The sequence below is a fragment of the Wolffia australiana genome, chromosome 8 (assembly GCF_029677425.1).
Source record: "Wolffia australiana isolate 7733 chromosome 8, ASM2967742v1".
Lineage (NCBI taxonomy): Eukaryota > Viridiplantae > Streptophyta > Magnoliopsida > Alismatales > Araceae > Wolffia > Wolffia australiana.
In genome coordinates, this window is record NC_135842.1 from 16699807 (window position 1) to 16768343 (window position 68537).

General features: G+C 39.7%; 9 protein-coding genes across 15 annotated transcripts; 4 read left to right on the plus strand and 5 right to left on the minus strand.

The window, feature by feature from the left end:
- Nucleotides 1-5123: 5123 nt before the first annotated feature.
- Nucleotides 5124-9611, plus strand: LOC144706329 (mitotic checkpoint protein BUB3.1-like). The gene is made up of 9 exons (XM_078579230.1): nt 5124-5437; nt 5548-5678; nt 6297-6379; nt 7640-7906; nt 8621-8696; nt 8799-8879; nt 8965-9043; nt 9215-9315; nt 9404-9611. The coding sequence occupies exons 1-9, from the start codon at nt 5312-5314 to the stop codon at nt 9489-9491; spliced, it is 1032 nt and encodes a 343-aa protein (XP_078435356.1). The 5' UTR covers nt 5124-5311; the 3' UTR covers nt 9492-9611.
- Nucleotides 9612-10208: 597 nt separating this feature from the next.
- CLPR1 (CLP protease proteolytic subunit 1) lies at nt 10209-14080 on the minus strand. The gene is made up of 8 exons (XM_078579229.1): nt 13809-14080; nt 12824-13143; nt 12632-12736; nt 12490-12552; nt 12291-12402; nt 12016-12077; nt 11722-11904; nt 10209-10491 (listed from the first exon to the last, which is right to left on the minus strand). Exons 1-8 carry the CDS (start codon nt 14035-14037, stop codon nt 10405-10407), a joined length of 1161 nt encoding a protein of 386 aa, XP_078435355.1. The 5' UTR covers nt 14038-14080; the 3' UTR covers nt 10209-10404.
- Nucleotides 14081-18975: 4895 nt separating this feature from the next.
- On the plus strand, nt 18976-21983 carry LOC144706486 (uncharacterized). Of its 3 annotated transcripts, none has more exons than XM_078579461.1 (9): nt 18976-19035; nt 19125-19227; nt 19934-20072; nt 20344-20469; nt 20548-20601; nt 21093-21139; nt 21244-21351; nt 21702-21753; nt 21841-21983. In XM_078579461.1, exons 2-9 carry the CDS (start codon nt 19201-19203, stop codon nt 21858-21860), a joined length of 573 nt encoding a protein of 190 aa, XP_078435587.1. In that variant the 5' UTR covers nt 18976-19035; nt 19125-19200; the 3' UTR covers nt 21861-21983. The 3 variants fall into 3 exon arrangements, with proteins under 3 accessions (XP_078435587.1, XP_078435586.1, XP_078435589.1); XM_078579460.1 differs by having other exon boundaries at nt 19125-19223; XM_078579463.1 differs by lacking the exon at nt 19934-20072.
- Nucleotides 21984-21993: 10 nt separating this feature from the next.
- On the minus strand, nt 21994-25568 carry LOC144706485 (casein kinase II subunit alpha-2-like). Its single transcript, XM_078579459.1, has 10 exons — nt 25202-25568; nt 24989-25118; nt 24227-24421; nt 23881-24038; nt 23689-23779; nt 23541-23606; nt 23370-23452; nt 23203-23266; nt 23044-23112; nt 21994-22165 (listed from the first exon to the last, which is right to left on the minus strand). Exons 1-10 carry the CDS (start codon nt 25537-25539, stop codon nt 22109-22111), a joined length of 1251 nt encoding a protein of 416 aa, XP_078435585.1. The 5' UTR covers nt 25540-25568; the 3' UTR covers nt 21994-22108.
- A 6419-nt stretch (nt 25569-31987) lies between these two features.
- On the minus strand, nt 31988-33868 carry LOC144706384 (small ribosomal subunit protein uS14). The gene is made up of 3 exons (XM_078579302.1): nt 33707-33868; nt 33006-33105; nt 31988-32150 (listed from the first exon to the last, which is right to left on the minus strand). The coding sequence occupies exons 1-3, from the start codon at nt 33766-33768 to the stop codon at nt 32142-32144; spliced, it is 171 nt and encodes a 56-aa protein (XP_078435428.1). The 5' UTR covers nt 33769-33868; the 3' UTR covers nt 31988-32141.
- A 170-nt stretch (nt 33869-34038) lies between these two features.
- LOC144706382 (histone deacetylase-like protein) lies at nt 34039-35895 on the plus strand. Of its 2 annotated transcripts, none has more exons than XM_078579300.1 (4): nt 34039-34158; nt 34246-34379; nt 35386-35511; nt 35580-35895. In XM_078579300.1, exons 1-4 carry the CDS (start codon nt 34138-34140, stop codon nt 35737-35739), a joined length of 441 nt encoding a protein of 146 aa, XP_078435426.1. In that variant the 5' UTR covers nt 34039-34137; the 3' UTR covers nt 35740-35895. The 2 variants fall into 2 exon arrangements, with proteins under 2 accessions (XP_078435426.1, XP_078435427.1); XM_078579301.1 differs by having other exon boundaries at nt 35663-35895.
- Nucleotides 35896-39532: 3637 nt separating this feature from the next.
- On the minus strand, nt 39533-42284 carry LOC144706381 (2-oxoglutarate (2OG) and Fe(II)-dependent oxygenase superfamily protein). Of its 2 annotated transcripts, none has more exons than XM_078579298.1 (9): nt 42219-42284; nt 41824-42025; nt 41606-41713; nt 41241-41398; nt 40667-40769; nt 40292-40387; nt 40117-40182; nt 39927-40046; nt 39533-39813 (listed from the first exon to the last, which is right to left on the minus strand). In XM_078579298.1, the coding sequence occupies exons 2-9, from the start codon at nt 41953-41955 to the stop codon at nt 39730-39732; spliced, it is 867 nt and encodes a 288-aa protein (XP_078435424.1). In that variant the 5' UTR covers nt 41956-42025; nt 42219-42284; the 3' UTR covers nt 39533-39729. The 2 variants fall into 2 exon arrangements, with proteins under 2 accessions (XP_078435424.1, XP_078435425.1); XM_078579299.1 differs by having other exon boundaries at nt 42208-42278.
- A 798-nt stretch (nt 42285-43082) lies between these two features.
- On the minus strand, nt 43083-44072 carry LOC144707169 (protein GRAVITROPIC IN THE LIGHT 1-like). The gene has a single exon (XM_078580285.1). It carries the CDS (start codon nt 44070-44072, stop codon nt 43083-43085), a length of 990 nt encoding a protein of 329 aa, XP_078436411.1.
- A 661-nt stretch (nt 44073-44733) lies between these two features.
- On the plus strand, nt 44734-50070 carry LOC144706477 (Protein phosphatase 2C family protein). 3 transcript variants are annotated; one of them, XM_078579451.1, is made up of 5 exons: nt 44734-45153; nt 45226-45593; nt 45853-46089; nt 48454-48671; nt 49748-50070. In XM_078579451.1, the coding sequence occupies exons 1-5, from the start codon at nt 44910-44912 to the stop codon at nt 49749-49751; spliced, it is 1071 nt and encodes a 356-aa protein (XP_078435577.1). In that variant the 5' UTR covers nt 44734-44909; the 3' UTR covers nt 49752-50070. The 3 variants fall into 3 exon arrangements, with proteins under 3 accessions (XP_078435577.1, XP_078435578.1, XP_078435575.1); XM_078579452.1 differs by lacking the exon at nt 49748-50070 and having other exon boundaries at nt 48461-48618; XM_078579449.1 differs by lacking the exon at nt 49748-50070 and having other exon boundaries at nt 44735-45153; nt 48454-48945.
- Nucleotides 50071-68537: the final 18467 nt, after the last annotated feature.

The following is a 68537-nucleotide window of genomic DNA, read 5'->3' on the forward strand; positions in this document are numbered from 1 at the left end:
GGAGAGAGAAATCTTTAGATTAAATTAACCGCTAGGAACTGCCCAACTTCTAGAAGTGATATCAGATGATCCAAAAGGCCTACCAAGTTGAAATTTTGATTTTAGCCTCATCTTTCTCTCCTTTATCAATACATGTAATGGGAAATAATTGAGCACTTATATTTAGAAAAAGTATTTTAAATAATTTCCTCCTTGAGAGGCAGATTGAAAGAGAGTGAGGTTTTAAACATCCATTAAGGGTTTTTTTGGTATCTTGAGTTCTTGGAGAAGGTCGATAGAGAAGAGAAGCTGATCTGCATTAGAAATTTTCTCTGATCCTAGCAGAACATAGGGATGCAAGGTTAGTATCAACAAAGATAAACAATTGTTCAACCACTAAGGGTATACACAAATGTGTGTTCAAGTTGACCTCTTGGTGCCTCTGCACCTCATGGATTTTATTAGGAATGGTGACGAGGAGATTTTCCAAGGCATTGTGTATGAGAACTTACCTCAGCTCTGCACACGCTACACTCTCCTTGTTAAATGATGCATACTTGACACCAAACGGCGGCCTCGACTACACAAGCGAGCACATCCGCCGTCCTTTCCCCCTTGCCCTACAAGCAAATAATATATCTCAAGGCCAGTACTCTACTCAATGTTCACCAACTATTACTTAAATGGGACACATGTAGACTGCCCCCCACCTACTTATAAGACCATAGATTGGCCCCCGAGAGCTTCCACCTGAGCCAGTCCTCAATGGCAACTTCCCAATGGTGAAAAAGGGAGTTAAAAAGCACCCTACGACACCCACTACATAACTTCTCCCTACCACCAGCCCTCTACCTACTAGTCCCCCTTGTGCCCATGCTCCCTTCACTTTTAAGACCCCTATTTGCACCTCTACTATTAGGTCCTTCTTGGTTACTCCCTTACATCCTTTCCCTTCTCCCACCCTCCCATCTTTAACGCACCCACCCGTTACAAGTTGCCAAATGCCATGTCCACCCAAAGGACACTAGCAAACTAGCATCCACCGTGCATGATGATGATGATGTTTCTATATCTGATGACTCAAATACTGATATGACCCCTTCAATCGGACATCACTCATACCACCCCCTGTTCTATTGCGTCTACAGCACACAATCATGGATCGGTCACTAGAACCAGTAGTTTATATGATTCCAAGTCTTATTTGGAATTGCAGAGCACTTAAAAATCTTCTCACCTAGTCACACCTCATCACACTTATCATAAGCATAAACAAAGAATAGTTGTACTAATTGAAGCTATGATAACCTCAAACAATATCCATTTCTTATCAAGGAAATTCAGAATGGATCATGCCTATTGTCTCTTTGAAGGCCTATAAATATCCAAGTTGGTAACTCCAAATTCGGGGTTTTAATGCTGTTGTTTTGATTCAGACTTAAACAACAATACTGATGCAAATTTTCCACTTAAATACTCTATAATAAATAAAGGGCAAGTAAAGGGTCGATTTGCAGAGAGGCAGAAATTTAACTTCGGAATTTTTCTGGAGATGGAAATGAAGGAAGTGATTTTAGATATGAGAAATATAATTTCTGGTATTTTATAATTTTTAATCAATATATATAATTTTTATGACTTAAAGTGAAGCATAAATATTAAAGAAAATTACTCAAAATATTTGATACTAAATTTCCTAATTTTAGTTAACACCAGAAATCAAAAATAAATATTTTTAGAATTTTATGGGATTTAATTTACACCAAAAACCACTAGAAATATTAAAAACGAGAGTGAGAGTTTTTTTCAAATTTTTTAAATGCTAAAGTCACTAGAATTTGATTAGATTAATTTTAGGGATTTTTACTTTTTTGGAATTTTTTAAATGCAAAAAATATTTTTTTAATTTTTCCTATTTTTTAAAATTTTTAAATGCCAAAAAATGTAAAAATTACCTTTTATGGCGATCACCGACGACGGCAGCGGTGACAGGCGATGGCGCTGGATTTGTTTTGGGCCTTTGGGTCGGCAGGCCCAGTCTGGTTTGTGTAGGCTAACCTAGTGGGTCGGCCCAATTGGGACTAGCTCAATTACATCAGAACATAGCCGACTTGGTTAAGTCTTGCACAGGGCACTCCTTTGCCTAGTGGTTGTGCGTGCTGCCTGTGTGCGGACCGGCGGCAATGATGAGGGGAAATTTTCAGGTTTTGAAGGGATAAAAATTGATTTTTAAATGAAAATTTTTTTAGGATTCAAAATGGGAAATGATGGAGGATCTAGAGAAAGAGAAATGGATTTTAGAGAGAGACAAGAACCGATCAAGTGAGAAAATGTCAAAATGAGAAGATAGACTGAGAAAATGAAGAAAGGGTGTAGGAGTTTGAGTGGGAATTTGGAAGTGTAAATAAAGGAGATCTTTTATGAAATTTTGAGGGAATAAACTAGGATATGTATGAAGGTAAAGAGAGAAAGATTCAATTCTACAGACATAAAGTAAGGAAAATGAGTGTTTAGAGTGAGAAAGTGATCGTTTTGAAGGGGAATTAGATAGATAATGATGGGAAAATGGAAATCTAGATTCCTAAAAACTCAATGCAAGTCTGATGAGCCCTCTATGTTTCCTCTCACAAGTCTGTGTCCTTATATTTTGCCAGGATCAGGTGTTTTTCAATGCAAACAAGAGAAGAGATTGAATGAAAACTTCAACAACCTTACATTAAGCAGGTCGAACAACTTGGATTCTAAAAATGCCTTGTCCTGCTGGCCAGCTACTTGCTATAGCACATCCATAATGAGGGGAAATGAGGGAGTAAAGAGTATTTATACCTGAAAAGATAATTAAAATATACCCCTTTGGCTATTTTCTATGATCCTTTCTTGTCATTTTGCCTGTTTTTCTCCATGGATTGAGAGCTTCCCCTTGTGATCTTCAGCTTCTTTCTTTGTAAGGCTTTTTAGAGCCCAATTAGCAGGTCAGTTAGTAGCCCATCTCCCTCAGAATTCTCCTTGATCCACAACACCACTTGATCTTTTCAAGCCCCTTTGTAGAAACACTAAGCTCCCAAGAATTCTCCAATTCCTTATGAATTGTATCTTCTCATTCTGGTAAATTTCTATACATTTGAACTATAAAATACTTATCAGTAATCAAACTGCTTGACTTCAGATAATTCAAGGAAGTTAGTCAAAAATAACTATAATGTGTGAGAATTGGAATTTATAGATAATTCATAAATATTTAGTTAATTCAAATAATAACATGATAAATTCCAAATTAATAATACCAAAATCATCTAAAATTTATGTAAATACCCATGCATTCATCATGTTATCATCGTCATTCATGAAAAACTTAAATATACATTTTGACATAGAAATTAATATCCCTCTAAATATAATGTCAAAAAAATCTAAAATATATAATATAACATAGAAATTGTTTTCCTTACAAATATGATGTTGAAAAATTCCATAAAATATCAAAAAACCTAAAAGTAATGATATAATTTTAAATATGTATTTAATTGAATGAATCTTAATAACACATATATAATGATTTTAGTGCAAATGTGCATGGAAAATTATAATATTAATATTAATATTATAATCTGCATTAGTTGAGACATCACAATTAAGGAATGAAATGATCATGGATATGATTTTATACATGGGGATGTGGTCATACCATTTTGTTTATCTCTTACCGTGAGATAACTCAATAAGAAACCAACTAAACTGTTTATTTATGTTTCAATAAGAAACCGATTCTCTACAGACTAATCACTTATGATATATTTGATGACATATTCATTGTTAATAGACAATAAATTTTCAATTTTCTCAATCATTATGCTTTTTTGGGAATTTTGGGCCTAAATCAACATGCTCTAAATTCGACTGCACAGTAGTATATGAAATCTAATATGTATTTTAAAACCAAAAACATCATATTTGCACAGATCAAATCTGTGGTTTCTTGATTCAGCAAGTTCACCCCTTCAGATGTCCAGCAAAGACATATCCACTCGATCTTCGGAGCATTGGATATTATCTTCTTCTACAAACTTTTCTGCTACTGATATGGTTTCCATCTAGTTTCCACTAGAAGCATCACTTTGGGAAGAAGAAGAGAAAGGGGGACACAAACTGACTCTCATGGGTATCAAATGAGGGTGATCCCTCTATTTATACTATTTGAGAAAATTTTCATCTGAGCCGTGAGGAAATTTCATCAAAGCCCCGTCCTCAAGAACAATTAATAAAATTCCATGAACTTAGAGTATATCTACCAACGTCCAAAAACCTTGTGCATGTGACTCTCTAGGCCTATATATCAATGTAATGTAGTTAATAACTTCAATGGCCTAATCATATTTATTTTTATGACATTATTAATCATATCACCTGCATATTAATCAATCAAAGATCGAGTTCATATTAATTAATCAAAGATCGAGTTACCTCTACTGATTACTTATGTTGGCGAACCATGGGGTGACAAGCTACACCTCATGTTGTAGAAGATACAAAGGAGTATATCATCTCTGTCATCAAACTTTTTCCATGATAAAAATCATCAAAGAACACCTTCTCCAATATTTCTGCTACCCTAGACAAGGATTTAACTGCATCATCTTTCTTGATCTAATATCCTCCAATGTTGACGGTAGATTATCGGTTATCATTTATGTATAATTTGTTGGACACACAAGACTCACGAATAATTTTGGGTATACTTAGTTATCAAAACCTAATCTGCTATTCAGTAAGTAATAATGGTGATCATTTGAGAATGTCTTCTCTAATATCCCTAATAACCTGTCCAGAGATTTAATTACCCTTCTTCCTCAAGTCACTCTCTTCTTATACCAAGGTGGACAATCTACTCTTGATCTCTCAATTGTCATATTATAATCCCATGGTTAGAGAGTCATGTGTTATAGTCAAAACATGGTCATCCATTCCATTTAGACTTGCATAAATTCATAACCACTCTCTCCCATAACTTGTAATATTGGATGCTCAAATGAATATTATTTGCAGATATACCCACTTCCTATTGCATAACATAATATTGGATATTCAAATAATATTATTTTTAATATACCCACTTTCTGTATCCATACCCACTTCCTATTGCATAACATAATATTGGAATTGTCCGTTCGGTTTCTTCAAAAGATTTTCAAATTGTTGTGTTCAAACGGAAAAGGCCGCCACAATCTTCGATTTGAAGATCTCTTCCGATTTTCAGGGTGGCGTCAGCGATCGCGCGATCTCTTCTTGTTCCGATCACTCCACTTCTGCTGTTCAGGTTAAATTTACTACAGTTATGAGTATTGCTGCAGCGCCTGCCCCGATGCCAGGAAGAGAGCTTTCCAATCCGCCATCTGATGGAATTTCCAATCTTCGGTTCTCCAACCATAGCGATCTTCTTCTCGTTTCTTCTTGGGACAAGGTAGATCACAGCCTTTAGTGATTTTTTGTTTTTTTGTCTGTTCTTAGTTAGGGCTTGGTTCTTCTTTGTTGGTTGACTGATTCTTTATTCTCGTGCTGGTGGTTGATTAGAAAGTCCGGCTTTATGATGCGAGCGCTAATAGCCTGAAAGGAGAATTCATGCACGGAGGACCTGTGCTCGATTGCTGTTTTCATGACGACACTTCCGGGTTCAGTGCGTGTGCGGATCATCTTGTTCGAAGGTAGGCGAGATTAATTGGTTGTTTAAGGGTTGGAAATGATCTGATCATTCGCAGGGCTTATACATTCCTATCAATAATTTTGATCGATTTGAGTACTTGACTGCACTAATAAAAGTGGAAGCACTTTTTTTATACCACCAAACTGGTGTTTCAACCTTCTGAGAAGTTTGCTTTACTTTATCACTGAAGAAATGGTTGTCTTGAAAAAAAAAATAGTGTTGAATTTCGATTTGATGAGAAAATTATCTTCGTGCACTTTATTGCTGCGGTTTTTTTTGGCTGACATTCTAACTATTTTGTTACATCAATGATGGAGAAAACATGGTCACATGTCAAATTTTCATCTGATCCAGAAAATCATTGTTTGTGAGATAGATGAAATGTTTTGGGCTGTTCTGAGGCAGTAAAGCTTAAACTTATCTATTTTTGTATTTACGGCCACTGGGTTTCGGCTTTCATAAAAGGTGTACTTTGAGTGTTCAGAATCAATCTTTCATTTGAATCTTAAGCGAAGAGTTATGCATTAATTTTTTTAAAAAATCTATTATTACGTGTTGCATATCCTTTTGACACGATGATTAGACATTAACTCGTGTCATTTCTGTTTGAAATTTTCAGATACGTTTTCAGTACCGGAAAGGAGGATGTGTTGGGAAAGCATGGAGCTCCTGTCCGTTGTGTGGAATACTCTTATGCCACAGGTTTCTATTGACTTGATATTTTTGGCGCTTGGTCTTTCACTTTAAATATTTTTGTAGTATTCATAAATCATCGAAGTGGATTTTTTAGTCGTGGTCTTTTGTGAAGAAATTAAAACTTTCCTATTCTCGTGGAGACCGCACATTCAAATGAGGTGGAAGGATTGCAATTGTATAGCTCTGATCGAAGATAATAATCACATAAATTACTGAAATCTCTATAAGATTTCTTTTTTCACTTTATTTTTGGGGTCAAGTTGACAATTTTCCTTTAACTATAGCAATTTAATTTATGAAACATAAATAAAAACCTTTCCCATTTTTATGGAGGTCTTTTTTTCTCTTCTTCAAATCTCTACGCTTGAACTGTAAACTAATGTAATAAAATTTAGGTGAGTAAAATTCAACTTCACAAAGATTTGTCGATGGAACCGTCTAAAGGCTCCAAAGGGGGAGAAGAAGTGGAATTCGAGTTTGAAGAAATTAAAATGGCTACTATTTCATTAAAATAAGGGTATTTATAGAAGGATAAATTGAGCTGAAGATCAGTGGCCCAATACTGTGTTTAGCACGTGAGGACCACATGCTGCACCATAACAAGATCAGTCTCAAGTTTTCTCATTTTTTGCTGGAGTCCTATGCTGGAGATTGTAAACTTATCGACTTGAACAACAAACCAATGAAATTATAACTAGAGGAGTGTTATTTATTCATGTCAGATGAACAGTTCATGTTCCATCCATGATGACCAAATCGCATCTTTGACTTTCACTAGACATGGTTGATCTGTTCTGTTCGTTTGAAACGAACAAAAAACTCGCACAAAAAAGAACCGCACTGGGCCTTGTTCTTTGTTCTGTTCTTTTTTTTTTCAAAACGAACAAAATTTGCACATTCGCACAAAACTAGAACAAAATTCGCATAAAGCGAACAAAAGAACCGCACACGGGTCTGTGCGATGTTCTGTTCGAATTCGATTTTGTTCTGCTCGAAAAATCAAACAGAACGAACAATTCGCACAAATTCGCACAAAAAAAAACAGAGCGACCACGTCTAACTTTCACTTATCTATCTGAAATTCATTTTTCTCGTCAATCCAAATTTTGGCTACTCTCTATTTTTCTTTCACTTTTGGGCAAGCGATAGTAAATGCTCCAGCAATGTTGGTCTCTTTGATTTTTTTATGGTCATCATTTTTTTTATGTTTGAGCATGAATCATTATTCACATGTATTGATTCAGTTATTTGTTCCAATGATTGAAGGTCAAGTAATCACTGGTAGCTGGGACAAAACTTTGAAATGCTGGGACCCAAGAGGAGCTAACGGGCCGGATCAAACACTTGTTGGGTCCTATCCCCAGCCTGAGCGTGTTTATTCCGTCTCTTTAGTCGGGCACCGACTGGTGGTTGCCACCGCCGGCAGGCACGTGAACGTCTACGACCTACGCAATATGTCTCAGCCAGAACAGAGAAGAGAATCCTCCTTGAAGTACCAGACCAGATGCGTCAGATGTTATCCCAATGGAACCGGTGGGGCTTCTACTTATAGCATGTTTCTGTCAAAACGTTGACCCCTTATCGGCCAGATCATGATCGAGAACTGAGTTGGTCGATCTGATCGGGAAGGCAATTTGACGACCAATGGCCCATTAACTCAACAGGTGACCCTGATGTTATCATGTGGGTCGATCTGACCAATCGAATAGGATTGTTTACTCAAGATTGGCCCGGATGTAATCTTTTGTGCCAATTGGGCCGATCTAACCAATCAGATAGGCCCGTTGACTCAACAGATAGACGGGCCAAATTGGTCGATTTGATCAATCAAGTAGGCCCATTAACGCAACAGATTGACCCAGATTTAATCATGTGGGCCAACCTGTTGAGTTAATGAACCGATCCAATCGGTCAGTTTGGTCGATTGATTGTCCAAAGCCCCTTCTTGATTGGATCAGCTGGTTTGTTCCAATTGACTTGGCTGATCTGATTGTAATCACATTGGGTTGATCTTGAAGAACAACATCCTGTTTAAGGAGGAAAAACAGTGCCCTTGCTTTAAGCTGTAGCTTTTAGCACACTTAGTGAGTGCTGGAATCAAACAGTTGAACTGTTGGTTGATTGACTTGGCCGATCTGATCACAATCATGTTTGTTTGATTGATTGATCTGTTGGCCGAATTTTGGTTCAATCTATATGGCGGATCCAATTGCAGACCCCTAATTCAATCCTGACTGTTTTCTTCAGGCTTTGCGTTGAGCTCTGTGGAGGGCCGGGTTGCCATGGAATTCTTTGATTTGTCTGAAGCTGGCCAATCTAAGAAGTAGGCGTCGCATTTTTTTCCCTGACTATTGATGATTGTTATTCAAAATTATTTTTATATGTGCATCTTTTTTTGAAGAAATATTTTTTTTTGGTTTTTTAGGTATGCTTTCAAGTGTCACAGAAAATCAGAGGCTGGGAGGGACATTGTGTACCCAGTGAACGCCATGGCCTTTCACCCCATGTTCGTTCTCTCTTGCCTCCATCAATCTAATTTTGTTTCTCTCTCTAGAAATAATTGATTTGTTTCTAAATTTGTCTTTTTTCAGCTACGGGACATTTGCCACTGGCGGATGTGATGGGTATGTGAACGTATGGGATGGCAACAACAAAAAGAGATTATACCAGGTCAGATCGCCATCCATCAATTTCTTTTTTCTAGACATTCCTGGAAATTTTATTTTGATGATCTCATCTAATTTTGGCTCTCTCTCTCTTCCTCACTCTTTCTATTACTATCAAAGCCAAGGAAAATGGACTTTTAGGCTTCAAATTTTAGCCTTTTATTTCTTTTTGCAGTACTCTAAGTACCCAACCAGCATATCGGCGCTGTCCTTCAGCAGAGATGGTGGGCTTTTGGCGGTGGCCTCGAGCTACACCTACGAAGAGGGAGACATCTCGTGAGCAGATCCCCAATCATCTATCTCTCTTAGATCATCATTCATCCATTCCATCTGTCTCTCTAACTTGCTCTCTTTCTCTCTCTAGGCACGAGCCGGATACCATATTTGTGCGAACCGTGAACGAGATGGAGGTGAAGCCCAAGCCCAGGACGTATCCAGCGCCAGCGCCATAGTATGACTTGCTAAGGTGGGCTTCAACTCGCAGCCGATTAACTTTTCTTAATCCTATAATTTTCCTTAATCACTCTGGCAACATCCAGCTTTTCCGCTTTTAATCCTCGTCATTTCCGATTTGGGCTATAATTACAAATTACAGATAACCAGGGAATGACGGTTTCGGTCTTGGTCCAGTCTGTTCTGAGTACAGAAACCGGAACAGAACTTTTGGTGAACCTGTGGACGGTTTCAGTTAATTCAGGTTCTACTGAAGTTCAGTACAAGACAGGGAGCCAAAATTGACCTATAACTCAATATATTTACAAAAATAGATTAATATCTTAGTGCATGGAAAAGAGGAGCAACAGTTATTTCCATGCCTTTGCATTGATGATTTTCTTGAGGAATTCTGCAAAGTTTTGAGTTTCGATAAGCTTACAGATTTTTTTTTCAAAATACATTGAGAAAAAGAGGAATGGTTATCCTGCATGGTATTATCTCCACAAGCCAACCTAATACCTGGAACTAATGATGTGTCAATCCCAGTACTTAATGATGTGATAAAAAATATGCATAATTCCCAAAATTAGATCTTTTACAAAATGGGAAAAAAGGAAAGGTAATTCAACACAATCACAAACTACTGGCCAGGGATAAAAATAATCCACAATTTTCTAGATCCAAAGTTGGGTTTTTATTAAGAGGAGATATCATTGTGCATGACCAGATCAGCATTAGAAACACAAGTCTCTGAGCTTATATAATGTATAAAAGATCTTTCACAAATAAAAGATAAACTTCAAGTTTGCTGCATGAAAAAGGAGGAAAGATGATTCGGCATGATCATGTGGAAATCGGATCGTAGGTTACATGAGCATATAATACAGAAAGAGAGGAGAGAGAAACGATGTCAAGGAGGCATAGTCTACTTCACCGGAGGGAAGGCGAGGCCTGGCCTCCGCCGCCCATTGCGCCCTTCCTCATTGCTTTGGACTGGGCCAAGAGCGCATCGTAGTCCTGATAAACAAAGATTATCACCCATGTGAGATTGGATCAAGATGAAAGACCTGAGGCAGGAAGATATAAAAGAGAGACAGAAAGACAGACAGATGATAAAAATATAGAGAGATATAGAGTTGGAGAAAGGATAGAAAAGAGAGAGGGGGAGCCAGACGGAGAGAAAGCAAGAGAGAGACAGACAAACAGAGAAATAAAGAGTTAGAGAGAGGAGAGAGGCAGGCAGAAAGAGAGGGAGAGGGAGAGGGAGAGGCAGAGAAACAGAAAAAAGAGAGAGAAACAGATAGACAGACAGCGGGACAGAGAAGAGAGGCACGCACAAAGATAGAGAGAGAGAGAGAGAGAGAGAAACAGACAGACAGACAAGAGTGAGAGAGAGAGAGAGAGAAATTGAGGGACAGACAGATAGAGTGAGAGAGAGAGAGAGAGAGGAGAGAGGCTAAAGTGAAGATAGGGATGAGATGGGAAGCAGCAATGGACTGAAATGAATGCATGGTTAACTGAGGATAGGGAAGAGAAGCAGTGATAGAGAAATGAACTGAAACTGATGCAGGGCGGGAGTGGTTGAACTGAAGAAAAGGGAAGATAGAAGAGAGAAGAGAAGAGAAAATGGGCTGAACCAATCAGGCAGCTAAATTGACCAGAGAGAAGAGAGGAGAAAAAAATGAACATGATACATGGGAAGAGAGAGAAATATGAGAGAAAATTGGCTGAAATAGATGCAGAAAGTTGAATTGAAGATACTGAGAGAGAGAGAGAAGAGAAAATGGACCGAGATAAATCCAAAAGAGTGAATCAACGCTAAGAAAGAAACGTTAGAGAGATAAGCGAAGGTGGGAAGAAATTGATGCAGCACGGTGAAATGAAGATGCGAACGAGAGAGATATAAACAGGCGAGGAACTGAAGACAGAGGAGAGAGAGAGAGAGGGATAATAGGTAGAGAGAGCAGAGAAATTAGATGGAAATTGATGCAGGTGGGTAAACGGATAATAAGGAAGCGACAAAGAGGGGGAAAAGAAAACGGGCTGACTTGTAAAGACTTGGAGACTTGAAGAAGAGAAGAGAGAGAGAGATTATATAGATAAACACAGAAGAGAAAATGAAAGGAAATTGCTGCAGGCGGATTAACAGAAGATGTTTAACCGACAAAGAGAAAGGAAAGACCGGGGAACTGAAAATACGGAGAAGAGAGAGAAAGAGATAAAAGTAGAGAGAGAAAGATGGATCACCCGTTTCTCGAAAGCGGCATCACGAGAATCAATAAGCTTGTCGGCAATGCCATAGGCAATGGCTTCCTGCGATTGGAAGTATTTGGGGCGTTGGATGTCCTTGGCGATCTCCTCCTTGGGCTTCCCGATCCCCTTGGCCAACAGCTCAATATAGTAGTCCGTGTTCGCATCCAACTCCTTCGCCTGTTCCACAAAATCCCAGCACATCATGGTATTTGATGATCATCACATGGGTATTTTACATCATGGTTTTTATTAACTCTGAGATGTCATCTGACGGTCCAAAGGTTGTACCTTGATCCACATGTCGATAACTGCCCCGCTGGATTTGTTAACTTTGGGGAGATATAGCTTTGCTGAGATTGCAAAGAAAGAATCACACACCGAAGGATGAGGAAGATAGTATATGACGATTATAGAATGATGGGGATGATGACTATTGAACTACCGATGGATGTGGAATATGGTAGTAGCTGATGATGATCGTGGAGGATGACAACTGGATCACCGATGGGGATGATGATACATGATGATGACAGAATGAAGATGATGATGGAGAGGATGATTACTGGACGCATTAGGCTGCAGAGCACGGAATCCTTTCGTGCCGAGAGATAGAAGCATGGCTGCTTGGCCATACGCCATGCCGCAGTTTACTGTGTAAACTTTGGATTTACAGTACTGAAAGAAAAAGGAACCCATTCGGTTTAAACTTTCAAATATTTCAATCAAGAAAAATAAGTCGAAGAGGAGATCATGCACACTCACAGCGATGGTATCAGCGATCGCATACGCATCAGTTTCCGATCCAACTGTCTCCAGCTTTTCGTTCTGAAAAAGAAAGAAACGAACATAAGCAACAAACCTCTAACCCAGAAAATAACATTCAGAAAAAAAAATCCTATAATACCTGTGTCCCGGAGGAATTGATATAAAGATAGATTGGTTTCGTGGGGTTGTCATAGTCCAACCACATCAATTGTGCAACAAGAAGTTCTGTCACTGCCGGGAGAATCTGCCCAAATCAAGAATGAAGCAATTTAATCGTAAATTATGGTAAATTAGGAAAACCTAACCCTAACAAAAAGAGCTGATCACTCACAGGCATGCCCAGGTAGCAAATTCTGGCATCTAGGAGAAGGGAGGGCAAGTCAGGAGGAGCAGTTCTTGGCCTGCCATAGCCACGAGCTCCTCCTCTGTACATGCTGACACTCATACTATACCTAGAAACTCCATTATCTTGCATGCCTGATTGGCTCCACATCCCTCCATTATCTAGATAATTTCTGGCAGACGAAATTGAACTCTCTGTGACTTTCTCTGATTGCTTGGCAATCAGGCTATCTTCTGTCATGAACATGTCCATCTGTGAGTCGTTCAATCCGTAGAATTGCTTGGGGATGCTCTTGTAGTTCTCCATCACTGAAAATGATTCGAAAAACATACATAAGAAGTTTCTCCACTTTGATTTCAGATCTCTGTTAGAGGAAATGTCAACATGTAAAGGAACGGATCTCATTTTGACATTATAATCAAGGTCCAGACATCGTTTTATGTTTACAAAGAAACAATAAGAGTAATTGGGCAAGCATTCAGCGAGGCACAAAACTTTTCCTCCGTATCATGCAAAAAGAGCTGAAGCAGCGATTCCTCATTTACTTAACAAGTATTCATTTACAAAGAGGCCAAATGATAATTCATCCTCTATTGCGCATTAATTATTCATCCAAAAAGAGATGAATCAGTAGTTCCGCCTCAAATAACCATAACTTATTCAAACAAAAACATGTGAAGCAGTAATCCCGCCACATCAAGAGGAGAGATGCTAATTCCACCTCAATTACGCAACAATAGTTCAACTAAAAAGAGGCGAAACAGCTATTTCCCCCACATCAACGCATCAATAATTCATGTAAAAAGAGGAGAAACGGTAACTACGACCCATCAACGCATCAATCCCCATAAACCCTTTGCTCACAAACACTAAACTTCTTCTCACAAAAACCAAAAGAAATTAGCAGCTGAACAGAATAAAAAAAAAAAAACTGGAAACTCTACAAGAATAAAAGTCAGTCCCGAAAACCCACATCCTTCCTTGAGATTCTCCTCCCGAAACTGCCTGGGAATGTGCTCGAAACCTCCAGAAGACGCCTGGCATCTGAAGATCGCCGTCCCCGGCGAAGAAGCAACAGAGGAGCTTCGCAGACTGAGGGAGCGCCGCGAGAAGGACGTCTGCACGAAGGAGGACGAGCCAGCTCCGACCGCCATGGAGATGTCGCGGATCGATGACGTGAGAGAGACGCATCCACCCGCCATGGTTCTCCTCGCACCTCTTCAAACCCAGGGCTCGCTGCGAATCCCCTCCACAACACTCGTATAATCTATACATATATACCCATTTCAAGAAACTATTGGGCCAACTTCATGGCCCATGAGAAACTATCATCTAGGCCCAAAATATCCCCCCAACCTTTTTATAGTTAGGGTTAGGGAACGGCACCCGTCATCCATCATGTCATATGTCATGGTTACGGTCACGTGAGGGATGACGTGACGGTGGCGATGAAGAAATTAGGGGGCCGAACGGTGACGGTGACGGAAGATGAACTGGGTGTCACGGAGACGCGACGATGATGAAGGGCCTTGGACGAGTGACATGACGGGAAGGCCATCACGGATGACGGTCGTGACGGATTTTTTAAAATGACCAAAAAGGCTTAATAATTTTTAGATTTAAGCTGTTCGACGCCTGAGATTTTGCCATGTGGTGTCGGTAACTCAATTTCTTGGCATTTTTGCAGAAAAGTCCCTACATTAATTCGTGCGCGCAAAAGGATGCCGTCCAAAGAAAATTGGAGATATGCCCCTCCAATTCTCTCTCCTCCGCATGGTTGTTTTTCCCGTCACACGTGACGGTGACGCCATCCGTTGACAGAGATTTGACGGGGACGCCGCAAACCATGACGGTGACGCAAACGTGACGAATTTTTCTGAAATCCTAGGGTGTGTGAGGGGATGGTGACATGAAGAGACTTTCGTCACGTCACTGTCCGTCACGAATCGTCGTCCGTCCCGTTACATCTGGGGCATCACGTCCCGGACATTTCTTTCCCTAAGTTAGGGTTGGACATTTAGGATCGAGGACTGAACCGAACTGTAGGACCTCCATTTGAGGGTAGACCGGTTTGTCAAACAGGTTTAGGTCCAAGGGTAAGACCAGACAGGAACGGGAAATATATTATTTGATATTTTTCAGTACTGTTTAAAAAAGTTTTAAAATATCAAATCCAACTTGGCTTAGAGGCTTTAATTGAGCTCAGTGCAGATGCCAGATATTTGACCATCTATGGCCACCCACTTGATGTAGTGGATGTTTAACATTACCATGGACATATATTTTCTACTTTGATATTGACTAGTAAATCTGACCAGACGAGGACCAGTCTGGACCGGACCGGGGCCAAAAAAGAACGGAACGGAACCGGGCTGAAGTTTAGGTAAGGTTTAGGTCTTTTCTCAAAACCCAGACCGGACCGGAACCATCAAACCCTACTTATATTCATGCATACAGATCTCAATCGGTGGTAGGGTTCACCCTTTGAGATGGTATCAGATGCTGGTACCAGATGTCGGATGGATATTGGATATTTCTCGAGGGTGATTATCCAGACGGATGATGATGGGATCATGTAGGTAGTGGATGACTGTACCAGATTTCGAATGGATATTAGATATTTGCCTGAGGGCGATTATCGTGACTGATGATGAAGGGGTCATGATGGTAGTGGATGACTGTACCAGATATCAGATGGATATTGGATATTTGCCTGAGGGCGATTATCGTGACTGATGATGAAGGGGTCATGATGGTAGTGGATGACTGTACCAGATATCAGATGGATATTGGATATTTGCCCGAGGGCGATTATCGGGACTGATGATGAAGGGGTCACGATGGTAGTGGATGACTGTACCAGATTTAGGATGGATATTGAATATTTGCCTCAGGGCGATTATCAGGACTGATGATGAAGGGGTCACGATGGTAGTGGATGAGTGTACCAGACGTCGGATGGATATTGGATATTTGCCTGAGGGCAATTATCGAGACGGATGATGAGGGGGTCACAATGGTAGTGGATGATTGTACTAGATGTCAGATGAATATTGGATATTTGCCTGAGGGCGATTATCAAGACGGATGATGATGGGATCACAGTGGTAGTGGATGACTGTACCAGATGTCGGATGGATATTGGATATTTCTTGAGGGTGATTATCCAGACGGATGATAATGGGATCACAAAGGTAGTGGATGACTGTACCAGATTTTGAATGGATATTGGATATTTGCTTGAGGGTGATTATCGAGACGGATGATGATGGGATCACGATGGTAGTGGACGACTATACCAGATATCGAGTGTATATTGGATATCTGCCTGAGGGTGATTATCGGGACTGATGATGGAGGGGATCATGATGGTAGTGGATGATTGTACCAGATATCGGATGGATATTGGATATTTGCATGAGGGCGATTATCGAGACGGATGATGAAGTGGTCGCGATGGTAGTGGATGACTGTACAGACGTTGGATGGATATTGGATATTTACTTGAGGGTGATTATCTAGACGATGGAGCAGGATGGTGGCGGATGACGTTTACCAGATATCGGATGGATATTGGATATTTAACCGGCAATGGTTATCTTGACGGGTGAAGAAGGGGTCGGGATGGTGGCGGATGACTGTATCGGATATCTCAGATGGATATTGGATATTTTCCTGATGAATATTATTTGGACGGTTTGGTGGACTACCTTTGAATCAAAAGTAGTTACGAAAGCAGGAAATAGCTTAGTTGTTTAGAGTGATGGTCTGTCACAATAGAATTTGCGGGTTCGAACTCTGTTTTCCCAGTGCAACCCATTTGGTCTTCACTGGAAGCTGCTCTAGCATTCAATACAAATAAAAAAAACCAAGACTTGATTGAGTTCCTGAAATCCTTTCTCCTTAAAGTCAAATCTGGTCGAAGGGGGCAGGGCGGTGACAGATGACTGTACTGGGTATCGGATGGATTTTCGATATTTCCCTAACAGGGATTATCGAAACAGATGATGAAGGGATCAGGACGGTGATGGATAACTGTACTGGATATCGGATGGATATTTGATATTTGCCTGACACAATTATCGAGACAGATGATTTACCGGTCAGGATGGTGGCAGATGATAGTGCCGGAGTCAAAGGGTCATTGAATACTTGCATAGCGATGATTATCAAGACCAACGCCATTATTGGGGCCATTGATGAAGGGGTCATGATGAAGATGGATGATTGTACCAGATATCAGAATATGGTATATATGGATATTGGAATTTATATCTTGACGAAGTATTGATATCTGGATATCTGTTTTTTTCTTGATAAATATGCATTCTTCTATATGGAGGAAATTTAAATAAATACACTTTTTGTGTATTATTGCTTGAAAACAGTGGATTGAGATGCTGCCATGCATGATATATCCCCATGCATGAATCATCAAGAGACCTGTTAACTCAAACCTAAGTTCTCCCGTGTTGGCTTTGATTTGGATTGTCTCTCCTCAACTGTTAAGTGGCCTATTTTGTCCTTTTTTGATCCTATTGATCCTTTATTTTGTCTGATTCCTCAAGTGAGCGAGGTAGAAAAATAAATTGGCCTAATTACAACTATTATTCAAAAATCAAAACTTTCATATATTTCATTTATTCACACACATAAGAAAATGATTGTTGTTAACTTGGTTACAAATTTATTATTTTCTTACTAATAAGAAAGTTATTTAAAACATACGTCAAATAATATGTCAAATATTGGAAACAATGTATGTGTGGCTGATATCTAATATCATCATCCAACTCCTGAGATGAAGGTGCACAGATAATGACATTGGACCTATGTGGCTGATAAATTCCAAACATTCCAAAAGTCATTTCTTCCAGGACATTATAATTTTTTAGAAAAGTTTAATCGTAAATGTGCTTTGAAAAGTTGTAACTACGACATCATAAATGTGCATGGAATGTATTTTATGAAATCTGTTATTCCTTTTATCCATTCTCTATCACATTCTCTCTTTTCTGTTTTGTTATCTTTGGGAATCACCAAGGATATAGCCTTTTATCACAAAGTCGTGCTTGAATTTTACTACGCTTTTCATACTTTAATTGTTCAAAATTATTCATTTCTTTCTTTTTACTTTTTTATATTTATTTGCAAATGAGAGAGAGAGAGGAATAGAATCAAGGAGAGAGATATATGTTAGATTGAGTTCTTAATCAGTGGACAATCCTATAGATGTATGTAATTTCATGTTATTACGCCATCGATTGCACATCTCAATTAGTGTGATTATAATGGCGGGACTAAGACATTTCTAACAATACCTATGATTATTAAATGCGTAAATGCTAAGTCTATCTTAATTATAATGATGGCATCAATAAAGACAGACTAAAGAGGGTTAAGTATATCCTCTTCTTATTAAGAGCGAGGTCCTTGGGTCATAAGAAATTTTGGTTTTTCCCTTGAGCACTCCATTACTCGGAGAAACTTAAAAAAGTCATCCCCTAAAGTTTGTTGGATTCTATTAATTGAAGACGCGATGGACCGAGGTATGGTTTACATTCATGTCCAATCAAGTCCATTCTTATGAACTGGCACACGTCTCCTGCAGATCTAACAATATAGAAAGAGAAAGAGAAAATATATATATATATTTATATATAAATAGGAGAGAAAGAGAGATAGATAGATAGAGAGAGAGAGAGAGAGAGAGAGAGAGAGAGAGAAAATGAGAGAATTGGCGACTGGCGAGATAGATAGACAGAGAAATAGAGGGAGAGAGAGAGAGAGAGAAAGAGAAAGAATCAACAAGAGAGAGAAATACAGAGACGGCAAAAGACAGAGGGAGCTTAATAAAGTTAACAATGTTTAGTCTTTAAATCAATAATTGTAATAAAAAGAAAAAATACCCTGTCGGATATCGGAAAATGTAATATCCGCGTCCTATATCCGATATCGAAACCTCAAGGCTCAGGCGGATACCGATACCGAACCCATATCGGATATCTGATCATATATCGGAGCAGTTATAAGCGATAGCCGTTGGGGCGGGTATCGGTTTTCCCACTCTGTATCCGACCCGTTATCCGGGCCGATATCTGAATCCGACATCAGCATCTTGAATCAAAGCTCTCGAGTATTGATTTTTAACTGGAGTTCTCGAGTAGAACAGTCGGAGGATTTTCGAAGAATCCGAGAAGGTATCCAATTACTGTAGAATCGGTGTTCATGGTAGATTATACACATTCTGAATCGCAAAGTTTTTTCAATTTCTTCTTGTTACGATCAGATGGCTGCACGGGGAAGGGGAAGAGGACGCGGCGGTCGCGGCTTCGGCTCACCCTTTGAACATCGTTTCGTCAAACATGAACCTTACGCCCTTTTCCCTGTGCGTAGGTACTCTTGCTCGTGCGATTTTTTGTTTTTGGAAAAAATGTGGATTTCTCTTTGGTTTTATAAGGAGGTTTGGTTATTGATCTTTTTGTTGAGAAATGATGAACTTCATTTGGAAATTCCTGCATGGGGATTGAAATTTACTGTCAACGAATCTTACTTCACCGTTTAAAAGGAATATAACTTGTGCGTTGTGAACCGCAAAAGGTGACTAAATTTTGAAATATAGGGGTATTCAAGTATATTTTTATTTTTTTTCCAAAAATTGTCGATTTCTCCTTGGTTTCATAAGGAGGATTGGTCATTGACTTCGTTGTTGAGAAATGATGAACTTTACTAGGACATTCCTGCATAGGGAATGATATTTACTGTCAATGAATCTTACTTTGCCGTGTAAAAGGAATATAACTAGTGTCTTATTAGCCACAAGAGGTGAGAAAAGTTTGAAGTATAGGGGCATTCAGCACCCGAGTTTCATCGAAAGCATTAAATCTTCGAATTCTTCTTCATACTAAAAGATTATCTTTTTAAACTAAATTCCTCTTGAGAAATTTTCTGTATTTAGGCACTCTTGTTCGTGTCATCTTTATTGTTGAAAAATGATTAACTTAAACATGAAATTTCTGCAAAGGGAGTGAAAAAAAAAATTTTGAAAGAAAAGGGAGTGAAAATATATATCGAGGAATCTAACCCACGAGTTTTCAGGAGGATGTGAACTTGCCGGACACATCGTACATAACCAGCGTCGAGAAAGACTACCGTCGACTGATCCATTTCAAATTGAAGTTCGAAAACTTTTGGAAAAGTTCATGCTACCATCTGGAGGAAACTGCCAAAATATCAAGTAGGCTTGAAAATCATGAAAATTTCCTCATTTATCATTTAATTTGTATCATTTAACCATGACCACGTATAAAAGGACTGATAAAGATTGTGATGCGATCTTAAACCTTAGCTTCTAGGAGTTTTCTCTTTATCTATTTTATAAGAATGTGCTTTTTTTTCCAAAAAAAGAATGTAGCGTTTTCACTTCATAAAAAAGACACTATTTTTTTCAATTCTGTATTTTTTATTTCTGCTATAATTTGATGGTCAATTGTGTTCTTGAATTGTAGAAAGTCAAGGCCCAGACATAGAGAGGTATTCAGACAAGATCAAACTAAAAGGTCCAGCAAAAAGAGAAGCCCTTGAATCGTACCTTAAGTTATTTCCTTCGAATTTCCCCACTGAGCTGATTCAAGGTCCGTGAACTTATTATAAGGATTATTTCATGCTTGTTACTCGATTTAATCCGTGTGCTTTACCAATTCCTATTTCAGGCTCAAGAAAAACTACGCGTGAGAAGAAGAAATTGCGATGGGACGTAGATTCAGGTCTATTCTGATCATTATCCTTATCTATGATTAAAAAAATTAATTCAACTTATTTCTTAGAAAGGAGAAAGATTATTTATGTCAACTTTGAAATGCATACTTTCTCTGTTTAATTAAAACAGCTCTAGGGCATGTATCTTTGGAGTGACACTTTTCTTCAAAAGAAAAAAATATTTGGAGTGACACCAAATTATAGTTGCTATTTGGTTTCGGATTTGTGTTAATATTAATCTAGAAAACCAGTTTTTGAAATTAATATTTTTCGTTGAGTGAAAAACTTTAGCTTCAAGATTGGTCTTACCATCCCAAGCTAAACTTCAAACCGAGTAGTGTTGAAGTTTGTACTGCATCAATGAATTAAAAAGACTAATTTCAACGCTACTGCTTGAGTAGTGTTGAAGTAGCTTCTTGTGCTTGGGTTTCTAATTTTTTTAAACAGACTATGGCTGTATTTATGACTAATTCTTTCATATTGTATGTTTTCATCTCAGACGAGAAATTGTTCGAAAAGCTGGAAAGGCTCGAAGAAAATGTCAAGGTTAAATATTTGGTTTCCGTTTGGATCGTTCATGATCATTAGTTCCTAACGTGGTGGTTCAAAATCCAAGAAATTATTTTACAGATTACTCTTAACACTTTCAGGAAGACGAGAAAGGTGACAAGGATAAAAAAGGGGAAAGCGATGAAGAAGAAGAAGAGCAACCTGAAGAAGTGGAAGAAGAAAGCAGTGAAGAAGATGATTACAATCAGGTAGGGGGATTCTCAGCTTTTATTATCAGATTCAATAATCTCCAATAATATTAATTGTTGAAGCGCAACATCCTGCTCAAAAAGAAATAGTTGCATTCTTGCAGTCAGCTATAGCTTTTAGCACAGTTGGTAAGCGCTTGAATTAAACATTAATTATAACCCTTGCATTACTATTTAACTGACTTGGTGTCAAACTTTTCATCTATCCCAATTTTTTGATGTAACATAGAGAAATTATGGATAATTGCTGCTAAAGTTAGATTTACGTGAGTACAGTCAGTTAATATTTCCTGTGACAGAAAACAATTATTTTCTCTGAGCTTCTTTCAAATGTCATGCATTATGTGCAGAACATTGAGTTTGACGACGATGAGGACGATCTCAACATGGAGGAAGAAGAGTGTAAGCATTCTGAAGATTTTTCCTATTTAGCTATAGCATTTAATTTCTTCAATAGTTTTTTGTTTATCCGTGCTCGGTTATTTTCAGTTGAGGATGCCTACGAGTAGGTTAATGCCGGAGATCTACTCCTATTCGGCTGAGGCTTCCTTCAATTTCATTACCAGAAACAATATTCGAGTTGAAAATGGGCTTCATTTGGGTAAGTTATGTTATAATGTTACTTTCTGTAATGACTCATCATTAGACAGGCAAAAAAATGGCAGCGAGAGAGAGAGGGAGAGAGAGAAAGACTTGAAGTTGGGGATGGAAATTTAACAGTTTGTGGGGGGGGTGAAATCAATCATCCAAAGGAAGGTTATGGACCACTTCGGCTGATCTCTGCTGTTCTCACCGGATGGAAGTAGGGATGCCCCTGCATTGGCAAAGAGAGAGATAGAGAGAGATAGAGAGAGAAGTGGTGTTAAAGACAGATGTTAGAGTGAGAGAGAGAGAGAGAGTTTTATATAATGAAAAATACAGAGACAGGTAGATGAGAAGTAGTTAGGGTAGACAGCAACAGAGCAAGTGAGAGCAATGAAGAAAAAGAGATTTTGAGATGAGTATCTGGGAACAAAGAGCAAGAGAGCGAAATGGAGAAAAGAAAGAAAGATTTAGAGATGGGAATTCAGAAACGAAGAGAAAGAGAGAGAAGTGGAGAAAAGAAAGAAAGAGTTAGAGGTGGGTATCCAGAAACAAAGAGCAAGAGAGAGAAATGAAGAAAAGAAAGAAAGGGTTAGAGATGGGTATCCAGAAACAAATAGCAAGAGAGAGAAATAAAGAAAAGAAAGGGCTAGAGAAGGGTATCCAGCAACAAAGAGCAAGAGAGAGAAATGAAGAAAAGAAAGAGTGTGAGATGGGTATCCAGAAACAAAGAGCAAGAGAGAGAAATGAAGAAAAGAAAGAGTTTGAGATGGGTATCCAGAAACAAAGAGCAAGAGAGAGAAATGAAGAAAAGAAAGAAAGGGCTAGAGAAGAGTATCCAGAAACAAAGAGCAAGAGAGAGAAATGAAGAAAAGAAAGAAAGGGTTAGAGATGGTTATCCAGAAACAAAGAGCAAGAGAGAGAAATGAAGAAAAGAAAGAAAGGGTTAGAGATGGTTATCCAGAAACAAAGAGCAAGAGAGAGAAATGAAGAAAAGAAAGAAAGGGTTAGAGATGGGTATCCAGAAACAAAGGTTAGAGAGCGAGAGCTCATTATTTCTGTGATGAAAAATATAGTGCAGAGAAAGAGAGAGAGAGAGGAGTCATGTACCATGGCTTCCTTAGCAGTGATTCTCTCCTGGTGATCGTACCGCAACAGCTTATCCAAGAAGTCAACGGCCTGTCAGCAAAATATCTAATTCTTGACTAAAAATTCAAGAAACGCAATTTTCAATTCTAGAGAGAGAAAGGGGAGAGAAAAGTGTAAAACCTCCGGAACAGCAAGATGTTGATTATCTGGATTGATGAATTTTGCCCACGGTTTCCTGCCATGCCTGTCCCAGAAAAAATAAAATAAAATTAAAAAAACATTTCAAAATTCCCCCATGATTATCGCCAACAAGATGGATCAATATGAGGAGAAATAGAGAGAGAAACCTTCCAACAAGGGCCTCCAGATTAGGGTCGAGTTCTAGGCGGTATTTCCTCAAGTAGGCATTCAGTTCATCCGTTCCAAGGACCTGAAACTCAAAATTCAAACTTCTTTCCACCCCCATATTTTTCGAGTTTTGACCCAATAGATTTGTTCTGATCATAGAAGGAAATTACCTTGGCAATTTTGACCAACTGATCATAGTTATCGTGCCCAAAGAAGAAAGGCTCCTTGCGGAATATCTGGGGCAAAAAATCATACAATTTTCTCCACAGATGGTAACTTCCAAAAATAAACTAAAAAACATGTTTATTTTTGTCTCACCATGCCTGCAAACATACAGCCAAGGCTCCACATGTCCAGAGAGTAGTCATAATCTTGAAGATCTACCAGAAGCTCCGGGCCTTTAAAATATCTAGGAAAAGGTAGAAAATCACGTTTCGGTAAATTTATTCGAATAAGGTCAATGTTTTTCTAGAATAAATCAAAGAAAATAAAAAGAGTCCCAAATCCAACCTAGATGCAACACGGACATTATATTCTTTTCCAGGATGGTAGAACTCAGCCAGCCCCCAATCAATGAGACGAAGCTTACGCTGCTCGTGATCGATCATGACATTGTGAGGCTTGACATCACGATGCATGATGCCTTGGGAATGGCAAAACTCCAGAGCCTGAAAAATTGCATAATTAAAAAAATTAGAATTCAAAATTTCTAATGGTTAGACAACTTAACATTCAAGCAATCTAGGGGGACAATAAATAGATGATGGGCCAAAAATAAACTAAATACGTCATAAACAAAAATAAATAAGGAGAAAGTAAAAAAAACATCCAAGAATATTGATCATTCATCCCTTACCTTCAACAGTTCATATATGTAGTACCGAATATCAAAGTCCGAAAGAGTGGGATACAGCTCTCTGAATTCAGTATTGTTGACGTGTTCAAATATAAGACTGGGAGTCTTTGACTGCGGGTCCCTGACAATATCAAGCAATTTAATGATGTTTGGGCCACCACAAAGGTTCTGAAGAATCTTAATCTCCCTCTTGATCTGTAAAAGATAAAACCCTTCATTAAATTCTAACAAAACCCATGTTCAGAAACATGAAAGAGAACCAGGGACAATAACATATCTCAAGCCTTCAAGATATATGAGAAATGATTAAAAATAATATATTTCACTGGAAACCCTCTTTGAGCCATTTGTCATTTGCCAGACCAGCAACACTATCTTGTTCAGTCAACTGAGGAATACGACTATCAGTCCGAAAGTTTCTTTTGGTATCAGTGCAGTGCATTGAGTTCAAAGGCTATACCAATAACAATGCCACTAGGCTCGGAGAAAGATAAGAACAGGTTGCAAAAAATGTTAATTTCCTGTGCACCAACAAATTAACATCTCCTTTTTTGAGTTAGCAAGAATACACGATCAGCCCATTGAGTAAAAAGACCACGAGTCAACAATCCTCATTGGATTCAGAGAAAGAAAGAGCCAAAACACCAGATTAATCTTACTAAACATTAAGATTTGCCCAGTCCAATTCTCTCAAATGTACCAACGAAAAACAAATGCAGTAAAAGCAAGAACAGTAAATTATCAACAAGAGACTACGACGACCTTTTTCTTCTTCACGGGCTTCAGAATCTTGATAATACACATCTCGTTATTCGAGCAGCGAAATCCCTGGAACACTTCGCTGTACTTGCCTCTCCCCACCCTCCTGACAACCTCGTAATCATCCTGCTCCCTGGGGCGACGACACCAAACGCAATAAACCCACAAAGAAAAATCAATAATTTCGCAAAATTGATCAAATGCGGGGATCTGTACCCCCACTGGATGACGAGGGACTCGTAGTCCCAGTACTCTTTGGGACGGACGACGTTAATGTCGGCATAAACCCTGGCCTTGGAGCTGGCGCCGGGCCGGCGGACGGATTTGCCGATCTTGTGCGCCAGATTTTCGGAAGCCAACGGTCCGGATTGAGCGACGCGGTGGAGATGGGGATGATCTTGGCGACGGGAATCGGCGGCGACGGAGCAGATCTGGCGGAGGAATCGGCGGAGAAGGTGGTCGGGGAAGATCGAAGAGGAAAGAGTAGCGGAGGAGATGGGCGGGGGAGAGAGGAGGAGGCGCTGCGCAGTTCCCACGATGGGCCTCAGTGCCATGAAACGGCCACTAAAAATATCCCTGTTCTTGGCCACCTGTTTATATAGCCCTAGCTCTCTCTCTCTCTCTCTCTCTCTCTCTCTCTCTCTCTCTCTCTCTCTATCTCTCTCTCTTTCTCTATCTTGCTCCATCTCTCTGCATAAATATGTATGTTTCATATCTATCTCTCTTTGTTTCTATCTATCTATGTCTATTTATCTCTCTATATCCCTCTCTCCATCTCTCCCTCCAACCCTCTCTCTCTAGTTCTCTCTTTGACCCTCTCTCTGTCTCTCTCTCTCTCTCTAGTTCTCTATTTGATCCTCTCTCTTGCCCTCTCTCTCTCTCTTGCTCTCTCTCCCTCTCTCTAGTTCTCTCTTTGACCCTCTCTCTTGCTCTCTCACTCTCTCTCTATCTATCTATCTATCTCTCTCTCTCTCTCTATCTATCTATCTACCTATATATCTATCTATCTCTTTAACCCTCTCTTTTTCATTCTCTCTCTCCCTATCTATCACTTTTTATCCCTCTCTCTATATCTCTCTTTAACCCTCTCTTTTTATCTCTCTCTCTCTTTCTATCAGTCTATCTCTTTAACCCTCTCTTTTTCTCTCTCTCTCTCCCTATCTATCACTCTTTATCCCTCTCTCTATATCTCTCTTTAACCCTCTCTTTTTCTCTCTCTCTCTTTCTATCAATCTATCTCTTTAACCCTCTCTCTTTGTCTCTCTCTCCCTATCTATCACTCTTTATCCCTCTCTCTATATCTCTCTTTAACCCTCTCTTTTTATCTCTCTCTCTTTTTATATATCTCTCTTTATCCCTCTCTCTATCGCTATCTTTATCCCTCTCTCTATCTTGCTCCATCTCTCTACATATATATCTTTCATATCTATCTTTCTTATGTGTCTCTGTTTGTCTCTCTGTATCTATGTCTCTTTATATCTATTTATCCCTCTCTCTATCTCAACCCTCTCTCTCTAGTTCTCTCTTTGACTCTCTCTCTCTCTATCTCTCTTTATCCCTCTATCTATCATTTTCTAGCTTTTTCTTTTTACCTCTCTCTAGATATCTCTGTTTATCTCTCTCTTTATATCTCTCTCTCTTTAACTCTCTCTCTCTCTTTGGCTCTCTCTTTGTCTCTCCCTCTTTGTCACTCTCTAGCTCTCTCTCTCTCTCTGTCTCACTCTCTATCTATCTCTCTTTATCCCTCTCTCTATCACTCTCTCTCTGTCTCTCTCTATCTATCTATTTCTCTCTGTCACTCTCTAGCTCGCTCTCTCTCTATCTATCTATTTACCTATCTTTGTCTCCCTCTCTATCTCTCTCTTTATCCCTCTGTCTATCTCTCTCTTTAATCCTCTCCCTGGCTCTCTCTTTGTCTCTCTCTCTCTATCGATCTCTCTTTATCCCTCTATCTCTCTTTATCCCTTTCTCTAGTTATCTCTATCTATCTACCTCTCTTTATCCTCTCACTATCTCTCTCTTTAACCCTTTCTCTGCCCCTCTCTCTATATCTCTCTCTTTATCCCTCTCTCTATCTCTCTAGCTCTCTCTCTTTGTCTCTCTCTAGATATCTATCTTTCTTTATCCCTCTCTCTACTACTATCTAGCTCTCTCTCTTTGTCTCTCTCTCTATGTATCTCTATCTATCCTCTTTCTATCTCTCTCCTTAACCCTCTCCCTGGCTCTCTCTCCATATATCTCTCTTTATCCCTCTCTCTATCACTATCTAGCTCTCTCTCTTTGTCTCTCTCTCTAGCTCTATCTATCTCTCTCTAACCTCTCTCTGGCTCTTTCTCTCTATCACTCTCTAGCTTTTTCTCTTTACCTCTATCTCTCTCTCGAGCTCTCCATTTTTTATATCTCTCTCTATCTCTCTTTGTATCTCTTTAGTTCTCTATCTCTCTGCTCTCTATATAATTCTGTATTCATCTTTTTATCCGTTGGAGATCAAACTAGAGTCATGTTCTTGCGACCCATGTCTTTGTACTAGGATTCAACTTCTATATGCCAATCTCACATGATGATATCAGAACGAATGCTTAATTGAACAGTTAAAAGGGGAAAATTGATGTCTTCCCTGGTCCATATCAGTATATCAGATGAAGATATCAAGTATGGGGTTGTTACAATATACTGATCTCCGATAGTAATATTCATCCCGATATCGGCATCCACCTTCCTAAAGTGGTATTAATTCTAGTATTACATATCAGGAACTGGCACATAATTTTTTACTTTTGTAAAATATTATGATATTACATTCTTGGTATGTTGTCAATGTATGCATTGACCTTGGAGAGAATAGAGAGAGACACACATGCAGCACTCATATCATCGTGTCGCTTATATGTACATATGCTATTAGGTTCTCTCCCCATTAAATATTAACAAAATAAATGACAAATGAATATATATATATGAGCACTTTTCCAAAAATTAACACAATGAGACATGTTTTCTCAATTGGCTTCAATGTCCCAACATACAGATATCACATTCAATATTTGAGATCTGATATCCAGTACCAAAATCCTGTAATGTTAGGATGGTGATATTTGTTATGACTTCCTATACTTGCTAGAGCGCTGAGTCATATCCTTGTATCCTATATTGGCATACAAACCCCCCATTGTCTTTTCCAGGCATGAGATATCAGGATGTCAGATATCAGATATCAGGACGGATGTCGGGGCCAAACACTATTTCAAACGTCACCAAAATTGGGTTGGATTTCCCCTGTCTTGATGATAATTGTGAAGTCGTCATCACGGTCTGGCCAAAATTTGTATCAGTAATGGAGAGAGAACAATGAGCCTTTTTCCCATAAATTGGACTCATATATAATGCATATTTCTGGCATTCAAACAGAATCATATATTATATTCCAAACTTATATTATATTCACTGATATGGTGGCCTCTTTGTATTAAGGGGATACGGTGGCCTCTTTATATTAAGGTATTTACAAATTCCATTGTACTTGGACAAGTGTGTGGTCAGAAGACGGGTGTCTTGGAAGACCAAGTACTTGGACAAGAGTGTGGTCATGGTTTGTTTGAGGCCATAGGCAGTTATGAGGGGTGCCTATAGATGTGTATGAGTTTTATTGTTGCAGTACGCCATGCGCATCAACTGGTTTCTTCCTCTCTCAAAGTGTTATTTTTTATTTTTTCTCTTTGTGAAATCAAACATATAGTGTATTCACTGATACGATGGCCTCTTTGTATTTAGGTGTTTACAAATTCCATTGTACCCTCATTATTGGCGCTTGTTAACCTATCGATGGTAGCTCTAATTATTGACAAGTTTAGTGCATCACATTTTGGGAGTGGACACTATTCTCTTCATTTAAATGTACAAAGGTCCTTAGGTAGGCCACTAAAGTTACACGGTTGTCCATAATGGCAATACCCTTGAAAATATAACTCAAAAAATTTGTAAAAATACCACTGATAAGAGAAAGTTGAATATTTGGTGTTTGACATGCCTTGGAGTAGATACTATGCAGATTCTCGGAGAAGAAAATATGTCAGAGGATTATGTTAGGGGATATTCTGAGTCACATAATCATAAATAACATGCCAATTTTCATTGTAATTTTATGCATTTTATGTGTCTATTATCAGTGAAATTATCACAAATCCATGATATTAAAGATTAAAATGATTTATTTCAATCTTATAATGAATCCCCCTTTTGTTTATTTTATGGCACCTTAACATAACTTTTGACATTAATTTCACGAGTCAGCAAATTAAATATTTTCACGAGTCAAATAATATTTATTTAAATATTTTAAGGGGTTTATTATATTTTAAATATGATATTTTGATCTTTCTGGATTTTCTAAATTCTTGTATGGATTTTTTTGATGATATATTAATAAAGAAAATAATTTTACAATTCATAAGACATAAAGTTGACTTTATTTAAATATTTTTGATGAATTAATAGGCTTTTTCCATAACTAGACATTTGTGCCATGTTGGCAATACACTGACCACCGTACAATTCGGCGGAGAGAGAATTTCGGCGGGGAGAGATATTTGGATGGTTCAGAGCGCTATAAATTGAAAAAATAATCTCTAATGATCTAAAAGAAATTTTGGGCTAAACTTTTGAGGGTAGTTCCCCATTTCCTCCTCGATCCATCCACCATCTTGGATTTATAAATAGAACCTCCATCAATCTAAAAAGCACCCTTGGATTGTTCCAAATTATGAGTAATGGAGTGATTTTATCATCAAAATATTGTTTGCATATACTCTTTTACTCCAAGAGTAAAGGGTTGAAGGAGTGACATTCAGATCAAGACACGTGAAGAAAAAGTACCACTCGGCTTGTTGGGCATGTGACGATGAGGTTTTCATCTTTTTTTTTCTACTCGCATCTCTATCCATTTTCCTAGGTTATCAACATTGCTAGCCTAGTTTCCCACTATTATGCACACCACCTCCAACACTGCTGCTCGTCAGCATGTATCTGCTTCCATCCCCATCACAACAGCAATGGTAAAATCATCATGATTTGTCCTCACTCTGCCACTCGTTGATGTGTATCCATCATCATCTCCGTCGCAATCAGTGTGGCATCTCTTTCATCAGTTTCACTCCACTCACGTTCATCTCCATCAACCATCACACAACATTGCAAAAGTGCCAAATAACATATTTAATTAGAATTATTTACTAATTTTGTATTATAAATTTATATAGAAGTTCCAAAATTATTATATACAATATGAATATATTAGGTTAAACATAATTACTATTTTCTGATTATAGTTGTTTCATTTCATTAGATTATATTTGTTTCCTAAAATAAATATAAATATCACGACAAATAAAAATCAAATATTAAATTCACTTATTCAATACTTGCTCTCTGTGGATTCAACCATTGCTTGCCTTGTGCTTGTAAATAATTTACAAAAATTTTTGCACAAACCATAAGCCTTAAACACCATTTTCAACCTAATTTATAGTTCATCATTTTATCTAGGTACTTTTTTCTGTATAAATTGTAATTTTCAGAAGGCTCTCCACCTTGGGCTACAACTTGCTTTTGGGTCTCAAGAAATGGGCTTCAGGGAACACCTAGTCACTAGTAGTTCTCCATTTTCATTCGCCTATGTTACGACACCCCTATTCCAATATCACTTATTAAATTTGTAGAGTTATTAAACATTACTGCAGCACTTAATCCTTTTTTCAATTGTCCCTCTCTTTTTTCTCTCGTCCAACCCTATGGGAGTGTGGTGGTAGGGTAACTCTGCAGACAATACTTACTACTCATTTCACTTTGGCCTTAATTTAAATGCAAAAGGGCAATATCCATGGATATATTATCAATTTGAGTACCCTAACCCAAACACAAATTTCCACTCTTGTTTGTTGCATTATCTCTAACAGTTCTCATGATAATGCCGAAACCCACCGTTTCTCAATTCTATACAATTTACTGGATTATTCAAGAAACCCCTTGCACTATACACCCTCAACAAAACAGTGTGACTGAGAATCAATAGTCTATATGCTTGATTATTGTTCGGAGGATGCTGCACTAACCATGTTCACCTTACTAATCAACTTGCTTCTCATGTTCTTCTTCATTCTTAACCCCTTGAGTCTCGAATATTTTCCTTGCATTCTGTAATTCCCTTTAATTCTAATATTGGCCTAGATGGGTTTTAGATGTATACACGTTATAATCCATTTTAAAGTTTTTTTTGTCTTTGTTGGTTATTGATTATTCAAAAAGGTTACAAACGTTATCATCTTTCCAAGCACTACTTTTACTTTATTTTAAATGTTAATTTTCATGAACTGCAATTTTTCTTTGAGACTCCAATCCTACTGCTAACACACTATTAGAATAATCTCATCAAATATATTATCATAATTTCGAAAGATATCCCGGACTTCTAGATTTGTAGTATTTGATTCTTTCATAATATAGTTTGAACGTGTAAACGGGAAAAGAAGAAATATTCTTGATATATCGAACGTTAAATATATCAACTCTAATTTCAGTTAGTCATAAATGAGAAACTCTTGTATATTCTACTACAATTAGTTTTCTTAGAACCAGAATTTAGTGGCATAAATAGATCTTTTAGAAATTCTTAAAAAGGTTTCACTGAAATCAGAATCTAATTCGATGGATGAATCCCTGCCAACGCAAAATTTTAAACATAAATAGATGCAACATAATACGGTTTAGTATAATGAACCATTGGTAAATGGTAACTGGAGAACGATAATTAAAATTAAAGATGAGTTTTAATGTAACCATAACCTAATATTGTATTTAGATTCCTACACATGCTTAAGATTTATCTAACCGGAAAATCCCAAAACTGATAGTTTTTTAATGCTAATTTTCGTCTGAATTAACTCTGACACTGATTCTCTGGATATCATCTCCTGTAATTTTAAACTTTGAGGTTATGAAAATCTGAGATAAGTTTAACAAGTCCAATAGTAAAATCAAGATAGTATAGACGCTCCTAAAATCCAGCAAAATTTAAAAAAGGACAACATGCGTAAATACGAAAATTTCTGGGACAAATGAAACTGCGGTCGAGAAGCGCCCCACCAGCTTGAAGGCCATTCAATTAGCGGTACTGTGAATAAAACAAATATGCGGTAAAAAACGTATCCCACAATAACAACTAATTAAGTACGATAATAATCTCCGCTTAAATTCAATTATAAGAGAAACTAATTACAGAATCATATAAAGTCATTGGGAACAGACGAGAATAGAATCGCTTGGAAGAAAATTCAGCAAAACATCAAACGAGAATTCTTTGGAAGAAAATTAATTTTTAAACTATAGTAAGAATAGAATCGCTTAATTTCAATACCAAGAGAAACTAATTACAGAATCATATAAGGCGACTCGGAACAGACTAGTAATCCAATAGAAATGTAATTCTGGTTGTTTCTCCAACAAAACATCAAACGAGAATGCTTTAGAAGAAAATTAATTATTAAACTATAATAAGAATAGAACCTCTATACGTTGTATGAAACCCAGAGTAATAATGATCTGAAAGAGAATTAATTATTTATTCAACATCAAACGAGAAGGCTTTGGAAGAGCATTGACTATTAAACTATAATACGAATAGAACCGCTTAATTTCAATACTAAGAGAAACTAATTACAGAATCATATAAAGTGACTCAGAACAGATTAGTAATCCACTATAATTGTAATTCTGGTTGTTTCTTCAACAAAACATCAAACGATAATGCTTTACAAGAAAGTGAATCCCTAAACTATAATAAGAATCGAACCTCTATACGTTGCATGAAAAACAGATAAATAATGATCTGGAAATGGGTTTTTAAAATTTCATAAGTTCATTATAGATTTCTGATAGACTTCATCAAGGGAATGAAATTCAAGTTGCAACCCAAAAAAGAAACGAAAATGATCAGGACTGATAATTTAACAAGGTATTAAGCGTGTACCTTGATGAATCCAATCTCCTTGGCGTTGCTGCGGAAGCACTGTCTGCAGCACATCAGGCCATACTTCCTGATAAGGCCGTGAGAGTTGCCACAAACGCGGCTGGAGAGATAGAACATCGATTAGGGAGATATAATTAGTTAATTTAGGATTCAACGAAAAAGTGCCATTAATTACAAACATGATGTTAATACTGTTTTCCACATCATTGGAGCAGACCTCCACATCAAAAAATAGAAGGATACTCAAGCAGTGAGGATATTTGATCTGTGCACACATAAAATCCCATAAACCATGAAATGATCCTGAGAAGAACTATGTGCAATAAAAACCTACGATAATCAAACGAATATATCACAAGAGCGGAATGTACTCACCCGGCGGAAAGAAATCAATATTCTAGAGGAGACAATCGATTGAAAAATAGAATCTCAAAGTTCAAATGAAATCAAATAAGAAATAACCAGCGGGAAATTTCAATATGCGTAAGGCATAACCATATAAATAAACACATATCCGCGCTTATAGACAAGAAAACACAATACAATGCGAACAACGAATCATACTCGCAAAATAAAACAACGAAACCGAAATCGCAAACGAAATGAACAATTAAGTTTTAAAAGAAAAAACACTACGACGAAAACATAAATGCTAGCAATATAAAACGAAAAAAACAGTAAATAAAAACATAAATTCTTACCAAACCCTTGATCCAGGGCCGTAATTCTTCGGATGAGAGTGCCATATGTTCGAATGGCCCATGATTTCTCTCTACCTTCTCTCCTTCTGCAGTCTCCCAACTCGATCTCAATCACCGAAGATGCTCTGAGCGGCGCCTCTAGCTGTCTCAACTAATATATTTATACCTCCAACGAAACCCTAGGCGCACTTTTATTAACTCAAAACCTCAAAAGTATACAAATTACGCACGTACTCTTCCACGTCATCCCTTCCGTCATCCGTCCATATCCTTCGTCCGTCTCCGATTGTTCAACCGAAACAATTAATAATTTTTTAATATATAATATAATTAAATATGGTTCCTCCGATAATTTGAATTATTCTACTATAACAACCTTTTCGAGGCACGTTCGTGTTTTCAAAGCGGATTGAAGATCGTTGGATCGATCGATGGCTTCTTCGTCGTCGTCGGTATGATTTTTCTCTGCAATTCATGTCTGGCATGGTTTGAATTTTTCTAATTTTTGGTTTTTATTATGATCGTTTTATGTCGCACAGTTAATCGTTGGAGAAGAGGATGATTTCTATGGCGGGGGTTCGGGATGGGTTGAAGCTCGGACGAGCTGCGAGCACCTACCGACCATGTCCAACGATCTTATACATATACCTCCGCCAGATTCTTGCTGTAGCAGGTTCGTTTGTATCCCGATTATCTAACCCTAGTGGTAATTATTCCTCTTGATTTGGGTATTAGTGGGTGTCATCTTGTCAGGGAGGAAGTTGTGTATTTATTATGGAAGTTATAAAAGACCTAGGATTGCTGAAGGAAGTTGATTCTATTTATGAATTTCTTCAATGAATCGCACTAATCCAGTGTTTATAGCTGATGGAAGATCACCAAGTTGCTGAATTTTTTGAATAAAATATAATGGAATCCGGAATTTCTTCATCAACCTTGTTGGTTTTGTTTGGTCTTGGCGGTGCAAAACATGCATCTTCAGATCTTATCTGTAGTTTTTTTTGGGGTAAATGTGTACAAGGAGAACTTCTTGGTTTTTTCCTTTGTAGAAGATACCACATTGCTTAATCTTTCGGCATCATTGATCCTTTTTTTTTTCTGTTATTCCTTCTCAAACTTCATCTGTTGGTTATATGCCTCAAATTCCCCGTTTTATGTTTCTGTCAATGAACGCCTGGATTAAAGCGATAATCTTATCACTCTTGAAGAAGTTATTGTTCTCCAGGAAATTCGAGATTTCTTTATTTCTAGATATTTTATGGCTTATTCATTCTTCCAATAAAATGTTCCCTAGTGTTGAAGAAGATAGAACTTTTTTACTTAGAAAAAGAAGGGATACATGCCCATATATAGAGCTGAGAGAGAGAGTATTGGAGATTTATAAATGTGGGATTAAGAGAGGGAACCCTTAGTGGGCTAAGGTCTAGTGGACCTAATAGGCCACACCACCTATTTCCCAACACCTAGAGATTTCTTTATTTGATGAGAACCCTCTTATCACTCGTGAAGAAGTTATTGTTCTTCAGCAAATTTGGGATTTCTTTATTTGTAGATATTTTATGGCTTATTCATTCTTCCATGAATTGTTTCCTAGAGAACCGTTCATTACATTTGTCTGAAATTTAATCCAATTGTTTGATCCTGCAACCCATCGTGGATTATCTCATCCGTCGTTTCAGATGCCACCACCCATCTGAGAACTGGCTTTGCCTAGGCTGCAAAGATGTCCTCTGCAGCAGATTCATCAACAAACATATGCTCAATCATCACAAGGAAACTGGGCATTCTCTGGCTCTGAGCTACAGGTACAAATTGAACATCCCCCTCTTCTCCACTATCACATCTTGAGAATTTTCTTTTTTTGCTTTCTCAGTGATCTGTCCGTTTGGTGTTTTTCTTGTGAGTCATATTTGGATGCACAATTGATTGTGAAACTGAGACCAGTTTATGAGACAGCCCACTTGATGAAATTTGGAACGGCGCCACCGGCGCGGCCCGATGAATTTCTTCAAGTTGGCCTTGAAGCCCCATGATCTGAATGCATCCGTAGCTATGTAGTAGTTAGTTAATATTTCTTTTGAGAATACCATCTTCCACTCTTAGTTGATGTACTATTCCTTTTTTTTGTATAGTTCAAAAAAAAAACTATTCCTTTTTTATTTAGTAAATAATTTGATTTCTGATCTGAATGAAGGCTTCCTCTCATCTAGTGTGGCAAAAGAAAGCTTATTTGGGTATTGATTTATTGTTATGCTTGATGGTTGCGTATATGCATTACTTTTCATCTTTATCCTATTACTTTATCCTGTGGTCTCTTTAACTAAATATATTACTGTTTTTGATAATTTCTCAGCTAAATTCTATCGTTTTTGGTGGTATGATTGAGTACAAATGAAATTAGAGGTGAAAAAGTTCGTACAATTATCATATTGCTTAGTGTGTGCTTTGATAAAAAATTGTGTATTAAAAAAGAAAATTTTGTTGTCGAATAGGTATCAACTATAACCAGTTTAAGATAATTTAACCTTTATAATCTACCCAGTTTATTAATTATTTCCAAATTATTATGCATGATAATAAAAATAAACACTAGATAATGAAAAAAAACATAACTTATTGACAACCTCATCAAAATACATGAAAACTTTCAGGTTAATTTGTTTAAAGTTAGTTTTCTTGAAGGTTACTTATGAAAGTTTCATGTAACCCAAATACGCTCGTTTATGCACAAGCTCAAAGAAACTTCTTTTGACTTATCTTTAAAACTGAATAGAAGAGCCCGCTTTGTATGATTTCTAATATGCCATAACGATAATTAATATTCTCAAATACAACATTAGTTTTTAAAGGCTGGTTTTGAAAAAATTAAAACATTAAGCTTTTTTAACATCATCCCAGATCTGTAGTATTTAGAAACATATTTTTTGGTATATGTTTGAAGAAATTATGAGGGCAAGACTGTGATCAAGATTTACGCTGTCTGCAACCTTGGCCTGAAGATCATAATTTATAGATTTCTGCTTATTATTTTGAATTTTTTAAAGATAAAATTTATTTCTAACATTTGTCAAAATTCATATCATCTAGATCCATGACATTTGACAAAGGGTCACTGAATTTATAAGAGAACTAATGATAGCATTGTGGAATCAGAAAAATTTAAAGAATAATTGGAGGTTTAAGTGATTCTCACAATACTATAGTTTATCTATAATTTTTAGTACAATATTTTGAAAGTTACATACTAGAGAATGAAGAAACATCTACAAGCGCTTTGGCAAGATTTCAAACAAACAATCTTGATCTCCTTAAGTCTTCAACAGATGGTGAATGTGATCCTGAGAAAGGTTAACCATCATAATAGAAGAGGATATTTAGATACAAATAAGGGAAACTGAATCAAGAGATAAGTAAAAGCAATGAATATTCCATAGAAAAACTGTGTATATTTTAATTCAATATTAAAATTATTATTTACCATTGAAATAAATTAATTATTTCATACTGAATCTACTTAAAAATATACCTGATTGAAATTATCTACAATTTTGTTAGTATTAACATACTTTAAATGGATCCTCGTAGACTTTGAGGCTTTACAAGGTGAAGGTTTTGGAAGTCGAGTCAAAGGTCAATCATCATCGTCGTAGGGAAGACTTTGAGGGTTGAGGATGACAGACCTTCACCAATATTTTATTTTATTGATATCCTTGTTACAACTTATTCCCAAGTGTTTTGCGTGGGATAAGTCACAAAAACTTTTTGGGGCTCATCACCTGGATACCCACAAACATCATTAAGGACTAGGCTAACACACACACATAAACAGATTCTACTTTATCATCTATCTCATTCCCTATATGAGTAGACCATATTTTATACTATTAATTATATACAACTGAATAAATTTTAATAACTTCATTCATCCCCCTCTTAAAGTCATATCAGAATCACTTGAATAGACATTAATTATGATATATGAGGAAGATATTTGTTTTTATATTTTATATTTAATTTTTAAAAAATTTTGGAACGAAGTTGGTTACTGAATTGAGACTGATAACATCAAATTACCTCTGAATTAAGCACACAAAACTCATAATCATAACCAAAAAGAGGAGACTAGAAGCTTAACATGAATTCATTTGCTAAGTGGGTGGGTATTTAAATTTGAAGGTTCTTTAAAAAGTAAATTTGAAAATGGGAACCACACCATAATTAGAGTTGAATCCGTATGTTATTGGACAACATATATCTAGAGGGGAAATAGAGTTACCTAATCAATAAAGTAACTGTTACATTTTTGGTTGGACCTGAATTCATGTGACACTGAGGCCGCCCCCATGGGTACCCCTTCAATTAACAGTTTGCCTAGTCTGTGCTCTAATAAAATTAAACTTTGATGTAAAAAGGGGGACATAACTTTTCTTTACTGCTGATATATATATATATATATATCCATTACAATTTACCCCGTTTTTCTGCAATATTTCCGAAGTATTATGCATACTACTAACTTTGAGAACTAGGTTGACGAAAATACACAATTTATTGATAATGTAATGCAAACACACGTGGGAACCTTCAGGTTATTTTTTTTGTAAAGTTAATTTTCTTAAAGTTTCTTATGAAGGTTCTATGGAACCCAAGTTTGAAAACAATCCTTGGACTTTAAGACAATAAAAGAACACCTGTTTTATCATTTCCAATGCACCATAATTATAATTAATATTCTCAAATACTTAGATTCTATTACCAAGTTAATATTTCCTAACTTCTGAAAGGGTACATGATGTGACATCCCATCCCATTCATCATACCATAAATGTGGCATAAGTCAGAACATTGGTGGCAAATGGCAATAGAGCATCAGAAATAATATTCGAGTAACCCGTATAAATTCCTACTTGGAAAATTCTAATCACTTGATTACGTACACGATATTGCTTTCTCATTGCTATGGCGAGTAGGTGACCCAGTGCAAATGTATGTTGCATGTATGCATACATCCACGGGCACATTCATATATAAGTGTGAAGAATGCAGAGAATTCTGCCTTTGGGAACAGATAGGACAAATGAGACCTTTTTGAGACAAATGAGAAAGATGCAGAAGAAGTTTATTGAGATTTTTGATACAGAGAAAAGGGGAAAAGCTCACATGTAAACAGGTTGGGAAAGACTTTCCTTTATAGGCTAAGTCCTTTCTCAAGATAGCCGTTGGGGGCAACGGTCATATAGCCGTTGCCCCAACGGCTATTTTAAGGGGCAAAAAGGTCATTCTTTGGGGAGCGATAGAAAAAGAAAGAAAAAAAAGGAAAAGAGAAAGGAAAAAGGAAGAGAAAGTAGGAGAGAGATAGGTGGGCCATTTATAACTCATGGCCCACCTTTTTACATGTGTGTCAAAATAGAAAAGGATGAAATTAGATGTCTAACAATAAGCTTGCAAGAGGACAGTGCATTATCGTATAATCCATTGATCAAATGATAGGCATGATAATTAATACATGAAGAGAGAAGTAAAATTGATATGGTATTCCTGCAAGAGAGGAGATCAACATGCATGCAAGCTTATCTGAAATAAATAAAGCATCACTTTGATGGTAAATGGATAAAAAGATAAGATGCTCATCTGTAATTTGCACTTGCTTCATTAATCAATGATACATTATAAGTTTGGAACATGACAGTGGATTATCAGATAATCCATTGATCAAGTGATAGGCACATAATAATAAATATATGAAGAGAGAAGTAAAATTGATATGGTATTCCTGAAAGAGAGGAGATCAACATGCATGAAAGCTTATCTGAAATGAATCAAGGATCACTTTGATGGTAAATACGTAAAAAGATAATGTGATCATCTGCAATTTGCACTTGCCTCATCAATCAATGATACATTATAGCTGGATAGATAGACAGACATAAGGGCAGACAAGTGGGTAGTTTGATGGATAGATAGTTAGATAGTTAGAAAGATCGATGACCATAGAGATGTATAAAGGTTGAGGGAATTATCGGTTACCGCTGCGGCTGGTCCCTTATCCACTTGGTGGCAACCCATTTCTGACCTTTCACAACTGGGCAGCTCCCATGGAGTGACATCTGAACAAGCCGAATAAATAAATAATATTTTAAAACTGTCAGTCATACGGTGTCTCCTACTCTCGTATAAATAACAATTGAATAGACACAGCCAACGAGCCTCGAACACGTACCGGATCGATCGTGGAGTTGATCATCAGAGAGTAAAAGAGAAGACCGTCCCCTTGGCGTGGCTTCACCTTCAACCCTACGCACTTCTCGTAGTCGTAGCCGGAGTTCATGTTCTGCCCGTCCTAACCAGAAGAATATGAAAAGTCAACGACCCATTAAGAAAGTCAACGGCCCAATGCTACCTCATGCTACCTCATAAGGGAACATGGTTTCCCCCCCTTCCTCCACATCTGACAAATACAGCAGAAAAGAAGCCACCTGTGCCCGCATATTCCGAGATGAAATAAATGTCAAATGCGGTGTTTTTAGACGATCAAATAAATAAAAATGACATGAATTTTAGATTTCAAAAGTCAACTTTCCATACCCTTTGACTTGTCTGTGGGCCATACTCTTTGGGGTTGAAGACATCGTAGTGGGAAGCGTACCTTTGACCGATCTCATACCGAAGTACATTAAAGGCCTAGAAAATAAGAAAATTCTCGTCGATTAACACTGTTTTCTTAACAAAGATTCGAAAAAATAGACAAGGTTCCTTTTTTCTACATCGAATTAAAATTACTGAATGGGAATCTCTATTTTCTTGGTTACATTGCATCATTCACTTTTTACAGGTTTCGGAAAAACTAACCTATATTTGCTGTTACGGAGTGACAGGGAAATCTAAAAATAATTCAAATTTTTTGATCAATGAAGTGCCGGAGAAATCTAAAAATAATTCAATTCTACAATAAAATGATACCTCTCCGTGTTCTTTGGGTATCATTGTCGCCCTAGCGATCTTTGCCTCGATAAAATGCAGAGTTCCGCTACGATCATCTTCTGCACTGATAAACGTACCTGAACTGGTTCCAGATTCATATGGATATGAGTAAACAGAAGATATATCCCAGACCTCCAATAGTAAAGGTCATTTTCAGAATTCCCACTAAATTTATGTAGAAATTTATGATGAGGACACGAATTATAATGCATGAAAAATTCTGAACAACACAAAAATAGATCGACGTCTGAAAGCAATAAACATTTCATCACATGATCTCATTTCAGCCCGAAATCTGAGTGATCACAAAAAAAAACTCTTGCAAATAAAAATAAATTATTTCAATGAAAGCAGACACCCACATTTGATCTTTTTGAGACTATACTTTACCCCAATTTAAACAGTTTTGTATTGCTCCATCTAAATTAGCTACATATCACAGAAAAAAACTGATTCTTTGGATGGCACATAGACAATAAAAAAATAAAAAACGCCATCAATAATCCCCTAATCTCATGTTTAGCATCTAAAAAGAATTCCCTTATCGTATTACCTGGTCCTTATTCCTTTAGTGCTCTCAGAAGTTTCTCCCTTGCGCAAAGCAAGTGATGACGGTGCAAGCCTATCTTTCGCCACCTTGATAATAGTTTCGCATTGTTTTCTGGTTGCAAAATTTGGATAATATACTGCCCTAGGTTTCCAGCTCAAAACCTGCATTTAGAAACACAACCAAACAAAAAAGATTGAAAAAAAAGAATTTTGTTTTAAAAAAAAAACATTGAAAAAAATTAAAGACAACAAGACAACATTTGATCGCCAGAAACTTTGACATTCGTGGTTAAAAAAAACGAGAAAATCTACGAAGCAGTTTACTGAAATCAAAGACGAGGAAAAATCTTAGAAGTGAGAGACAGGAACCTGAAACGATAAGTCCGAGATACGAGCTTCCCCTGTTTTCCCGTGGGCCATCTCCGGTTCATCTTCAATGTTCATCCGTAAATGAGTGGGAGTCTCTTCCGGGAAATCCTGGAAGCTCGTTAGAGCACAATCCAACCATAAGAATAACAATGAAAATTTAGAATGACAATGAAAATCAATGTTCAAACAAAAAAACCAGGAAGCAAGGAATCTCGTACCGCAGGAGGGATCATGGACGAGAAGAAACCAGCGATGAAAAAGAGTCCACAGCAAAGAAAAACGGCCGGAAGGCCTAACTTTGTCCTCTTCAGAGCCATGATAGCCGTGCCACCCTTGACACTACTTCTCATTCAGAGATCTGAAACCAGATCGACGATAAGCCCTCCCAAATTCCTCTTTCTTCAGATCCTCGATCTTCACCTGAGATCAAACCTCAAAAAAACCGAATTAGGAATCAAAAATCCTAAATTCGATCGCCATCTGACCTTCATTACTTCATACATGATCGGCGACAGTCATTCAAGGCGGTAAATCTCGCTCGGTAATCGAAATACGAAGAAGAAAAACAAGAAAACGATCAAAGAAGGTTCGATTCATCGTACAAAAGTCTCACCGATCGAGGAGCGAACGAGCTTTCGATACTCGTGGGCTTCAGCGGTCAACCTCTGAAAATATATCTAGAACTTTCCAAAGTCAACAACTGGGCTCCTCTTAAAAGAGCGCAAAAAGCCCATTTGGATCCTTTTGCCACATGGCATTTTTATAAGAAGCCACGTCTCCAATCGTCCACTTGCCACGTGTCCTTTTCCCCTTGACCAGAGTCAGAGCCGAAAGGAAAAAGGTTGGACATGAAAGGGAGTGATCGAAATGATCAGACTCCACCCGAAATATAGATGATCATATAACCTTATGTGGAATAAAAACCATTATTGCTGGGGTATATAGTGCACAATTGTCCGGAATGTGGACTTAGGACGGAACAGAATGTGTCCTGTCTCAAATATTTTTGTCCACGTCCCGTCCCGTCCTTCTGGACTCAAGACATTCTCATCCCGTGACAGTGACATCGTCTGGGATGATGCGTGCAGTGACACTTGACGAGGATGTGACAGATATTTTGAAAAGGGTTAATAGCACGAAATGTCACAAACTTTTTCAAAAATCTGAGATATATCCCAAACTATTTTTTTGGCACGGTATATCCCAAACTCTCTAAGTAGACTCCGACATATCCCGGTTATGACGTGGAATCCTTCGTGGCTGCCAAGTGGATTTCCGACCAGATTTTGACCTGGGCGGAATCCACCTGGCAGACACTATGGATTCCACGTCATAACCGGGATTAACCCTTTTCTCTCTCTATCCTCGATCAAACCTAGTTGAGAGAGAGTGAGTGAGAGAGGCGTTCTATAGAAAGAGAGCGAGAGAGAGAGGCGTTCTAGAGAGAGAGACGTTCTAGAGAGAGAGAGGCGTTGCACTAGACTATAGTCCTCCCCAGCCGAAAACCGGGAAAAACGGTAATCCCGACGGCGGCGCCACCGCCGCCCTCGACGACGTTCTGCATGTAAACCTCGGAGAAGCGCGTTCCGGGGCGCACCTGAAACACGCGTCGCTCCACCGGTGAGTCGGTGGAGAAGAAAAGCCGGTGCAGAAGCCAGACCCGCTGCGCCGCCTCCGTGAACCGGCGATCGAACCGGGACTCGGCACCAAGGAAGGCCTTCATCGAGGGGTGAACAAGAGCGCGGTACTTGGCCCGAGTCAACTCGGCCACGTCAGCACCATCGTGGCCCAATCCGAAGTCGGGGAGGTGGAAGCCGAAGAAGAGGACTCTGGCCACAAATGACTCAAAGGCGAATCCCCGGTCCTCGGCCCAGGCAAACTGCACCTCCGGCACGAAGGCGCCCGCCGCTGCCGCCATCTCCTCCGCCATCGCCGCCGCCAAGGCCCGGACCGCCCTCCCGGCGCGGCGGAGCATCGCCAGGAAGCTGCCGTGGCTCTCCACGTCGCTCAGCTGCGCCTTCAGCTGTAGAATCTGCGCGTCCTTCTGCCCGAGCTCGGACTCGAGCTTCTTGGAAGTGATCTCGAAGGTCTTGACGAGGCTCCGCTGCTCCTGCAACTCCGCCGCCGCCTTGCTGCCGTGAAGGGGAAGCTTCTTGAGATGGGCTTGCTTCAGCTGAGAGAGCCGTTGAAGATGGGAGACTATGGCTCGGTCGCATGACTGTACACTGTTGGCGTCGAACGGCGACTGGGCGACCTGCAGCTGAGCGTACTCCGCCTTCACGGCGGCGACGGCGGCAAAGACCTCTGTCGAGAGCGTCGCTTCTTCGTCTTCGTCGGTGGTGGGGCGAGAATATTCCGGCGGCTTTGGCTTGCTTCTGACCAGCCCCGCTCGCCTGAAAAGCGTGATCTTGCTGATGGCTCGCATCATCCTAGAGCGGTCGGAGTTCGCCGGCGTCACCATGTCCATCCCCCCGGCAGAGCTTCATTCACTGAACGCCTCTCTCTCTCTCTAGAATGTCTCTCTCTCTCTCTCTAGAACGCCTCTCTCTCTCTCGCTCTCTCTCAACTAGGTTTGATTGAGGATATAGAGAAAAAAGGGTTAATATGGTTATGACGTGGAATCCTTCGTGCCTGCCAGGTGGATTCTGCCCTGGTCAAAATCTGGCCGGAAATCCACCTGGCAGCCACGATGGATTCCACTGCATAACCGGGATATGTTGGAGTCTACTTAGAGAGTTTGGGATATACCCTGCCAAAAAAATAGTTTGGGATATATCTCAGATTTTTGAAAAAGTTTAGGACATTTTGTGCTATTAACCCTTTTCAAAAACTTAGGACATATGACAAGACGGGACGTGACTAACTTCTCGTCACGTCCCCATTCGTCACCAATTGTCATCCGTCCTGTCACATCCAGCGTCCGCTATGATCAATACTGCCTGCCCAAATTCTACGATTGTTCAACTAATTACCTTTGTATCAAAAGGTCTATCCAACCGATCGGATCGCGATCACATGTTTTAAATTTACAAAAAAACCCAAAGAAAACGTGGAATTTGCTAAAGAATAAATATTTGAAAATATTTGTTGACGTGGCAGAGAGGTCATCTTCTCCAATTTTCAACTGCGTCCGACGCGGGGTTGACGCGGAAGCTTTGCGCCATATCCATTTCATCAATCCTCTCTCGATCGTTCGGATTCCTCGGCAATTGTTAATTCTTCGATCGTTGCAGAAGAGGATAAGGATCTAGAAATAGGCGCGAGATCGAGCGGCGCGGATTCATAATCAGAAAATCAAGCGGTGATGATCAGATCATGTTGCTGGTTCTGGCCGAGAAGATCGCGCGATCTGCTTCTCTGGCACGATGATTTGAAGCGGCACGCCACTGGAGAGATCTCGATTGCAGCAGTACAAGCAAATCGATTGCTCGAAGATCAAGCGCAGGTCTGTGCTAGTCCTCATGCAACTTACGTCGGCGTTTACGACGGCCATGGCGGCCCTGAAGCTTCCCGATTCATTCGCAGTCATCTGTTTGGCCATCTGAAGAGTACTTCTCTCTCGATTTCGTTGAATATAGGGAATTCGTATAGGTTGTCTTAGGGGATTGGTGTTTTTCTAGGGTTTGCGCTGGAGCAGGGGGGTTTGTCGGAGGAGGTGATCAGGAAGGCGTTCAAGGCCACGGAGGAGGATTTCGTCGGTCTTGTGGCTCAGTCGTGGAGATCGCAGCCGAAAATTGCAGCCGTTGGATCGTGTTGTCTCGTCGGAGCAATCGCTAGGGGGGTCCTTTACGTGGCCAATTTGGGGGATTCGAGAGCTGTTCTTGGCCGGAGAGACGCCGGCGGGAGAAGAATCATGGCGGAGCGGCTGTCTGATGATCACAACGTTGCAGAGGAGAAAGTGCGGAAGGAATTACGTCTCCAGCATCCGGAAGATTCCCACATAGTCGTTCATACGCATGGCGTTTGGCGTCTCAAGGGCATCATCCAGGTCGGTCAATCCATCTCATTCATCGTTCATCCGTTCCGTGAAGAATCATAATCGGATTAATAATCAGCTAATGAAATTCCTCTAATCGGTGTTCGTGAACTGCAGACGAGAAATTTACTTCTTAGAATTCCACTTCTAAATTTGAATTCATGAAAACATCAGCCAATCAAATTCCGGCTTTGAACCCGTGGAGAATCTGATTCGCAGTTTTGATTGATCAAACAGTTTGAAAAATGAGGATTTGGTATTGGAAATTTAGGTTTCGAGATCGATCGGCGACGTGTATCTGAAGAGACCAGATCTCAGCAAACACCCGGTTTTTCGGCAGTTGGTTTCTCCACTTCTTCTTGCTCGGCCGGTGATGAGCGCAGATCCCTCGATCCACGTTCGACGACTCGATCAACGAGATTTGTTCTTGATCTTTGCTTCTGACGGCCTCTGGGAACAGCTTAGCGATCAAGAAGCCGTCAACATCGTCTTCAAGAACCCTAGATCCGTGCGTTCATCTTCATAACCTTTATCACTCTCTCTCTCTCTCTAACTTTATCTACACGTCCAGCCATGATCTCTATCGTTTCTCTCTCTATGCCTCTCTATCTCTCTGTCTCCATGTCTACCTATCGATATCAATCAATCTATCTTTCTGCCTCATCTATTCATCTATCGCCATCTCTCTATCTCTCTCTCTAGCTCTATCAATTTCTCTATCGCTATCTCTCTCTCTAGCTCTATCAATTTTTCTATCGCTATCTCTCTCTCTACCTCTATCTATTTATCTATCGCCATCTCTCTGTCTCTCTACCTCTATCTATTTATCTATCGCCATCTCTCTCTCTCTACCGCTATCTATTTATCTATCGCCATCTCTCTCTCTCTCTACCGCTATCTATTTATCTATCGCCATCTTTCTCTCTCTAACTCTATCAATTTTTCTATCGCTATCTCTCTCTCTACCTCTATCTATTAATCTATCGCCATCTCTCTCTCTCTCTACCGCTATCTATTTATCTATCGCCATCTCTCTCTCTCTAACTCTATCAATTTTTCTATCGCTATCTCTCTCTCTACCTCTATCTATTTATCTATCGCCATCTCTCTCTCTCTCTACCGCTATCTATTTATCTATCGCCATCTCTCTCTCTCTCTCTCTACCGCTATCTATTTATCTATCGCCATCTCTCTCTCTCTCTACCTCTATCTTTTTATCTATCGCTATCTCTCTCTACCTCTATCTACTAATCTATCGCCATCTGTCTCTCTCTCTCTACCGCTATCTATTTATCTATCGCCATCTCTCTCTCTCTAACTCTATCAATTTTTCTATCGCTATCTCTCTCTCTACCTCTATCTATTAATCTATCGCCATCTCTCTCTCTCTCTACCTCTATCTACTAATCTATCGCCATCTCTCTCTCTCTCTCTCTACCTCTATCTACTAATCTATCGCCATCTCTCTCTCTCTCTCTACCTCTATCTACTAATCTATCGCCATTTCTCTCTCTCCACCTCTATCTATTAATCTATCGCCATCTCTCTCTCTCTCTACCTCTATCTACTAATCTATCGCCATCTCTCTCTCTCTCTACCTCTATCTACTAATCTATCGCCATCTCTCTCTCTCTCTCTCTCTCTACCTCTATCTACTAATCTATCGCCATCTCTCTCTCTCTCTCTCTCTACCGCTATCTATTTATCTATCGCCATCTCTCTCTCTCTACCTCTATCTATTAATCTATCGCCGTCTCTCTCTCTACCTCTATCATTTTATCTATCGCCATCTCTCTCTCTACCTCTATCTACTTATCTATCGGCATATCTCTCTCTATCTATTAATCTATCGCCGTCTCTCTCTCTACCTCTATCTACTTATCAATCGGCATATCTCTCTCTATCTATTAATCTATCGCCGTCTCTCTCTCTACCTCTATCTTTTTATCTATCGCCATCTCTCTCTCTACCTCTATCTATTATGTATCGGTAGCTATTTCCATCTACCTCTCGCTATCCACCACTATCGCTTTCTCTCTCTCTCTCTCTACCACTCTATCTATCTCCATATCGCTCTCTATCTGTACTCTCTATGTCTCCATTTATCCCTCGCTAACAGTCAATCTGTATATAATTTTCTCTCTCTATCTCCTATATAAATTTTATCTCTAACTATATGTATCTACATCTATTTCTGTCCGAATCTATCACTACCTACCTCACTGTCTTTTTCTCTTTAACTACATAGCTCTTTCTCCATCTCTCTCTCTCTCTATCAGTCTATCTATGCATGTATCTATCTATCCATCTCCTAAATGTCTCAAGCTATCCTTCGCTAACTTTTATTCATTTCTCTCTCTGTCTCCATATCTATCTATCTATCTATCTATTTCTCTGTTTTTCTATCTCCTATATCTCTAAGTATTTAACCACATCTATTTCTCTCTCTGTCTATCTATACCTATGGCACCATCTGTCTGTTTCTCTCTATCTTTCTATCTCTTGTCCATCTCTCTCTCTCTCTCTCTTCATCTCTATCTATCTATCCGTCTATCTCCTCACTATCTGTATCTATTTCTCTCTCTTTCTCGATCTCTCATATCTCTAGTTATAACTCTATATCACATATCTATGTCTATTTCTCTGTCTTTCCATATCTGTCTATCTCTCTCTCTCTATCTCTCTATCACTCTACCCATCTATCTGCCATATGTCATTATCCCTTTCTAACTGTCTATCTCTATCTATTTCTCTCTCTTTCTCGATCTCTTATATCTCTAGTCTACATCACATATCTATATCTATGTCTCTCTGTCTATCTCTCTCTATATCTATATATCTTATCCACCCATTGATCTCTATAATAATGAAGGGGATAGCGAGGAGATTGGTGAGAGCTGCTCTAATGGAGGCGGCGAGGAAGAGAGAGATGAGATATGAGGACCTTAAGAAGATGGAGAAGGGGGTCCGGCGGCACTTCCATGATGATATCACCGTCATCGTTATCTTCCTCGACAGACACCATTCATTTTCCGGCGATGCCATTGACTTCTACACGCCGGTGGACATCTTCTCCCATGCTTCTGGCAGGTCTGTGCCCACCCTTCATCCAATTCTTTCCAAGTCCTGAAAATTCTAGAAATAGAGAGAGAGAGATACATACATAGAGAGAGAGATGGAGAGAGAGAGAGACTGGTCTCTCACACTATCTTTCTCTCTCTGCCTCTCTCTCTTTACCATTTATCTAACAGTACCTCTTTCTCTCTCTATTTTCTCACACTACCTCTTTGCCGCTCTGCCTCCCTGTCTGTATTATTCTCTCACACTACCTCTCTCTATATTTGTATATACATATATTCATTCACACTTCCTGTTTCTCACTCAAACTACATGTCTGATCTCTCACACCACCTCTGTTTTATTTCTCTCTGCCTTCATCTCTTTTTTATTCTCTCTCAGTACCTGTGCTTCTCTCTTTATTTACTTACACTTCCTCTTTCTCGCTTCCTATCTGTCTGTCTCTCTTACAGAACATTTCTCTCTCTCTCTCTCTCTCTAATCTCTAACACTTCCTCTTCTCATTCCCTATCTGTCCGGTCCTCTAACAGTACTCTCTCTCTGTTCACTTATGTTTTCTCTTTCTTGCTCCCTATCTGTCTTGTTCTTTCACACTACCTTTCTCTCTCTATCATTCTTCACACAACCTCTCTCTCTTCAAATATCTCTCTATGAAAATAAAAAGATAATGTGGAGAATTCAGGATCCCCATCTGGGAGAAATTTTAATTCAGTATAATAATACAGACTAAGACTTTGCAACCTACATGTCATCAATGACAATGAATGAGAAAGAGAGAGAAGCCTACTCCACCAAGAGATCGAGAAATATGAGAAAAGTTAATACAGAAACAAATGGAGAAAGAGAGATGTAAGAAAAGAGCAAGACTGGAAGAACTGCACATTTGTCTCGTAAGAAAATATTATTATGGTGCCTATTGTGAATTGAATGACACACATCTCAGATCATTGTGATAAATTTAGAAAACAAAAGGGCAGATACTGTCACCACAAAATACCTTGTGTGGTCCTTTTTTTCGAATATATTCATATGTTAATGAACAACAATGCCATCAGTGCTTCATTAACCCTAATTTATTTGGCTCGCAGATGAACTCTGATTCTTTCATCAGTACTTTGAGCGCCTCCAACTTGGTTTTAAATGGCTGGACAACCCTCATGTTTCTCCAAAGTAAAATCCTTATTGCAGCCACCTATTTGTCAATGCCAAGAGTTAATTCAGAGCTTCCCTTCTCTATCAATGCTAACACCTTTTTGAAGAAGAAATTTCTGGAAATCGTGGACTTGATCAACTCAATCCATTTCAATAGTGTGGTCTAAACATCAAATTTAAAATGTATACAAACATGTTGAGCTTGTAGATGTATCCACATGATCTTTAGAGTATTGGGTGTCCTCTTCTTTCTCTCAAATTATGATGTGCAAATCTAATTTTCTTCCCGTCTACTCTCAATAGAAGCAACACTCAGGAAGAGAAAGAGTAAGGCAGGGTCACTCAAAACTCCCATGAGTATTAGAAGAGGGTGGCCCCCTTCATTTATGATCTTAGAGAAATTTTCATAAAGCTCCCAAATCTTAAAACATATACGACAACGTCTGAAAATCTTATACGTGTGACCCTTTTGACCCATTTATCAGTGTAGTCAATAACTTTAACGGTCCAATAACTTTTAGTGACCAAAATGATTAATTATACATATAAATAAATTAAATATCAATTTAACCCAATCGATACATTAAATTCTCAACCTGTCTGGTGCAAGCAACATCTCATGCTCTAGAAGGTAAAAATGAGTATATCAACTCTCTCATGAAACCTTTTCCTCCATTGGTTACTGTGTATATATAATCCATCCGCGCAAGACTCCTAACTGACTTAGGGTATGCATAACCAATGAACCGTAATCAATAATTTTAATTAGAACTGATGTGTAGCAAAATAATAGGGAAAACCTTTAATATTTACACTACATTGAGTAGGGATTTAAGTGACTCATCTTAGATGAGTCTATCTCCTCTAAAACCGAGGGTAGATATCCCATCTTGAACACACAATCACCTTCACAAAATTATTGTTAAATCAAATCTTGAAAAATATGGAACCTCATAGTTATGGACTTGTAGGTCACAATGAATGTACACTTGTCCATCCATAAGGTATCTTTGATGTCTCAAGTCTAAGGATCACTTCCACAACTGTGATATAAATAAACCTGTGGAATTAGGCATCATGCCATTCAGGAATTCTTAAAAACTAACTCAGGGAACTCTTTCCCCAAAGAACAATCCATTGTTTGTTCTTAGTGTCCGCACTAATGGCTTCGGATCCACCATACTGGACTAGATAGTGTTATCCCTTTTTGATATTAGTATGTACCCATTGAATTCCCATTGCTTGGAAAGATTTATAAGATGTCTTTTAATGATTAATGATCACTGTATTATGATCATATCATAATTTACTTAAGTCATTAAATCTATTTATGATCCTCAGTTATTATCAATGCACATGTATTCTAATGAATATATAATATTAATGAATATCAAATGAGATGTGAAATGATAGATTGACATTTTTTCCACACATAATTACAACAAAGATCTCAACTTCTTCTCATCAGATGAGATCTCAACAATCGTGATAACCCCTTTGCCACGTGCTCCATCCCAAGATACTGGAAAAAATCCTATATGGCAAGTTCAGAAGCTCAAAGAAGAAGATGAAAGATGGTGATGAAATAGATAAAATTTGAAATAGGTCTCAAGGAGTATTTATACCAAAAAATTTCCATATTTTTGAGAACTTCAGATATCACAAATACAAACATAAATAAAATTATTTAACATTTCTAATAACAAGACCTATCCAAACTCTAAATGGTACTTATTTTTTGGCTCTAGGAAAACATACTGCTAGGTGTTGTTGGATATGTAAAATCAAACATCAGGCCAATGAATCAATAAAACTATAGTGCACTTCTAGTTGACAAATGGGAAAAAATAATTTATTGGTTTTTTGGGTGAAGCCACTGCAAAACAGTTTTGTCATCCCAAGTACCTAATATACTCTATCAGTATTGATTGGGATATCAGTACTGACTAAAGTACATATATAAACACACTCCCATGGTAAAAAATGAACCAACAAATTACTGATCCAAGAATTGAGTCTCAAAACTTTTACGAATATGTTTATTGAGTAAAAGAAGGCCTCAAGAAAATGTTGTTCCTATATTTCTCCATCTCTGATTGAATTTAATTTTAATTCTCACTAATTTATACCTGTTTTTTGGATTATCCTAACTTATATAATCACTTTACCGAACTCACAAATACTAAATAATAATATCTGATTTAAAAAAATAAATGAATACCATCTTAAATGGAATAATAGTTTAGAAATTTGACAGATTGTTAAAATAATGCTTTGGAAGAGCTTTTATTTTATGCGAATAAAATATATGAGAACTGTTGGGTTCTAGAGACCTTGATCTGGATGAACACAATGATTCCATGCAGCGAAAGACTCATAGTGGAATCGAACACCATCATTAAAATCATGAAATGAAGAACTAGTACACGGATCACATTTGTTATTTCTTGGATCCCGGAGTGAGGCGAGTCACGCTACTCAAGTGTTCAACCTCGAGCTGTATCCACACGATCCACGACACGTCGGGATCTCCTCCTTCTCATTGATAAGCCCCATTCAATCTCCGTCGCTATTGATATGCCGTTACGATCGCATTGAGAATGGATAGAATTCATGGGTCAAAGAGAGAAGAAGGGAAGGCCCCTTAACAATTTTGGCATGATTGAGTTTTGTTCAGGGTCTTCCCTTATTTATAAAACTTAAGCATATCTTTTGATGTCCAAAAGACCATTTGCGTGTGACCCTCTAGGCCCTATTATCAGTGTAGTTAATGACTCGGACGACCCAATAACCTTTATTGGCCTTCACAATTAATTCACTATAACATTATATGTATTAATTAATGTCAGATTGATGAGTCTCCAACACGTGGGATTCCAAGCTACACCTTGTGCTCTAGTAGATACAAAGTAGTGTGTATTGACTCACTCATGGAACTTGTTCATCATCGATTACGCTAATCGCTAATCTGAGTTAGAACTGATGGATTCAAAAACCATCAGAGAACTCTTCTCCGATATTTCATGGCTTTAGCCAAGGACTTTATTGTATCATATTCCTTGAGCTGTGTCCTCTTATACTGAGGGTGGACGATCCCATCTTGACCACTAAATCATCTTCGTGAACTTTTTTATGCGTCCAAACTAAGACTATTTAGAATCTCATGATTAGAGATTCATACGTCATAGTCAAAGTACAAATGTCTGTCCATAAGACTTCTTTGGTGTCTCACGTCTAAGGACCACTTACACAACCGTGACGTGAATTAACCTGATTGACATTTTGGTATAATACCATTTAGGGATTCATACAGATAAATTTAATGAACTCTTTCCACTAAAGAAAACCCACTATCTATCCTTAGTGTCTTCACACTAATGGCTATAGGACCGACTGTGCTCACCATACAAGTGAGGCTAAATAATGCTATTCTATCTGGATACTTTGATGTCCATCTTGAATATCGCTTCAAATATGAATATTTAGAACACATCCTTAAATTTTTTGATGATCTCCATATTACAATCTCATCAAAATTCACTAAATCCGATCATGTATTCATAGACTTCATTATAAGCGTCACATTTGCACTATAATGAATATGTTCTATTAATGAACATAGAAAAAGATCTGGAATGTGTGATTTGCTTGCTGGACACAAATTTCCATCAACAAGTTCAGTAGTAATGCCACTGCAATAAGTGTATACACCGATGGGTAGCTTTCTTGTCCTGGATTCCCATGTTTAACAAAGTTTAATTCCCCCTCATTGATGAACCATCCATTTGAGATGTATGTGGTTGAGTTAACTAAGTTAAGATAATGCTATCCTTTTTGAACTATGTAAATTCCATGCTTAAGTATTCTTCTCTTTGGTCACAAAGAAAAGTTTTAATGCCCTTTTAGACAGGCATACACATGACATCAATGCGTATGAATTCTAATATGTCATTGGGATATTCTCCACTAAACAAGTTATGATATGTAGGTAGTTACCGATAAGGCATGACTAGCAGCTTGCATATGATTCAAAATCAAATGTACAAATTATGAATCCCACATATCTATGTCTACCTTTGCTAATGTTCTATAAGCTTATAAAGATGACCCTTCTTCACTAAGTTCTTCCTCTTTTTAGGAGAAATATTATAGTGAGATAATGGTAAGAAACATCAAGTACCCAATGATGTAACGCGACATGGCGGGATTGGACAACCCGTGTTACACCACAGAAAGGGGCAGGAAAACGTGATGCAAATTTGAATATGATGCATCGTTATAAGGAAATCAATGAAGAATCTGACAGAAAACCACTAACTGGGAAGGTAACCCAGATAGTCGACACGAGGGGTCTTGGGCACGGACAAGCACCCAATGACCAGGGTGATCCGATCGAAGGTTAATAGTGAGGGGGACAATCATTGTCTATGAGCATCCCGACCATCACTGAGAGCATTTAAGATCCGACATCACAAGAATGAAATTCCTAACACAAACTCGGTGGTTAATCCTATGATTCAAAAACTCTTGGCAGCAGAACAGTCGAGGACAACACTAAGGGACATAATAATATTGCGAAGAGGGAAAGGAATACGTGACCTACAGGTTCAGGCCTGGATGCCCGGGGCAGATCGTGCCTGTCACGAAAATGGATGAAGGAACTCCGGAGGACGTGAGAGACTGCAGTACTGGATAGAGGAACACGGAGTGTCGGTCGACTTTAGTGGTGAAGGGACTCAGTGATCACTGATGTACTGCTGTCGAGTCATTCCCGACACTGATGTGCTGCTGTCGAGTGCGACAACGCATACCTGGGAACAAGATCAGTATGATGGAAGAAGGCGTCCACAGGCAAAGGTCTTGTTGGACAGTCGCGACTAGATTGATAACACAAACAAAGACTCTAGGTGTGCGCGTGGTGTTGCACGATGCAGTTGGACCACGATCAGTGTGGATGCGGCTGTGCACAGATCAGCAGGGACATGGATGGGTGGCCAGGGGACCCGCAGACGATCGGTATCAAAAGGTAGCAGGCTGTGGGGGAAGACCTCCAGACGGGCATTGAAGGCATCGACAGGTTATGCGATGCACGGGTAGCTGCGGGAGCACACAAACACCCCATGCAGAAAAAGGGGGAGGGTAGAAAATGTGCCAGAGTTCCCATTGAGAGGGTCAGTGGAACGCATGAGAGAGGCCTTGGCACATGAGGAAAGCAGCTCGACTGGAAGACCGACCACCCGAGGAAGAACATGGTTCACATTGGGGCACCAACAGGGGGAATTGACTCCATCGTCCGGCCAGCAGGCCTAGAATTTGTGTGAGTGGACTGCATGAGGCCGTCCACAAGCATCACATTCCCGCTGAAGGGCCAGAGTTGGTTCCACATTACAACGGCAATAGTAGTTCATTGATAAGCCAGAATTTGGGTCAAATAAGTTGTTTAAGGCTCTGATTAATAAAATAATATTTGTAAAATTTTCCGTAGAATAGGGTAAGTGAGGATCAAATCCTCAAGGAGCAGGTAATGAGAGAGTAAATTGTAATTCAAAAATATTTTGAAATAACTTTCTTTGGTGGCTTTTTATATATATTTGGATTTTTACCTATTTTCTAAAGACAGAATCAACTAAATGATAGAGAACAAGTCAAAACTATTTAAATACATAAAATAATAATTTATCTTTTATTATATTTTATAATAATTTATTATGATTTTTAAAATTTTTTCTAGGGCAAGAAATTAACTTTAAAGACAAAGAGAACCTTATGCTGCAATTTCGATGGTGAAATTGCGGCAGAAATGGGTAGTGGACGAAAATCGTTGTAACTTTTGCTACAAGAAGAATTTTTTAGTGCCGTTTGATGCGTTGGAAAGCTTGAAGTCTAGGCTATCATCTGAAATTTTTACCTATAAAAAATGGTGATAAAATTCAAATCAAATATTCAGGAGATCACACGACCCTTGTTGTCACTTCCCATATGGGCCAAGTGGTGTTCTTTCTCTGTTAGAAGAGGATATATGTGAGCTAAGTAGGTGGGCTTGGCCCACCTACTCTCTCTCTCTCTCTCTCTCTTTCTCTATATGTACTAATCTCATTTTATTTTCCTTCACCAAACTTGGTCACATCATTGAGACCTACTCTATATGGTATCAGAGCCTAGGGCTCCTTCTTCAAAATTTTTTTTTTTGACGTTCCCTCTTATCGGCGAGCGGTGTGGAGATCTCTGACATTCCCTCTGCCCGTCCAATGAGCGGTCCCTATGCGAGGGATCTCTGGCAATCCAGCCTCTTTTGAGAGCGATCTCTGAGATCGTTATCGAGTGATCTCCGGCGAGCCAGCTTCTTCTACGAGCGGTCTTGATTGTTCCTTCCGCCGGCGGACAACTGCATCACACTGACGGTTTTCATTCCTTCATACCGGCGTTGACGGTCTTCACCGGTGCTGATGGTTTTCACTGGTGCCGACGGCCTTCACTCCCTCTTGCCGCCATCCTCATCAACAAGACGATCTCTGGCGAGATACTTCCACCAGTGAGATCATCTTGTCGGTGGGATCATCTTCCTTCACACGGGAGGTGATCCTCTTCCTTTTCGATGCCGACTGTCTTCACTCTCTCTTGTTGCCGTCCTCATCGGCGAGCGATCTCCTGTGAGATACTTCCACCGGCGAGATCATCTTGCCGACGAGATCTCTTCCACTGGCGAGCGATCTTCGGTATTTCCTCTTGCTGGCGTGAACTCCTTATCGGTGCGATCCGGTATCTTGGGAATCCCCACTCCGGCACTCCCTCTTGCCGTCGTCCTCACTGGCAGCTATTCCTCTATTGCCGGTGAATTATCCTCTTTTCGGGGCATGGTTCTCCTTGACTGGCGATCTTCCACGACTTTCTCCTCTCTCCGGTGACCTTTCGACGACCTCCTTTCCTCGGCGGTTTATCTATCATTGTTATCTTTGGTGAACTTCACACACAGTATCTTCATTTGGGATGAACTATTCTACGGACTCTCCATTGCCTCCTCATATACCTACATCGGTTAACACTGGACCCGTTCATCCCTTTGTCTCACAGTTGCAGGCACCATGTTCCATCTTTTCGGGACAGGGCTCCAATTATATCACATGGTAAGTGAGTTTTCGTCAATTTATGAAAATACATCAACATGAGTCTCTTCTAACGGAGGATCCACCCTCGCCCGATGATCCGCACTATGCACACTAGATCACTCGTGATCGTACGGCTACGACATGGTTATTAAAGATGCTCTCTCCAGATCTTACCGACTCCTTACAGCTTATTTTCCCGATAAAAAAGATATGAGATGAGCTTTTCCAGATGTATGGTCCGAAGAGTAATATCGCCTCTACTATTGACATTTTTGAAAAGATGTTTAAACTTCAGGGATCAGAGGGTTCTCTCGAGACGGTGTATGCTACTCTTCGTGGGTGTGAATCTCGGCTCTGGGTCTTTTAGCCATATACTCTGGATGTTACTCTTCGGACCATACATCCGGAGTTACAAGTCTCTATATTCCTTAATTCTATCCCTACTGCTATCAGTGCACAGATACGTGGCTCTATCTTGAGTGGTGCGACTCTTCCTTCCCTGGCTGATGTCTTTAATGCGGCCCAACGAGTGGACAGCCTCACTCCCAACAAGGGACCTTCTTCGTCCACCCCTATCGCATCATCTGACTCCTCGAAACTTCTTACATTGACTCCTATACTTCTGGCCACTTCTGGGAGAAGTTCTGGCACTTCTCAACCATCAGATAATTGCCCTTCTGATTGTTGACGTAGCAAGTATGTCGGTCCTCCTTGCATTCATTGCTCTAGACCGACGCACTCGTCTGCTCGATGCTATCAGAAGTGGGGCTATCCACCCGGACATCCTCAATATGTCCTGTCTTCTTCTTCCGCTTCTTCCCATGGTGGTTCTCCGGCCACCTTGCATGGTGGTTCTCCAGCCAATTTTGTGGCTCTTACCACTGCTACGCTTGGCTATTGTCCCCTTGGTCAAGGTACTGCTTCTTCCTCTACTTCTTCACTGGTGTTAACACTATCCTCTCTGGTCTTGCCACACTTCCTCACCTTGAATCTATTTGTGTTGCAGATGGGCAATCTTGTTTGGTTACTGGCAAAGGCACTGCATCTCCTACATCTCAGCTTTCGCTTCATGATGTTCTTTATATTCTGGGCTTTCCAATCAATCTTATATCTATTAGTACCTTGACTGAGGCTATTTTATGCTCTGTGACATTTTTTCCCTATCACTGTGTGTTTCAGGACTTGAGGACCGGCTCACAGATTGGTTTGGGGTGTAAGACTCAGGGTGGCGTTTGCGAGCTCGTCTCCAATACCCTATCCAATGGACTTTCCTATCACATTTTCCATTCCTCTTCCTCTCTTGATTGGTACTGTTGTCTTGACCATCCCGGGATCACCAAGCTCCGCCAAGCTCTTCCATGGGTTACAGTTAATGATTTTGTTTGTGAGTCATGTCAGATGGGAAAACCTCATCGTGCTACTTTTCAAAGTATTGAATCTATTAGTACGAAGCCTTTAGATTTAGTTCATTGTGATAGTTCATTGCGCGTACCATCTACGCTTGGTTTTTGGTATTATATGGTTCTTATTGATGATTACTCTCGTGTGTCATGGTTATATCTACTAACCGACCGCACCAATGCTCTTTCGATGGTCTGATAGTTTATTCAGGAGATTTCAACTCAGTACTCGTGCACTCTGAAGATCATCCGCATGGACAATGCCGCAGAACTTGTTCAACGTGACTTTCAAGATTTGTGTGCGGAACAGGTATTATTCACCAAACATCGTTCCCCCATACCTCTCAACAGAATGGCATCGCTGAGAGGAAACATCGTCATTTTCTTGACATGACTCGGACAATCCTCTATGAGATGAATGTCCCACATGATTCTGGGCGGATGCCATTATGACCTCAACATTCCTCATCAACCGCCTTCCTTCTACACCTCTTGATGGTGCCATCCCTCTTCATCGACTTCATCCCAAGCGAGAGCTATTTCCCTTACCGCCTCACATATTTGGTTGTGTGTCCTTTGCCCATGACCACTCGGCCACTAAATCTAAACTGGCTCCACGGGCAACTAAGGGAATGTTTGTTGGCTACTCTTGCACGCAGAAGGGATACTGAATCTATATTCCTGAGAGTCAACAATACATTGTGTCTGCAGATGTTACATTTCATGAGTCGACTCCTTTCTTTCCCACATCTTCATCTTCTTGGGAACATGTAGGAACTACCTCTACTGCTTCCTCCGTTGACCCGACTACTCCCTCTCTTGCTCCTGAACTGCCTCTTGCCCTCTGCTCCTCTCCAAGATTTACTACCGCAACCTTTGCCGCCTCCATCTCTTCCTCTCCTTCTGGCTCCAAGCTCATCCTCCCTCGAGCTCCCTACTAAAGACCAACCTGCACCCTCCTCTAGTCCGCCGTGCGATGATCTTCATCTTCCGATCGCTCTTTGGAAAGGTGCACGCTCTTGTACCCTACATCCCTACTCCAATGTGGTCTCATATGCCAGACTGTCTGCTCCTTATCGGGCATTCGCCGTGGCCTTGGTTGCGGAGTCTATTCCTTCATCTCCTGAGGTCGCATTATTGATTCCCCACTGGAAAGCTGCTATGGAGGAAGAGTAATCTGCTCTTGTTTGTCGCGGTACGTGGGAGCTCATCGTCTGACTGACCTCTACAAATGTTGTCGATTGTCATTGGGTGTTCACCCTTGATTACCATCCTGATGGCACTATTTATCTGTACAAAGCACGGTTGGTTGCTCGGGGCTTCTCGTAGGTTCATGGCATCGACTATGAGAAAACCTTCTCTCTAGTGGTTTGGCTTAATTCTATTTGTATTCTTCTTTCCATGGTGGTCAACCATGATTGGCAACTGCACCAACTCGACGTTTCCAATGCATTCATATATGGCAATCTCTCTGAATGTGTCTATATGGAGCAACCTCCTGTTTTTTCGGTTGAGGGGGAACATGATAAGGTATGTCTATTTCGCCGTGCTCTTTATGGTCTCATATAGAGTCCGCAGGCGTGGTTTTGGAAAGTTCAGTGAACTCATCTCGACGCGTGGACTACTGGCTTGTGATGTGGAGCCCATTGTCTTTTGCAAGACTACCTCGGCTGGATGTACTATTCTCCCTGTCTATGGGGATGACATGATCATCAGGGGCAGTGACCATACGGGCATTCAGCATATCAAGGCCTTCCTGCATCAGCATCTTGATATTTGAGACTTAGGGGAACCTAAGTATTTCCTTGGCATCGAGTTTGCATCTCGATCGGGCGCTCTTGTCATTAATAAACGCAAATATATACTTGATATTTTACAAGAAGCTGGTCTATCTGGATGCAAGCCATATGCATCCCCAATAGATAGCAAGCCTCAACTTTGGAGTACCACATCTCCACTCTATACCTATCCCAAAAGGTATCGGCGCCTAGTTAGGAAGCTTATCTATGCTACGCCTGTTGGATCTTCATGAGAATAAAACCTTTATCAGGTAAGTTTATTTTTAATGATTTATCAACATTTTGAATTTAATGAGTAATTAATCCTTCTTGATGCAGGTTATTAGAGTAAATAAAATAATAATAGTATTTGATTTTATAAATAATAATAGTATTTGATTTTATAAATAATAATATTTTATCAATGTAAAATTGGCTTAAAAATATTAAATATATATGTAGGTTTGTTTGGGTTTTGAACCCAAGACCTCTCAAGAGTTTGCTTTAAAAAGGAGGGCCTTTAACCATTCCTCCTACTTTATCTTTTTGATATAAAAGAAACAATTATATATATAATACCTTTTTTGGCCCATTAGGGTAAAGTGACTATAAAAGCATCTTTTTTAGAAAACGTGCTCACTTTTTGGGCGCCCATTCTCTCTCCAAAAGTTTGTGCTCACCTTGAGATCTGAGATTTGTTCTTGCTGGAGGGTTTCAAGCTTCAAGAAATTGGGGCTTTGGTGGTGGTTTGATGCAACATTCATTCTTGGGAATCTGCATTCATAAAAACTGGTGAGATATTTTCATACTAAGTGCTCTTGATTTTTTTATTCAATCCTGATAATCTTCTTGAGAATATAATAATACTTCCAACTTGTGATCTATATCTTGGATCAAAATTCGATATTAGTAATTCAGATTAGATATCACTCATTTTATAATTCTTGATTCTTCAATCTTTAGTTCAAAATTGAATATTCAAATAGATTTTCCTATTCTGAAATCTGAAATTAGGCAATTATAATTTGACTCTTGATTCTTTAATCTGAAATTCAGAAGTGGGTATTTGAATTTTTGGTGGATCACTAATCTGAAATTGAAATTGATTTTTTCTATTTTTAACCCAGAAACCTTATAATTGAAAGTAGAAATTGATTTCCTAATTTGATTCAACAATTCTTGATTCAATATCTTGACGAATGAGTTGATTATACAGATTTAACGATCGGTTATCTTTTCTGAAATACATCCTTGTTAAATCGACTTTGTAATAATCAATTGGTTATTAATCATTCATTTTATCCATATCGAATTTGCTTGCCTACATCAAGTCAGTGCATTCATATAATTTGATCATAACACATAATTTGATTTGGTATTACCTATTAGTTGAATTTAATCATTTCATATCAATTCAATTAATCTGGTTGTGACAATACTCTTCAACTGATTTTATTTATACTTGTTAATCCAGTTTAATCATAAATTTGATTGAAAATTGATCATACTTAGTTTGGTCATTGATTTGATAATAATTCATCTCATCTGGTGTACCTAATTTTGATTTGATCACATCTGATTAATTGATTAATACATCAATCATAACCTTGATTGGCATCAAGCAACATTATTTTTCTCTCATAAAGTAAATTGAAATCAATTACATCTATTACTCTAAATTGATCTCATTTAATTCTAAAGATTGATTTCAATTGATAATAGTTGATGTTATCACTGATTTAATCATAGCTGATCATATCCAATATATCTAGTTGGTTTGATCAATTTGTGATCAAAATTTGATCAATCAGTAAAATCGACTTAACTTTGACTTTCTCAATTACTTTTGATTATTCATAACTGATCGAATACGATTAACACAATTGAATTAAATTGAGATTGTTATTTGATTTAGTTTGATCACACTGAGCTTAGAAGCTTTGACTTGTATTGTCGAATTGAATTTGAATTTCCTTCAGATTTCATTCTACTATTCTGATTTGATTGAAATTGATTATTCAGATTCAAGATTTGATCCATATTACATTAGATAATATCAAACTGAACTTGATTTTAAGTGACTTATCATTCTGATACTCTCAAGTTGATAGTATAGTGTTTTTTGATAAATCTAGTTAGGAAATATATTTGGACTGAAATTGGTGAACATTGGAAGTTAGTGTGTTGACCAAGGGTCAACTAGGAAAGCTAGGTCTTTGTTCTATTGCAGGTAGGTGGTCTCCGAGGCTGAGAAGATTAGCTTGGGTCAGGACAAGGAGGGTTGACGTTAGGAGCTCCGTGGTGGTGTGGAGTAGGCGTCTCTAGTTTTTCCTATTCTTGACTTAAGTGTAATTGTAAGGCAAGAGTGACGCTCACCCCGCATATAGCGAATTGCAATTTTTATAGGACTTTCACTGGGCCTTTGAGCCTGTGACTGTCCTGAGATCTAGACGATCTCCCCCGGCTGCATTAAGGGCACTTGTGCCCCCAAGCAGGGTAAAAGATTGTGTTAAGGTGAGAAGAGTGGTTGAGAGACAATATTAAACAAGGAATCTTAAAAAGAGAATTAGATAACATAAATACAAAAGTAGACTAATTCACCCTGCTCTTAGTCTTCAACACTGACTCGACCTGACATTGCCTTCACTGTAAATGTTTTGAGCCAGTTTATGCAAGATGGAGGACCATCCAGCTGATCGCTTCCAGACTTGTTGCCAGCCCTTATGCGGAGCCAGAGCTGACGTGAAGAACCAACACTTCCACTATCAAGCTTGAAGCAACAGTCGCGTCGTCTTGGAGTGTGCCGAGACATCTTTGTGTTCTTTTCTTTTCATTGTTTTTTTGGAATTGTCAGAGGCCCCTACTACGCGAGTACCAGCCTCCTGCATATGTTTTCATTTTTAATTGTGATTTAGCTATCATCTTTAGGGGGAGGAAATCCATATTGGGCTTCTTCTCCCCCTAAAGATCTCTTTTAAGGGGAAGCCCAATAGGCTTTCCCCTTAAAAGGGGCCCAATTGGGCCTCCCAGGACCACCACTTCCTCTCTATAAGGAGGAAGGGTGGACGTGGGAAAACAAGACTTGCTATCATGAAATTCCAGATCTGAAATTTCTTCTGACAGTTTTTTTTATCGTGCAGCTTGTTCATTTGAAAATTGAGAGCTATTGCATTGGTCACAAGTTGCTGTTTGGAATGAAAATCGTGAAGATCCATCGATCGACTTGAAGAAGATAGAAATATTTGTTAGAAGGAGAATCAGGAATCGTTGAGGAAGAAGACAGAAATGTCAAAGAAGAGGAAGAATACATCGTCAAAGAGGAAGAAGAAGACTTCATAGAAGAATCAGACGTTAACGACCCTTCCGTGGATGCCGTCTACATGATTCTTTGTCTCTCGACGGATCGATTATAGATCATCAAGTGAGAATCGACGATTGCATTTCCTCCTCCTGCAGAAACTCTCGACAACTCTGAACGAAGATTGATTCCTTCCTTTTCTTTTGCGGGAAGGCATCACTGTTGCCGCATTTCCTCCAATTTCAACTGCATGTGTGAACGGGGCTCTCGCTGATTTTGTTTTTCCTGAAACTCTTCATCGACGACGCCACTCCCGGTGAATGCCCTCGACTCCTTGATCCTCTCACCTTCTCGCTCTTGTGCATCATTTGTCTTCAGTCACAATCATGACATAGAACTGGTTGATGTGGGAATTTGAGAGTGGACGGATGTTGAGACCTTGTGGTTGCCCGAGCTCATCCTTTGATTGCTGAACATTGTGACCTTCCGACGGCCCAAGCCTCTCCTCTGATTGCTTTCTACACCCATTCCAGATCATCTGGAACAGTGTGGGCCTTTCCTAGCAATTGTTCACTCTGATTGTCAGGCCAAGGATAATTATGGAGTGAAGAACTTATCCATCTGGTTGTACCTAATGCATTACTCATATATTTGATCAGCTGATCGCCGACTTCGTCGAATCATTTCCAAGGTGGATAAATCTGCTCCGACGACCAGGTTTTGATCCACAGCTACAGGTCATTTCCATTACTTCCCTCACATTACAGCAGTATTACATCTTTTAGTGCTGGTTTTAAAATTGCTCATTGCCTCGAGTGATTTTCACTATTCAGTATCAGATTTAGCCACTGCCATTGTAACAGGGTATTTTCTTGACGGTATCGGATCTGTTTGTTCACGTCGATGGTGTAGACATTCTTAGATGAGGATTGTCTCCCACTACGTCGACCCTTCGAACTGATTACGCGGGTCATTGGGAACTTGATTGTGATAAAACCAGATCTGTGTATTCCAATTGACTCTCGTCCCGGATCAATAGACTTCTGTCATATTTCTCGTTGAAATTTATTAAATATTCGCACCGTTACTTCACATTTCATCGCATTTTTGTTCGATCATCTTTAGTGGAACACAAACCGCTCTGGGCCGGTTGTCATTCTACATCAATGCATGCCCCTCGAGAGGTTCATTGGGAGGCCACTCAATGTTTGCTTGCATATCTTAAATATGCTCTAGGACGAGGACTTATATTCTGATGACATGGTCATCTACAAGTGGTCGGGTACTTTGATGCAGGGTTTGCCGATGATCATCATGACCACAAGTCTACGACTGGCTACTGCATGTAAGTGGGTGGTAATCTGGTCATTTGGCAAAGTCACAAGCAATATGTCCCCTTGGTATCCAATGCTGAGGCAGAATATCGAGCGATGGCCGAGATGTCTTCTGAGATTTTATGGGTACTTAATTTCTTATGTGAACTTGGTTTTCCAGTAAAAGGAGCCATGCCGATTATGTGTGACAATCATGCGGCCATGTTCATTGCCAACAACCAAACCTTCTCCATGCATACCAAGCATATCAAAATCGATTGCATGTGATTCATCATCGTATCGTCGCAGGACTTATTTCCACACCTTATTAGCATCGCAAATCAACTTGTAGATATTTTTACTAAAGGGCTAAGTGTGACCTAACTCTTCCAGCCATTGGATTTAATTCCGATGGATTGGAGGGCTAGGATTTCTTGATTTTTAGCCTGGACCCATGTGCCCTCTTCAGATTTAAAAACAGACCATTCAAATCCAAATTATGGGTTAGTTCCACATTTCTTGCCTTTAGTTGACCTGATCTTTAAGGAGGTTTGAGTGGACTTCTAGAATGGATTCTTGTTTATTTGGTCTCCTGTCATTATCCATTTGATTTCTAATTTCCTCCCATTTTCATCTAAATATCATTATATTTACCTAATTCTTGTTTATCAAATAAAACTACAAGAAGATGTTAGAAATCCACTTGACTCTAAAGAGTCAAGTGGGGTTAGTCTCAAAAATCAATAAAATATATAAAAATAGAACTTAGGAAAATAAATCATAAATCTATCGCGTTATCCTTAAATGGTGAATCACGATAGTGAAAATATAAAAATATTTGGTAAAAATTAAGTATAAAAGCATAATTTTACTGATCTAATTTCACGTTATCATTCACCGGCGACTTCAATGGCGGTTCAATGAAGAACTATCAATGATGATGTTCGTGGAGGAGGGAACCCTCGACTGGTTCCACTCTCATGGATAACCTAAAACAGGGAAAATGATAAACAAATCCCTTGGGGGGGGGGGGGGGGGGGGAGAAGAAGTCGAGATCCAAGGAATAACGAAAATTACTCAGTTTTCTCCATCGAATCTCAAAGTCTCATCATATGATCACCCTCCCCCTTATATGGTTAGGAGGGGTGTGTGCGGGTGCCCTAGTGGGCCACCTTAGGGGAGGGGTTCAAACAAGGACTCTCCCGTAAGAGCCAAAACAAAAGCAAAACCAAAACCAACAAACGACAATTGTGGGGGAGGCCCGTACACATGTAGGGGTGATGGCTCACGCCATCGATGATCGTTTTTGACGTCATCCGTGCCATGCGCCCACGACATTGAAGACCAGGTGATCTTGCTCCAGTTATCTTTCCCGCTTTCGTCTATCTTTCTCTCATGTTTTTGCTTTTATCCCGTTCTCGTCCGTCTAGTTTTCGTCGTGGTTGTCGCGCTTGTGACATTCGTCTGTTCGTGTTTTTGTTGGCAAGGGGGAGGGGCCATAATATGACCCTCTCCCCTTGCCCGTCCCCCTTTCCCTCTCTTTTCTTCCCCCTTAATTTCCCTTTGTTATGTGTTTTTTCTTTTGTTTTGTAATGGGGGAGCCCATTTATAAAGGCTCCCCAAAAGGACACGTTTGGCCCATTAGGGGCCCATCCTTCCCCCCCTTATAAGGGAAAGGGTGGGCGCCCTAATTCCTTAGACCTGTTTTTTCATTGAGGCATTTTCTCAAGCAGAATACAGGTCTCCTTCCTCGTTTGAGAAGAACAGAAAGAGAGGGAAGAAGAGGAGAAGAAGAAGAGGGAAGAGGAAGGAGTGGTGGCGACGACGTAATTGGTGGCAACGACGTCAGTGCATCAACACCAGACGTGTCGCCAATGTCATCTAACACACCGGGCATGCAGACTCGTCATCAACATCAACCGACTAACCGCCAGACTTTGGACGTGCTACCACAACCTCTCGAGGTGTCCCGCGTCATGACACGTCATCAACAACAAATCCAGAATTGCCCTTTGACCTGACATGATTACACATCTCCCACGTTTTATTTTTACGTCATTTCCCATATTTTCTCTTTCCTCCAAGGCCCACATGAAGGCCAATGTTGTAAGAAACACTTGGCAAAGTTATAATCAAGAATTGAGGTTTTCTCTTCTTGAGGACTTGCCCTAGCCCTTCAACCTTAGATCGTTACCGCCGCCGCCTTGCCTCCATCACGCATCGCGGGCCGCCGTCTTTCTTCCCCTCTCACCCTTCTTCTTCCTCTCTCGCCACCTCCCTTTTCCTCCCTTCCTCTTTCTCCCTCTCTCTCTCTTCGCCCCGCCAATCAGAGATCCGACCTAGGCCACTCGCCAGCGCCAACGTCCACCAGCGCCCGTGCACGCCAGCACCTACCGGCGCCGAACACGCCATCACCGCCAGCGCCAGCGCATGCCGACGCTCGCGCACGCCAACGACTGCTAGCACCAGCGCATGCCGGCGCCCTGCGCACGCCAGTGCCTGCTAATGCCCGCGCCTGCCAGTGCCTACGCACGCCAGCGCCTGCCGGCGACCGCGCACACCGTGCGGCCATAGTGTGACGTCCGTCTGCGTTCGCCGCTCATCGTGGTGGTTGAAGATAGTACTCCCGCCCTCGACGAGGAAAGGGGTTGCACCACCATTATTTCATGAGGTTTAAGTTTTCGAAATCGATCGTGTGGGCTTGCAGTCTGTTTTGTCCCTCCTATCCTCAATCACTTCTTGCATCTGTATCCATTGTCATCCATCCCATCTCCTTTAGTCGTCTGCATCCATTCCTCTAGTTGTTTTGCATTGTCCTCTAGTTGTCCTGTCAAGGAGAGAAAGAAGGAAGGGAGGAAGAAGGGAGGTTGCCACCGACGCCATTGATCGGAACGCCAACCGCTGCGCTGGCCAACCGTCGTCGCCCGCGAGCCTGTGCCGCCGCACCGCCGATGACCACAGTAAACACTACTGTGCCGCACCGCGCCGATCGCCCGCGTGACCGCCGCCGCAGCGCCGCCGCCGCGATCACCCGCCGTATTTCCGCGCCGCATGCCTTCGCCGCAGCACTGCGCCGTGCGCCTTTGCCGCCGCGCCGCACCATGCCGCGCGCCTTTGCCTTCGCCGCCGTGCCACACCGCGCGACTTCGCTTGCTGGCTCGCCGCACGCGCCAGCGCCTGCCTAGCGACATCGCCGCTGACGCGCCGCGCCGCACGCGCTGCGCGTCCTACGTCTGGCCGCACAGCGCATCGCGCCTTCTTTGTGCCGCTTGTGACGGCCCGCGCCTTGCTGTGTGCATTGCTCGCGCCGTCTAAAACCTCACGCGCTGCTCTACGCGCTTCGCCTGTGCGCCAGCTGCCCGAAGCCGCCGCTGCCCCCCCAGACACTCCGACCGCATCTGCGACGCCACCACGTACGCTCAGGACGTCCAAGACGCCCACCGTCACCTGCGGTCGCCACTCCAAGACGTTTTCGTTGCACCCCCGAGTGCTACACTATCGAGTTGCTCGAAATGCCCCCTACGATTGAGTCCTCAACGTCCGATCTTTACGAAATGCTCTGGCACCATCCGCTGCACGTCGAGCCACCATGATCTCTCCGGCGCCCTTCATCAAACCTGCTCTGACGCCGACCGTCGACAAAGCACCGCACTACGAGCCACGTCGACGAGGTACGTCGTACTCACTGTCACTCGTTTATTTACTCCTTGTAGTGCATTTTCATTCCGACTCCACCACGCCCGGGCTAGGTTGGTGAGTGAGGTTAAACGAGAGAAAACTACGTATTCGAGAGTTTTACTGGTACGGACGAGTATGTCTGTTACGTGCCAG

What these genes read in the sequence shown, in the direction of transcription:
- CLPR1 (XM_078579229.1), bottom strand. Translation starts at nt 14,037, where the DNA reads ATGGCGGGTGGATGCGTCTCTCTCACGTCATCGATCCGCGACATCTCC. An exon ending in CGATCGCTGATACCATCGCT is followed by an intron (nt 12,403 to 12,489) that starts GTGAGTGTGCAT and finishes TTTTTCTTTCAG; the next exon opens with TACTGTAAATCCAAAGTTTA. An exon ending in ATGCCGCTTTCGAGAAACGG is followed by an intron (nt 10,492 to 11,721) that starts GTGATCCATCTT and finishes TTTGTTTATCAG; the next exon opens with GACTACGATGCGCTCTTGGC.
- LOC144707169 (XM_078580285.1), bottom strand. Translation starts at nt 44,072, where the DNA reads ATGGACATGGTGACGCCGGCGAACTCCGACCGCTCTAGGATGATGCGA.
- LOC144706381 (XM_078579298.1), bottom strand. Translation starts at nt 41,955, where the DNA reads ATGAGAAGTAGTGTCAAGGGTGGCACGGCTATCATGGCTCTGAAGAGG. An exon ending in CGTCCATGATCCCTCCTGCG is followed by an intron (nt 41,714 to 41,823) that starts GTACGAGATTCC and finishes ACGAGCTTCCAG; the next exon opens with GATTTCCCGGAAGAGACTCC. An exon ending in TCAACTCCACGATCGATCCG is followed by an intron (nt 39,814 to 39,926) that starts GTACGTGTTCGA and finishes CGGCTTGTTCAG; the next exon opens with ATGTCACTCCATGGGAGCTG.
- LOC144706329 (XM_078579230.1), top strand. Translation starts at nt 5,312, where the DNA reads ATGAGTATTGCTGCAGCGCCTGCCCCGATGCCAGGAAGAGAGCTTTCC. An exon ending in TCGTTTCTTCTTGGGACAAG is followed by an intron (nt 5,438 to 5,547) that starts GTAGATCACAGC and finishes GTGGTTGATTAG; the next exon opens with AAAGTCCGGCTTTATGATGC. An exon ending in GCGGATCATCTTGTTCGAAG is followed by an intron (nt 5,679 to 6,296) that starts GTAGGCGAGATT and finishes TGAAATTTTCAG; the next exon opens with ATACGTTTTCAGTACCGGAA.
- LOC144706382 (XM_078579300.1), top strand. Translation starts at nt 34,138, where the DNA reads ATGGCTTCTTCGTCGTCGTCG. An exon ending in CCAGATTCTTGCTGTAGCAG is followed by an intron (nt 34,380 to 35,385) that starts GTTCGTTTGTAT and finishes CCGTCGTTTCAG; the next exon opens with ATGCCACCACCCATCTGAGA. An exon ending in TCTCTGGCTCTGAGCTACAG is followed by an intron (nt 35,512 to 35,579) that starts GTACAAATTGAA and finishes TTGCTTTCTCAG; the next exon opens with TGATCTGTCCGTTTGGTGTT.
- LOC144706486 (XM_078579460.1), top strand. Translation starts at nt 19,125, where the DNA reads ATGGCTGCACGGGGAAGGGGAAGAGGACGCGGCGGTCGCGGCTTCGGC. An exon ending in CCCCACTGAGCTGATTCAAG is followed by an intron (nt 20,470 to 20,547) that starts GTCCGTGAACTT and finishes TTCCTATTTCAG; the next exon opens with GCTCAAGAAAAACTACGCGT. An exon ending in GGCTCGAAGAAAATGTCAAG is followed by an intron (nt 21,140 to 21,243) that starts GTTAAATATTTG and finishes TAACACTTTCAG; the next exon opens with GAAGACGAGAAAGGTGACAA.
- LOC144706384 (XM_078579302.1), bottom strand. Translation starts at nt 33,768, where the DNA reads ATGGGCCATTCGAACATATGGCACTCTCATCCGAAGAATTACGGCCCT. An exon ending in GGCCCTGGATCAAGGGTTTG is followed by an intron (nt 33,106 to 33,706) that starts GTAAGAATTTAT and finishes CTATCTCTCCAG; the next exon opens with CCGCGTTTGTGGCAACTCTC.
- LOC144706477 (XM_078579449.1), top strand. Translation starts at nt 44,910, where the DNA reads ATGATCAGATCATGTTGCTGGTTCTGGCCGAGAAGATCGCGCGATCTG. An exon ending in TCTGTTTGGCCATCTGAAGA is followed by an intron (nt 45,154 to 45,225) that starts GTACTTCTCTCT and finishes GTGTTTTTCTAG; the next exon opens with GGTTTGCGCTGGAGCAGGGG. An exon ending in GTCTCAAGGGCATCATCCAG is followed by an intron (nt 45,594 to 45,852) that starts GTCGGTCAATCC and finishes TTGGAAATTTAG; the next exon opens with GTTTCGAGATCGATCGGCGA.
- LOC144706485 (XM_078579459.1), bottom strand. Translation starts at nt 25,539, where the DNA reads ATGGCACTGAGGCCCATCGTGGGAACTGCGCAGCGCCTCCTCCTCTCT. An exon ending in TCCCTCGTCATCCAGTGGGG is followed by an intron (nt 25,119 to 25,201) that starts GTACAGATCCCC and finishes TCGTCGCCCCAG; the next exon opens with GGAGCAGGATGATTACGAGG. An exon ending in AGTTGGTCAAAATTGCCAAG is followed by an intron (nt 23,453 to 23,540) that starts GTAATTTCCTTC and finishes TTTGAGTTTCAG; the next exon opens with GTCCTTGGAACGGATGAACT.